The following is a 72089-nucleotide window of genomic DNA, read 5'->3' on the forward strand; positions in this document are numbered from 1 at the left end:
ACCTGACTTGTGGAGAAACTAGTGTAGTGCACCCTAACTAGGCCTGTGTAAATGATCTTACATGTAAAAATCACATAATGACATGGGAGAATATGACAGGAGATGAATTACAGCATACAGGCATAATATATGACAAAAAAACATAATAAAAACAAGTTTGCGGTGCCCACGGCCATGTATTGGGACACTGCACATAGGGTGTGGCTTTCTGTGACATATACAGTACGCCATCCAAAAACGGTTTTTGTAGGGCAAATTCCCATAATCTAGGCCTGATATAGTGTCCATATTCTGTGTGTTTCTGTGACATATACTGTCCTGCATCTGAATACTGTGTTTTTAGCCGACAGTAAAACAATCTGTGCCACATCCAGTGACAAAACCATTAATATCAAGAAGGCGAGCACTAGGGGACGCGGAAGTGGGCGTGATGCTGATGGTGCACGCAGAGGCCGTGGCCCTGGGTGCAATGAAACTGTGCCTGCTGCCAGTGCACCAGAAAAAAAAAAAAAACATCCACCGTACCCAGCTTCATGTCCAGCTTCCAGCACAGGACAACACTGTCCAAGTCGGACCAGTGTGACCAGTTGGGCGGTTGGATTGCTGAAGATAATTCTTCCAGTTGGTTAAGCACCACCCTCTATTTCACCAAGTCCAGTCTCTGTAGCCAAGAGTCTGGTCAACCGAATCCTTACTCTAATCATCCTTCCTCCCACCATGGAGAGGCTTGACAAACAAGTGATATTCCGAGGACCTCTTTCCAGCGCCACTATTACATTTTCCCCTCGTGCCGAGCACGCTTGAAGAGGGACCTGAGATGTTGTGCCCTGATTCCCAACCTCTTGAGCCTTCACAGTCTCAAGAAACTGACGGTGGTGAACGACAATCATTCGTTCACAAGGTGGATGATGATGAGACACAGTTGTCAATCACTGAGATTGTGGTTAGGTCAAGTCAGGAGGATGAGCAGAATGAGGAAGTGGAAGAGGATGTGGTTGACGATGAGGTCACTGACCCAACATAGAAAGGTGAAAAGCCGAGCGAGGACAGCAGTACAGAGGGTGAGGGATCTGCAGCAACGCAACAGGCTGGAAGAGGCAGTGGGGTTGCAAAAGGGAGAAGTCGGCCCATACCAAACAGGCCCGCAGCCGTTACACCGAGCACCCCCATGCATAAATCTACCTTGCCAAGGGGTAGGTGTTCTGCAGTAAGGCATTTTTTTGAGGAAAGTGGAGACGACAAAAGAGTTGCCTTTTTTCTTTTGTGAATTGTGACCCGCACCCGCTATGTTTTAACCTTAATAAAGCTACGACTTATTGAAGATTCGGTGAGTGCCGCCTTCTCTTTTTTCTTCTACCTTTGATGACAAAAGAGTGGTAGAATGGATTGTCGCCGTCACGGGGACGTGCAATCGCCCATAGGTTATCTAGAGTCACCAATGCGGCAGCAGGCCCTCGCCCCTAATGTTTTAGATGGTCAGATCAGCAGGCCCTTGCTTCAAATGTTTTTGAGGGTGACCAGCAGGCCATCAATCATAATTTTTCAAGGGTATGTATGATGTCCTCCTTTATGTGTAACAAAGGGTGTTTTGGAGTGCCGATTCCTTGTCATTTTTGGCAGCCTTTTCACTTAGTGCATAGGCTTTATGAGTGTAGGACTCCCACTACCTGAACAATTGTACCACAATGTGAATGAGGCCCTCCTTTATGTGATATATAGGCTTTTTCGGAATGCCTAGGGCTTGTAATTTCTTGCAGCACTTGCACTTTATATACAATTGAATATACAGGAAAGAATGTTTCCTAACAATTTTTCCTGTAAAATTGATTTTTTTTTGGGGGGTTATGTGCGTATTTTTGTCAGTCTGTAAAAGTGGCATACAACTCAGACAACATGGTTCCCAGCAGCGACCTGGGAGTCCAGGATGCATCCAGACATCGTCCAAATGCTGTTCCCGATCCATTTCGGTGGTGTTTCTGTCACTTTCTCACCTTTTTCAATGGACCAGGCACCCTCCCCTCTTTAGAGCAGGGGGTGCCTGGTTGTATTCCATTGACTTCCATTATACTCGGGTGCTCAGCCGAGCACACAAATATAGCAATGTGTTTGGGCCGAACACCCGAATACTTTGGTGCTCGATCATCACTAGTGCCTAGTGGTTGTTAGGTAGGTGATGGAGTCTGAGCTGTTATCCATCACCTTGCAGCAGTGTATAATAAGCTGTATTTCACTGAATACTCTGCTGTCTGGAATATCAAGGTTTCACTTGTGGCTGTCTTTAGCAGTTATTGTTGCAGGACAAGGGTATCTGGTTTCTGAACTTCCCTCACAGGGGGAAAGATACCGTTCCTGAGAGTTGGTGTTCTACAAGCTGTTTCCTAACTCTCCCACTATCAGAACAGGACCTCTCCTGTCTCCTCTCCTCTTAGAACTCTCTCACTAAACTGACACTTTTATGGCAAATAGTGGGCCGAAATCTGTGACAGGGCATCTCCAGAAAGTTCAAGAGTTAGTGTGTGTGTGTGTGTGTGTGTGTGTGGGGGGGGGGGGGGGGGGGGGACGAGTTAATTTCAATACAAGGGTGTTTTACAATTAAGAGAGTATGGTTTTTAAGTCAAAACACCTGAAATACCAGGCCGCAATTTGTGACAGGTCATCTCAAAACAATTCAAGTGTTGGTTTGAGGAGGGGGGGGGGAATAAATCGCCAGCGGTGTGCCTAAGCTGTTTGGTAACTTGGAAGGGTCCTTTCTCTGGCACCTCCTTGAATACTTTAAAACATTGTTATGTCTTCATTTTTCCTCCTCACAGTAGTTATGCCCACATTCTCCCCCTCACAGTAGTTATGCGCCCATTGTGCCCCCTCACAGTAGTAATCCCCTCATTGCACCCTTCATAGTACTTATGCCCTCTTTGCACCCCTTCACAGTAGTTATGCCCACATTGTACCCCCCTCATAGTAGGCCCCTTCACAGTAGTAATGCCCTCTCTGTGCCCTTTTTACAGTAGATATGCCCTCTCTGTGCCTCCATAACAGTTGTTACACCCCTTCACAGTAGTAATGCCATCACTGTTCCCCTATAACAGTAGGTATCTTTGTATTCCTTTCCAGGTCCTCTACATTGTGTAGTGATATAATCTTTCTATGCAACTGTATTACATGTAATATATGCCTGGTTCACTAGCCGGTGGCAATGTAAATGGCAGGGCTATACCTAGATAGAATGGAACTCACCATTCCATTCTCCCCTGTCTGGGCTAGGGTGGCCACTGGATTCACCCCAGAAAGTCGGACCTCACCGGCCACACCCCCAAATGGATAAACCATGCCCCCGACTCAGTAAAGCCACCCCCTATCACAGACCCGAAAAAAAATAGGGGGGGGGGGGCGAACTTTCTGATGGGAAGGTGAGCTGGGGACAGCCTTGGGTGCTTCTCTCCCCCTCAGTCAGCCACAGGGAGCCATGTCTGTGGGCTCTAGTGACTGACTGGAGGTTAGAGAAGCCTCAGTCATTTAATATATAGCTTCAGCTCATGCTCAGACAGCACAGTGCTGCTGTCTGAATGTGAGCTACTGAAAAAGTGGACATCCCTGCGTCCGTCCAGGCCCTGCACCAGATGGAGGACAGGAAGTCTAAAAGCCGGACTGTCCAGCCTCAAACCAGACATCTGGCCACCTTACTCTGGGCAGAAGTAGGCCAGTCCTGCTTCCTTCCAGTAGGGAGGAGCAGCAGTTTCCTGTGAGTTCTAAGTCTAGTCTGGACAGGAGAAAGGTGTGGCACACTCACAGCCTGAGGTGCCTATGTCAGCCAGAGCAGCCTAAGCTCTGCTGACCATGGAAGCAGATGTCTGGAAGCCATGGGGACCAGAGGAAATCGTTCTTCAGTCACTAAAAGAGAAATCAGCAAGAGGAATAGTTCTTCGGCTGAAGATAACTTATTTACTGAGTGTCAGGAGGGGAATAACAGTCGACGGCACCCCATCCAAGGATACCAGAACAGACCAAAAGTACAGAAACCAGACTTAAGCAGAGTTTAGTGCAGCACAGAGAAAGAAAGTCAAGTATTTAAGCAAGCCTGTCCGTATAGCAGAGAAAGAGAGAAAGCAGAGTTATTGAGTTTGCCTGACAGTTTATGCTAAAGCCTGCTGTTACCAAGACAAAGCCTGCAAATTGTTTGGATGAAACTTTATTCAATTAGGGGCTCTTTCACACGAGCGGATGCCGTTTTGGTAATCTGCTGCGTGAAAGAGTGCCAAGCCCCGCTCCGGATAGCAGAGACACGGAGCATTAACATGATTGATAATGCTCCGTGCCTCCCTGTGACCATTTTACTACAAAATCACAGTGAGATAAAGTTGTCACCGTGATTTTGTAGTAAAAAGATCACAGAGAGGCACAGAGCATTATCAATCATGTTAATGCTACGTGTCTCTGCTGTCCGGAGCGGGGCTTGGCACTCTTTCACGTAGCGGATTACCTGCACGGCATCTGCTCATGTGAAAGAGCCCTAAAGCTGCTGGTGAACTGCACATTAAAGGTCTGGAATCAAGCATTTTCCTTTATCCCTCAATTATTCCCCTTTTAAATGCTACGGAGAAAAAGCCTTGGGTCCCACTGTATCCAGGTAGGAGCACCGTGACACATAAAGAGACATTTAGGCTGCACTACACCACACAGCATTTCCACTATAGGGCCCTAGGGGGGGGGGGGGAACGTTGCACTGACGCCCCTCGAAGAGGCCACAAAGTTTGTCAGTAGAAAACTGCAACATGAAAAATCTCATCCCTCTCATATTTATTCTAGAACAGACACTGATGCTCATACACCAAGGAACAACAGTGGCAGAAGAACAAAGAACACATCTTGCTGTCCACCCAGTAGCTATTGGCGACCTGCAAGGAGAAACTCCCATGGAAGAGGAGGATGAGGATAAGGAGCTGCCACTGGAGGAGGATGAGGAGTCAGAAGTGAAGGATGATGATAATGACGGTGACACCAGTCATGACATCTAATTGTCTCAGTGAGACACGGAGCTAGAAAGAACTATGTCCTCGGGCATGCTGGCCATGATGGCGAGCTGTATGTTTGCTTGCTTACACACTAACAGGCGCATAAGTCACATGAAGCAGTCTGATAATTACCTGAAAACCATTCTTTAGACCTTCACTATCAAAGAAAAATGGGACAATGTTTTCCTCCCTGTGAAAGGGAGGCCAAATTTAATTTATTCCCAGAAAACACTGTGTATGCAGCTTTTCGCAGCTTTTGATGAGCAGATGTTTGCTGCCAGTGTTTCTGAAAGGAGGCCCCCCTCATTCCCTGCAGAAACACCCACCTCCCACCGCCCTCTCTGCTGCCACAAGCAACAGAAGCCGCAGAAGCAGTAGCAGCATCAGCCAGTTCAGTCTCCTCAACATGATGAAGCAGTTTTTTCATGTGCGTGACAGGCTGAGACAAACCAACAAGCAGAGACCTCCCGCCTGAATGCCCATGTTCAGTCCGACCTATACTCTTGCCTGTCTCTAGTGTCCCTGACCCCATGGAACTCTGGGCAGGCTGACTAGAACAGTGGCCCGAACTGGCCTAGTAGGCTCTCTGTCTTCTTTCTTGCCCAGCCTCCACTGACATCTCAGAGAGAGTTTTTTTTAGAGCTACAGGAGGTGTGGTGACCCCCAAACGGACAAGTTGTCCTCCCCAGTGTCCAAAACATCACTTTTATCAAACTGAATTAAGCGTGGATTAGGGAGGATTTTCACAGTCCTCCGACTGAGGCCGATGAATAGATCTGGCCTTGCTAACAGTACCCCATCTTGCCACTGTTGCTGTCTGCCTGCCTGCTTACCATCATGTTACCTGCTTACTATCATGTTCTATAAGGCTGCTGCTGCCATCATGCCACTGCCGCCATCACTCCGCTGCTAGTGTCTGCCAGCCTGCCTATATGTACCATATGGCTGCTGCTGCAGCTACCTCTGCAGCTGCTACTCCTCATTGGTATTTCCCTACTGCAACCACTATTAACGCTATGCATCTGTCATTACTGCTACTACTACTACTACAACCTGTAAACAGCTCTATCTACTGCCTTGTATGTTCCATGCTATGCTGCTACTGCTGCTACTACTGTTACGGCCACATGCCACTATTACCTTACCCGTATCCACATTGTACTCCTGCTGCTCTCAACTTAAAGGGAGAATTTTTCTAGGCTGGTTCTGAATGAGCCACTTTTTCTTCCGATAATTATCATTTGTGCATGCATTCTGTCCCCGTTGAGCCATAATTTTTGGAGGTTTGGTCCTATCAAGCCACATTCTTCTGACAGGTAGTTTTAACACCAGGTACCCCGATAAGGGACAATTTTTGGACGTTCTTAATATGAAAAAGCATAACAAATGCAACAGCACAATCTGCTTTTAAGAATGCTGTTTAAAGCCACTCTGTAACTCTGACATTATTTGCTATTGCTGTTCAAGAGATTAAGGGGGTGGATAGAAAATGAAAAAATTACTAGTCCTGGGAAGTAGACTTGAGAATGTTATATATCAATTTCCAAGGCAATTGGAGCCACATTGGTTCTGGTAGAATTGATCCAGTTCCAAACCAAACTTTTGGAAAAATTAGGCGAACCTGAACCGAAACCGAATCTCAAAAGGTTTGCTCATCTCTAGTTTGCCTAAAGCCTCTTTCGCTTAGACTGTGTAGAGAAGACACTTTGAACAGTACAGTGATCCCTCAAGATACAATGGCCTCAGGATACAATATTTTCAACATACAATGGTCTTGTAGTTGGAACTAGATTCAACATACAATGTCTCAGACTCAGATCCAACCAATTAAAGCCACTTCTCTGGTAAAATAGCAGTATTACTTAGCATCTATTCCTGACTTTTATATGTAGGGAATTGCCTTATCTATCTTAGTTATCTGCTTATTTTTCTTAAATCTTAATTTTCTCTTATCTTGGATGACATTTTGGGGCTTTGGAACCAATTATACAACTTACTGTACAATGGTTCCAACATACAATGGTCATCCTGGAACCAATTAATATTGTAACTTGAGGGACCACTGTACTTCCCTTTTTGTCACTCTGCCGAATCCACAATCCCATCTGGGATCACATGACCGCCCGTCTGGCTGAGAGCTCTTCCTCTGATTTTGCTCTCTTCTTTATTCCTGTTCAACTGCATAATGAAGATATACTGTACCTGAATAGAAGGAAAGAGAAGCACAGCATACCAACAACAGCTTTCAGCGGCATTCAAATGATCCCAGCTTGGATCATAAAATGCTCGGAGATACAGAAGGGTAACTACTGCTTAAAGCATCATCTGTCCACAGGTTGGCTTAAAGAGATTTTAAGTACAGGCATAGAGAGAACTTTTAAAGAAAAAAACACCACTTACCTATTTACCAGGGTTCAACTCTAGCACCAAGGGTATCAATCCTGCAACTTATTGTCCCCATGGCTGTAGCAGTACATGTGACCATGAACGGGAAGTTACACTTCCACAGTACACAGTAAGCAGTGGGAAAGGATCCTTAGTGCTGCAACGGAGCAATGAACAAGTGCAGTCTGAGATTTTTTTTTTATTAATTATAATTATTATTTTAAATGCAATACGGGCCTTAATTCATTTTAGCTTGAATGTCAGACAATCCTTTAAATTAGATTGATCTCAACAGAAACAGCTGTGAGCCATAGTGAAGTCTATAAAGACAGCAAGCAATATTAGCAGTGCTGTATTTGACAAGTCTTTGACCATGTAGCTGTTACTGACAAAGGGACACCTCCCTGTAGCTGGGAACAACAGTGACACTTACACAGAAAATTTTCTTTAAGTGGCGGTAAGCGTTATTGCAGAAGCAATTACAGAGATGGTTTAGAAAGCAGAGAGTGTTGTATAAAGGTTACAGCAGCACAGTCTACATGCGAAGAACTACTTTCAGATGTGTCAAAACTAAGTAAGACAGGGTCAAGTTGTATGAGGTGTGAGGACTGCTAGCTTTGAAGTCAGATATAAAGAAAATGATGCAACAATTGTCTGGCAGGGCAAGAAAAGATATGGGCAGTGCCATTCAGAAAGCAAATACATTCAGAATTCCAGAAACGTACATTATGTGATTTATTTTTATTTTTTTATTCGCATTCAGGTGAAGTTAAAAAATAAATAAATTTTATATATATATATATATATATATATATATATATATATATATAGTATATACAGTACAGACCAAAAGTTTGGACACACCTTCTCATTCAAAGAGTTTTCTTTATTTTTTTATGACTATGAAAATTGTAGATTCACACTGAAGGCATCAAAACTATGAATTAATACATGTGGAATTATATACATAACAAACAAGTGTGAAACAACTGAAATTATGTCATATTCTAGGTTCTTCAAAGTAGCCACCTTTTGCTTTGATTACTGCTTTGCACACTCTTGGCATTCTCTTGATGTGCTTCAAGAGGTAGTCCCCTGAAATGGTTTTCACTTCACAGGTGTGCCCTGTCAGGTTTAATAAGTGGGATTTCTTGCCTTATAAATGGGGTTGGGACCATCAGTTGTGTTGAGGAGAAGTCAGGTGGATACACAGCTGATAATCCTACTGAATAGACTGTTAGAATTTGTAATATGGCAAGAAAAAAGCAGCTAAGTAAAGAAAAACGAGTGGCCATCATTACTTTAAGAAATTAAGGTCAGTCAGTCAGCCGAAAAATTGGGAAAACTTTGAAAGTAAGGGCTATTTGACCATGAAGGAGAGTGATAGGGTGCTGCGCCAGATGACCTGGCCTCCACAGTCACCGGACCTGAACCCAATCGAGATGGTTTGGGGGTGAGCTGTACCGCAGAGTGAAGGCAAAAGGGCCAACAAGTGCTAAGCATCTCTGGGAACTCCTTCAAGACTGTTGGAAGACCATTTCAGGGGACTACCTCTTGAAGCTCATCAAGAGAATGCCAAGAGTGTGCAAAGCAGTAATCAAAGCAAAAGGTGGCTACTTTGAAGAACCTAGAATATTACATATTTTCAGTTGTTTCACACTTGTTTGTTATGTATATAATTCCACATGTGTTAATTCATAGTTTTGATGCCTTCATAGTCATGAAAATAAAGAAAACTCTTTGAATGAGAAGGTGTGTCCAAACTTTTGGTCTGTACTGTATATATATATATATATATATATATATATATATATATATACATATATGTATTTATTTATTTATTTATTTATTTATTCTAGGTGTAAACCACCACAGTATAAATAAAAACTGCTTTTTCAGAGCCAGACAAGAACTAGCAATAGATTACCAAAAGGCACCTAAGGCCTTATTCACACCAGCCACTATGAATTTCATTTTTAGCAGACATTGTGTCAACATGTCGTGGGACACGTTCATCAAAGTCTTTTTATTTCTGCAGGTCCTTCTATCTTCATTCAGCAGGACCTGCGATGATGTCACCGCGCTCACCAGAAAGAAGAAAGAAGAAAGAAGAAAGAAGAGGATACCGGCTGCACGATCAACTGAATGAGGTGAGTTTTTTTTTTATTATTTTTAACCCCTCAATGGCAATTTTATTTAGCATTCTGTTTTAAGAATGCTATTATTTTACGTTATAACCATGTTATAACGGAAAATAGTAAAGTGAAGTTCGGATCCCCATTGACTTTAACCACCTCAGCCCCCTTAGCTTAAACACCCTTAATGACCAGGCCACTTTTTACACTTCTGACCTACACTATTTTAACCATTTATTGCTCGGTCATGCAACTTACCACCCAAATGAATTTTACCTCCTTTTCTTCTCACTAATAGAGCTTTCATTTGGTGGTATTTCATTGCTGCTGACATTTTTACTTTTTTTGTTATTAATCGTAATTTAACGATTTTTTTGAAAAAAATGACATTTTTCACTTTCAGTTGTAAAATTTTGCAAAAAAAACGACATCCATATATAAATTTTTCTCTAAATTTATTGTTCTACATGTCTTTGATAAAAAAAAAATGTTTGGGTAAAAAAAAAAAATGGTTTGGGTAAAAGTTATAGCGTTTACAAACTATGGTACAAAAATGTGAATTTCCGCTTTTTGAAGCAGCTCTGACTTTCTGAGCACCTGTCATGTTTCCTGAGGTTCTACAATGCCCAGACAGTAGAAAAACCCCACAAATGACCCCATTTCGGAAATTAGACACCCTAAGGTATTCGCTGATAGGCATAGTGAGTTCATAGAACTTTTTATTTTTTGTCACAAGTTAGCGGAAAATTATGATTTTTTTTTTTTTCTTACAAAGTCTCATATTCCACTAACTTGTGACAAAAAATAAAAACTTCCATGAACTCACTATGCCCATCAGCGAATACCTTGGGGTGTCTTCTTTCCAAAATGGGGTCACTTGTGGGGTAGTTGTACTGCCCTAGGCTGCAAAAAAGTGTCACACATGTGGTATCTCGGTATTCAGGAGAAGTTGGGGAATGTGTTTTGGGGTGTCATTTTGCATATACCCATGCTGGGTGAGAGAAATATCTTGGTAAAAGACAACTTTTCCCATTTTTTTATACAAAGTTGGCATTTGACCAAGATATTTATCTCACCCAGCATGGGTATATGTAAAATGACACCCCAAAACACATTCCCCAACTTCTCCTGAATACGGAGATACCAGATGTGTGACACTTTTTTGCAGCCTAGGTGGGCAAAGGGGCCCATATTCCAAAGAGCACCTTTCGGATTTCACTGGTCATTTTTTACAGAATTTGATTTCAAACTCCTTACCACACATTTGGGCCCCTAGAATGCCAGGGCAGTTTAACTACCCCACAAGTGACCCCATTTTGGAAAGAAGACACCCCAAGGTATTTCGTGATGGGCATAGTGAGTTCATGGAAGTTTTTATTTTTTGTCACAAGTTAGTGGAATATGAGACTTTGTAAGAAAAAAAAAAAAAATAAACATCATTTTCCGCTAACTTGTGACAAAAAATATAAAATTCTAGGAACTCGCCATGCCCCTCACGGAATACCTTGGGGTGTCTTCTTTCCAAAATGGGGTTACTTGTGGGGTAGTTATACTGCCCTGGCATTCTAGGGGCCCTAATGTGTGGTATGTAGGTAAATGACCTGTGAAATCCGAAAGGTGCTCTTTGGAATGTGGGCCCCTTTGCCCACCTAGGCTGCAAAAAAGTGTCACACATGTGGTATCGCCGTATTCAGGAGAAGTTGGGCAATGTGTTTTGGGGTGTCTTTTACTTATACTCATGCTGGGTGAGAGAAATATCTCGGCAAAAGACACCTTTTCCCATTTTTTATACAAAGTTGGCATTTGACCAAGATATTTATCTCACCCAGCATGAGTATATGTAAAATGACACCCCAAAACACATTGCCCAACTTCTCCTGAGTACGGCGATACCAGATTTGTGACACTTTTTTGCAGCCTAGATGCGCAAAGGGGCCCACATTCCTTTTATGAGGGCATTTTTAGACATTTGGATCCCAGACTTCTTCTCACGCTTTAGGGCCCCTAGAATGCCAGGGCAGTATAAATACCCCACATGTGACCCCATTTTGGAAAGAAGTCACACCAAGGTATTCAATGAGGGGCATGGCGAGTTCATAGAAATTTTTTTTTTTTGGCACAAGTTAGCGGAAATTGATATATATTTTTTTTTCTCACAAAGTCTCCCTTTCTGCTAACTTGGGACAAAAATTTCAATCTTTCATGGACTCAATATGCCCCTCACGGAATACCTTAGGGTGTCTTCTTTCCGAAATGGGGTCACATGTGGGGTATTTATACTGCCCTGGCATTCTAGGGGCCCTAAAGCGTGAGAAGAAGTCTGGAATATAAATGTCTAAAAAATTTTACGCATTTGGATTCCGTGAGGGGTATGGAGAGTTCATGTGAGATTTTATTTTTTGACACAAGTTAGTGGAATATGAGACTTTGTAAGAAAAAAATAAATAATTTCCGCTAACTTGGGCCAAAAAAATGTCTGAATGGAGCCTTACAGGGGGGTGATCAATGACAGGGGGGTGATCAATGACAGGGGGGTGATCAGGGAGTCTATATGGGGTGATCACCCCCCTGTCATTGATCACCCCCCTATAAGGCTCCATTCAGATGTCCGTATGTGTTTTGCAGATCCGATCCATGTATCAGTGGATCCGTAAAAATCATACGGACATCTGAATGCAGCCTTACAGGGGGGTGATCAATGACAGGGGGGTGATCAATGACAGGGGGGTGATCAGGGAGTCTATATGGGGTGATCAACCCCCTGTAAGGCTCCATTCAGATGTCCGTATGTGTTTTGCAGATCCGATCCATGTATCAGTGGATCCGTAAAAATCATACGGACATCTGAATGCAGCCTTACAGGGGGGTGATCAATGACAGGGGGGGTGATCAATGACAGGGGGGTGATCAGGGAGTCTATATGGGGTGATCACCCCCTGTAAGGCTCCATTCAGATGTCCGTACATGTTTTGCGGATCCGATCCATGTATCAGTGGATCCGTAAAAATCAGACGGATATCTGAACGCAGCCTTACAGGGGGGTGATCAATGACAGGGGGGTGATCAATGACAGGGGGGTGATCAGGGAGTCTATATGGGGTGATCACCCCCCTGTAAGGCTCCATTCAGATGTCCGTATGTGTTTTGCGGATCCGATCCATGTATCAGTGGATCCGTAAAAATCATACGGACATCTGAATGCAGCCTTAGAGGGGGGTTTTCAATGACAGGGGGCTGATCAATGACAGGGGGGTGATCAGGGAGTCTATATGGGGTGATCACCCCCCTGTCATTGATCACCCCCCTATAAGGCTCCATTCAGATGTCCGTATGTGTTTTGCGGATCCGATCCATGTATCAGTGGATCCGTAAAAATCATACGAACATCTGAAGGCAGCCTTACAGGGGGTGATCAATAACAGGGGGGTGATCAATGACAGGGGGGGGATCAGGGAGTCTATATGGGGTGATCAGGGGTGATCAAGGGTGATCAATGGTGAATAAGGGGTTAATAAGTGACGGGGGGGGTGTAGTGTAGTGGTGCTTGGTGCAACATATTACTGAGCTACCTGTGTCCTCTGGTGGTCGATCCAAACAAAGGGGACCACCAGAGGACCAGGTAGCAGGTATATTAGATGCTGTTATCAAAACAGCGTCTAATATACCTGTTAGGGGTTAAAAAAATCACATCTCCAGCCTTCCAGCGAACGATCGCCGCTGGCAGGCTGGAGATCCACTCTCTTACCTTCCGTTCCTGTGAGCGCGCGTGCCTTTGTACGCGCGTTCACAGGAAATCTCGGCTCACGCGAGATGACGCATATATGTGTCGCCGAGCGCAGGGCTGCCACCTCCGGAACGCGAATCTGCGTTAGGCGGTCCGGAGGTGGTTAATGGGGTCCGGGTTCGGGGTCAAGTTCGGGTCCGAACCCGAACTTTGACTTAAAGTTCGGCCGAACTTGGCGAACCCGAACTTCCACGGGTTCGCTCATCCCTACTCCCAATGTTTCATGGATTAAAGTATTGCTTAAAAAGTATTGGAATTTTTATATTTTAATGATGGTACAGATGTGTCCACCCTTACTATTTCACACATTTTGCTGAGGATAGCAATTTATCATGATACTAATTAAATACATTATCACAACATACCAATGAAACCCTTGGCAGGCATTCACATCACAACCATTAGGTGTCCACCTATGTAAACATTCAGTTGCAACAAAAAGTAAGTGAATAATTTGAAATTAGGCTTCTTTCACATATGCGGTACAGCCTCCCAGCAGGCTATTCTGGCGTTGAATGCCGGGAATCGGGTAGACAAAAAGTGCTCTCTGCCGGAACAGCCTGCAGGAATGCTGTGTCCCAAATGTGAAACTAGTCTTAAGGTGCATTTAGGTTCCTTCCCAACAGTCAGCTGCTTGCTAAGTGGAGGAGAAGCCCTACATTTACATGCAGTGATCACCTCCACAGTATGAGGATGGGCAGTCACTATTGTGATGTCACGGCCTCTGTGTTGTTCGCTGTGACACCTTTGCCGTACATGCCGGTTGCCAGGGGCATTGCATGGTTGTCTACATGTGTGTTCTTTGCTCCCCTTCTCCTGGTTCCTCCCCTGTCTGATGCTGGAAGGGTTAACTCCCTGGCTGGGTGTGGTCACTTGGGTATTATTACCTGTGGCTCCCTGGCTGGAGTCAGTTGTACTCCAGCTGTCGTTGGTGCTGGAGCTCTGCTCCAGTCCAGGGTGTTCTGTCTGCCTAGTGGGACATCGATTTCTTCTGCGATGTCTCTCAGTTGTCATCCCTCTGTCCTCGCTTCACTACCTAGTGGGACATCGATTTCTACCTAGTGGGACTACCTAGTGGGACATCGATTTCTTCTGCGATGTCTCTCAGTTGTCATCCCTCTGTCCTCGCTTCACTACCCTTGCATATGTTTGGTGATTGTTTTTGTATGGATGGTTGTTGTCTTGTCTAGTGGTTGTTACATGAATGGTCCCTTGGTGTTTGTAGTCCAGCATGTTTGCTAGACTTGTTCCTGTGTTGTGTACCTCCGGAAGGGGGCTGGTTTCCCGGAGGGGTGAACCATAAGCCTGTATGCAGTGCTGCCTGGGGCTGCCGTGCACCCTGCGGCATGGGGTTCAGGCAGTAGCTGATGTCCTCGATACTTGTGTGTGGGTGTTGTTGGTACGGTGTCCTGTTTGGTGTGTGGGCTCCTGTACTTATGCACGGGTTCCAGTTATGGTGGCTGCAGCAGGTAAGTGTGTTTCTGTGTACTTACCTGCAGATTTAGTTACTGCATACAGTCTCCTACTTTTCCTTGCAACTAAGCCATTTGAGACTCCTGTGTTTTTCCCCACTCCCCACCGTGACATGTAATTGCTTGTCCTGATACAGCTGCATTGGTCCTGGGCAGAAAATCGGTGTTTAGACAGCACGATCTGCTGCCCAGAAATAATAATTTAGGTGCCTGCACGAACAACAGTTTCAGCTGATGAACGACTGTTTCGCTCGCTATTGGGTGATTGGCTGCACCTTTACACTGGCAGATTGTCGAGAACGAGCATTAGCAGGAACGTATGTTCCTGATAATCTGCCTGATTATTGCACCATATAAATCCACCTTTACCTGGATTTCTAACAAAATGTGTTCTGATTGTTATTCAAGTCGCAATTATAGACAAAAAAAAAATCAAAGCTAATAAACAAACAAATAGTTGTACCTTTTAATGTCTTTTTTAGAGAACAGTATTATCACTGAGCAAGATATTTAAATATTGTGTTTACAGATAGGTATAGCCTATGTCAAATTCAATAAGATATCAGAGGGAACATAGTATCTAAAAAATAACGTTTAATAATATAATTGGGCTAGAAATACCACAGTGCAGAGAGGGAAGAATTAAGTGAACACATTGGAATTACATGGATTCCTGCATTGATTACTAATAAAATGTGGTCTGGTTTCTATCCAAGTCACAATTATAGACAAATACAATGGTATTGTCTTTCATTGAATGCATTGAGTAAAAATCCACAGTGCAGGAAGAAAAAGTAAGTGAACCTTTGAATTTAATAATATAATGTACAGGGTGGGCCATTTATATGGATACACCTTAATAAAATGGGAATGGTTGGTGATATTACCTTCCTGTTTGTGGCACATTAGTATATGTGAGGGGGGAAACTTTTCAAGATGGGTGGTGACCATGGCGGCCATTTTGAAGTCGGCCATTTTAAATCCAACTTTTGTTTTTTTCAATAGGAAGAGGGTCATGTGACACATCAAACTTATTGAGAATTTCACACAAAAAACAATTGTGTACTTGGTTTTAACGTAACTTTATTCTTTCATAAGTTATTTACAAGTTTCTCTTTGTTTGCAGCCATTGACATGAGGAGCAGATAGAAATTGTGTTGATTTCTGGTGAACACAGTAACCAGGTCATTGCAGCAGATTTCAATGCAAGACACCCTACGAGACCACCCATCTCCCATGCTACAGTTAGCAAACTGCTTGCTAAGTTTCGTGAAACTGGTTCAGTGTTGGATTTGCCAAAATGTGGACGCATGAAATCTGTCTCTAATGAAGAAACATCAGTGGCTGTCCTAGCTTCATTCAGCAAGAGCCCACAGCAAAGCACTCGCCGCATGTCACTGGAGAGTGGCATTAGTCGAACATCCCTTCGGCGGATATTAGCTACTCACAAATGGCACCCTTACAAACTCCAGCTACTGCAGCATCTCAACGAGGATGACCCAGATCGGCGCACTGAATTTGCAGAATGGGCAAAACAAAAATTGGAACAGGACCCTCAGTTTACGCAGAAGATTTTGTTCAGTGATGAGGCAAACTTTTATGTGAATGGTGAAGTTAACAAACAAAACCAACTCTATTGGTCTGACACTAACCCACATTGGATAGATCCCTCCAAGACTGTTGGAACAAAAAAATTTATGGTATGGTGTGGTATATGGGGTACAAAGATAGTGGGGCCATTCTTCATCATTGGAAGCCTCAAGGCCACTGGATATGCAAAATTGCTACATGATGATGTGTTTCCCTCTTTATGCACTGAAGCTGGCACGTTCCCTGAGTTTTTCCAGCAAGATGGTGCACCACCACATTATGGGTGTCAGGTCCGAGCATTCCTAGATGAACAGTTTCCTGGAAAGTGGATTGGTCGTCGTGGGCCAGTTGAATGGCCCCCAAGGTCTCCCGATCTGACCCCCTTAGACTTTTATCTTTGGGGTCATCTGAAGGCAATTGTCTATGCTGTGAAGATACAAGATGTGCAGCACCTGAAACTACGGATACTGGAAGCCTGTGCTAGCATTTCTCCTGCGGTGTTGTTATCAGTGTGTGAAGAGTGGGAGAAGAGGGTTGCATTGACAATCCAACACAATGGGCAGCACATTGAACACATTTTATAAGTGGTCAGAAACTTGTAAATAACTCATGAAAGAATAAAGTTACGTTAAAACCAAGCACACCATTGTTTTTCTTGTTAAATTCCCAATAAGTTTGATGTGTCAGATGACCCTTTTCCTATTGAAAAAACAAAAGTTGGATTCAAAATGGCCGACTTCAAAATGGCCACCATGGTCACCACCCATCTTAAAAATTTCCCCCCTCACATATACTAATGTGCCACAAACAGGAAGTTAATATCACCAACCATTCCCCTTTTATTAAGGTGTATCCATATAAATGGCCCACCCTTTAGATCCCTTATAGAAGAAATCACCTCTACTATTCTATACTATCTACTATTTCCTGCAGCTGCAAAAAGGATTTGCACAATGAAGAATAATAATTTTGGATCATCCTTCCCTGTAAATGTATTTACGTTCTTCTATATTTCTTGGATGCGTTGAGTGGATAGCCTTTTTCATGTCTGGCTGTAGCATTTCAATAGGTTTAATGTTAGGACTGTTTGTTAGCCATTTTCTAGAGGATTTACTCGTGTGGGTTAGGTTGATGCGTTGTTGCATCATCAAACATCTCTTCAGCTTGATGTCATGGACTGCTGCCCTTCTTTCTGTTTAATTCTAGCATTAAAGGGGTTGTCTGAGTTATTTTTTTTTGTTCTTTGTATGTTTCTAACTAGGCAAATCTAACAGCTTTACCATGCACTTACTGCATCTGTAGTTGCTCCTTTCTCAAATTTTACTGAGGGTCACATGACCTGTGATGTCAGCTTCTCTCCCTGCTCTGATAATGTTTTGTGCACAAGTCTGAGAGATCAGATATAAGTCTGTACACATGACTTCACTGTGCTGGCCATGCCCCGTTCACTGCCGTCTACTGCTGTCTGCTCTCTCCCTGGATTCTTAACCCCTTCAGCTGCACAGACTCAGGGCTGAAGGCTTTACTGAGTAGCTGCAGGCAGTTAGAAGACAAATGCTGGGCACAGGACCTGACAGAGGGGTTCCTGCAGAGCATTGCACAAGAGCAGGTAAGGGAAGATCCTGTGTGTATCAACAGTGTCATTATACAGCTGGGACTTGTAGTTCTACACATAAAACATGCTGCTGAATCTCCCAGCAGGCAGACATGTCACTCAGGGCAGCACTTGTATTCACTCCCTTTGCAGAGCAGGGGAGGGACAGAGATTGTTGTTATTGCTGGTAAACAAAGGGCCAGAAGAGTACCAGGGAAATGAGAAAATAGATATTTTTTTTGCCGAACACTTGGCTTAGTTATATATTTCTGACCATCAGATTTACAGTGCTATACAGTTGCAAGAAAAAGTATGTGAACCCTTTGGAATTATATGGATTTCTGCACAAATTGGTCATAAAATGTGATCTGATCGTCATCTAAGTCACAACAATAGACAATCACAGTCTGCTTAAACTAATAACACACAAAGAATTAAATGTTACCATATTTTTATTGAACACACCATGTAAACATTCAAAGTGCAGGTGGAAAAAGAATGTGAACCCTTGGATTTAATAACTGGTTGAACCTCCTTTGGCAGCAATAACTTCAACCAAACGTTTCCTGTAGTTGCAGATCAGACGTGCACAACGGCCAGGAGTAATTCTTGACCATTCCTCTTTACAGAATTGTTTCAGTTCAGCAATATTCTTGGGATGTCTTGTGTGAATCGCTTTCTTGAGGTCATGCCACAGCATCTCAATCGGGTTGCGGCCAGGACTCTGACTGGGCCACTCCAGAAGGCGTATTTTCTTCTGTTTAAGCCATTCTGTTGTTGATTTACTTCTATGCTTTGGGTCGTTGTCCTGTTGCAACACCTATCTTCTGTTGAGCTTTAGCTGGTGGACAGATGGCCTTAAGTTCTCCTGCAAAATGTCTTGATAAACTTGGGAATTAATTTTTGCTTCCAAGATAGCAATCTATCCAGGCCCTGACGCAGCAAAGCAGCCCCAAACCATGATGCCCCCACCACCATACTTCACAGTTGGGATGAGGTTTGGATGTTGCTGTGCTGTGCCTCTTTTTCTCCACACATAGTGTTGTTTGTTTCTTCCAAACAACTCAACTTTGGTTTCATCTGACCACAGAATATTTTACCAGTACTGCTGTGGAACATCCAGGTGCTCTTGTGCAAACTGTAAACGTGCAGCAATGTTTTTTTGGACAGCAGTGGCTTCCTCTGTGGTATCCTCCCATGAAATCCATTCTTGTTTAGTGTTTTACGTATTGTAGATTCGCTAACAGGGATGTTAGCATATGCCAGAGACTTTTGTAAGTCTTTAGCTGACACTCTAGGATTATTCTTCACCTCATTGAGCAGTCTGCGCTGTGCTTTTGCAGTCATCTTTACAGGACGGCCAGTCCTAGGGAGAGTAGCAGCAGTGCTGAACTTTCTCCATTTATAGACAATTTGTCTTACCGTGGACTGATGAACAACAAGGCTTTTGGAGATACTTTTATAACCCTTTCCAGCTTTATGCAAGTCAACAATTCTTAATCGTAGGCCTTCTGAGAGCTCTTTTGTGCGAGGCATCATTCACATTAGGCAATGCTTCTTGTGAAAAGCAAACCCAGAACTGGTGTGTGTTTTTTATAGGGCAGGGCAGCTGTAACCAACACCTCCAATCTCATCTCATTGATTGGACTACAGTTGGCTGACACCTCACTCCAATTAGCTCTTGGAGATGTTATTAGTCTAGGGGTTCACATACTTTTTCCACCTGCACTGTGAATTTTTACATGATGTGTTCAATAAAAACATGGTAACATTTAATTCTTTGAGTGTTATTAGTTTAAGCAGACTGTGATTGTCTATTGTTGTGACTTAGATGACGATCAGATTACATTTTATGACCAATTTGTGCAGAAATCCATATAATTCCAAATGGTTCACATACTTTTTCTTGCAACTGTATATTTATATTTTTATAACTAGGACAACCCCTTTAAAGAGTACCTTTCATGGGTTTGTAATAAGTGATAAAAAATATCTGTACCTGCAGGGTACCCCCCGCTGTGCTGCCACCCTGCCTTTTTTTTAAAAATAGCGCTCCTGCGCCCCGTTATTGCCCCCCACAAATTTTGCGCTCAGTATGCTAATACTGAGCATCGGAGCAATAGGGAGGAGATGCAGTCCTTCTCTGTGGGCGTCTCCTTCTCCCTGGCTGTAGCGAGTTTTTTTCTCCCTGGCTTTGATGCTCTGCGATTGGACATCACTACAGCCAGGGGAGAAGGAGAAGCCAACAGAGAAGGACTGCGTCCTCTCCCCATTGCTACGATGCTCAGTATTAGCATACTGAGCGCAAAATTTGCAGGGGGCCAAAATGGGGCGAAGGAGCGCTATTTAAAAAAACAGGGAGGGTTGCAGCACAGCGGGGGGTACCCTGCAGGTACAGATTTTTATCTCACTTACTACAAACCCATGAAAGGTCCTCTTTAAGTATAAGCACAACATACAGCATACATATTGACCATAGATTGAAATCCCTTCGTTCTAACAATGCAGAGGTAAAAGAAAAGATTAAGAAGACAAAGCACATTATTTAAAGGGGTTCTGCACTTTGTTTAAACTGATGATCTATCCTCTGGATAGATCATCAGTTTCTGATCGGCAGGGGTCCGACACCCGGGACCCCCGCCTATCAGTTGTTTCAGAAGGCAGCGGCGCTCCAGTAGCGCCGCGGCCTTCTCACTGTTTACCGCAGGCCCAGTGACGTCACGACTAGTATCAACTTTCCTGGGCGGGGCTAAGCTTTATTTAAGTGAACAGAGCTTAGCCCCGCCCAGGCAAGTTGATACTAGTCGTGATGTCACTGGGCCGGCGGTAAACAGTGAGAAGTCCGCGGCACTCCTGGAGCGCCACTGCCTTATCAAACAGCTGATCGGCGAGGGTACCGGGTGTCGGATCCCCGCCGATCAGATGCTGATGATCTATCCAGAGGATAGATCATCAGTTTAAACAAAGTTCAGAACCCCTTTAATGAAACTGCTAGCTTGGAGGATGCATCTAATAATAAAAAATGGTATTTTCCGCTGAATGCTTCTTGATTTGAAGACACCCATGCTTAAATTGTGTTCATGTTATATGCAATTAACTGATGAGCACTAGCTAATCAATGTAGAAGTGCATTGAGTGGTTTTTATTTAATATGGAAGCCTTAACAACACAATGGTTAACTATCAGCCTTTATGCCCAAGTGATTACTAACAAAAGTAAATACATTGTAATGTTATTGCCAAAAAAGGTTTGGTGTAGGAGTATATCAGAAAAAGATGGTTCAGTGATTTATAGTATGATGGACAGTAACAAACATTGTCAAGTAGGTGCAATTGCCACAAGACAATCTTAACAATGCCAAATCATGAACCAGACTTGTATTCAGAAATGGCAGCTAAATCATAAAGAATGCAAACAGTGGCATTGCTAGGGCTGGTGTCACCCGGTGCGGGCATCCGTTAGCTCAGCAGACCCCCACTAGCAGTCAGAGCCTGGTCTCGGGAGGGGCACTTCTAGATTATTTTCTGTCCGCCGCCACAAAACAATGGTGCTTATAGAACAGACTACACAGTGTAGAGGTATACTGTATATTGTGTGGCACAGTGTAGGCTATATGTGTATAACATAAACATATTCCACATGAAAACTTGCCGTTACTTGGCTTGGCCCTTGGGGATCTCGGACACCACTTCAACACTTGACTGGGGGTCTCAGCAGGGCTGATGTTGTGTTTTATCCTAATGAGAAAGATTTCATAATAGAGATTTGGAGAAGTGGCAGAGGGATAGCAGAGCAGGGAGAGGCTGGTGCTGCTACTAGGGGTCTGATACCATGGGGGAGTAATAAAGCCCACCATAATGCCCCCCCCAGTAGAAATAATTCTCCTTATAATGTGACAGTGCAAAAAATACCCCCTTCTAATGCCCCCAGTTAAGCCTATGTCCCCATAGTGCCCCCATAATGTGCCAGTATCAAATACCCCTATATAGTGCCCCCAGTAAATGCCTCCATAGTGCTCCTCTCCCCCCTTCCTCCTAGTGCCCCCCATAATGTACCAGTATAAAATGCCCCAGTAGATGCCCTTAGTGTCCCCCATAATTTGCCAGTATAAAATACCCCTTCTTAGTGCCCCCCGTAGATGACCCCATAGTACTCCTCTCCCCCTTCCCCATAGTACCCACCATAATGTGTCCCAGTATAAAATTCTACTGTACAGAGCCCCCCATATAAGATACCCCTTCTTTGTGGCCTCAGTAGATGCCCCTATAGTGCCCCCAATAATGTGCCAGTAATAAGTGCCCCCAATAATGTGCCAGTAATAAGTGCCCCCAATAATGTGCCAGTAATAACAGCCCCCCCAATGTGCCAGTAATAGCAGCCCCCCCATTGTGCCAGTAATAGCAGCCCCCCCATTATGTGCCAGTAATGACAGCCCCCCCATTATGTGCCAGTAATGACAGCCCCCCATTATGTGCCAGTAATGACAGCCCCCCATTATGTGCCAGTAATGACAGCCCCCCATTATGTGCCAGTAATGACAGCCCCCCATTATGTGCTAGTAAAAGTATTTTATATATAAAACAAATAAAAATAAACACTTATACTTACCTCCTTGGCAGCGATGCGATGCAGGCCTCTTCCGGCATGTGTCCCGCGCTGTACGGCTCAGGCGCGATGACTAGTGCCTGCAGCCTATCAGAGGAAGGGAAAGGGACACGCCTCTCCCTCCCCTGCCTCAGCACAGGCTTCTGTACCGCTGTGCTGAGGACGGCGATACAGATGACTATGGAGATGAGCGCTTCCACAATGGAAGCGCTCATCTCCCTGTGCCTCGCCGCCGCCGCCCCCCCCCCCCACTTCTGAGCAGCTCTGGGGGGGGAGCAATTGCCCCGTTGCCCCCTCCCCCTGGATCTGCCAGTGCCTGTGATAATGTATGTAATGTAGTAGTGTCTATAAGGAATATGGATATCTTGTAGGAGAAGCTCTTCCATTTGGAGCTTTCTACTCTTTGCCATAGTGGAGAACCTCTAGAAAAGATGGATTCTACTTCTAGAGGTCTCATTGTGATCATCGGGTCGACGTTACAAAATTGAAATGTGGCAGAAAGCATAAAATTATCGGATCCCATCTCTTGCCAGGTAGCAGTGCAAAAAAATTGTGCACACACACGTTTTGGGACATGCAGATAATGATTTTATAATATTAATGCTAGTCCTTGTAGGTCTCCTGTCCAGGCACCTATCCAGTTGTTTCTGACTAATACCAAAGTCTGGAGCTGTTATTTTTATTTCCTTATATTTATCCATCTAAAACACATGCCAAGGAATGTATACATGGAGAGAAATATTGGCAAGATAGCTACAACATGTATCCTATTTAGATTCTAAGCCCTTGTGGACAGGGTGCACTCCCCCTCTGTAACAGTCTGCTACTTATTTAAGTTTATGATTATTGTACAGGGTGAGTCAAAAGTCACAGGACAACCTTTTATTTCAGAAATGAAAGGGAAAATTACATATCTGAATACCCCAGCAAGTAAGGGTGAGGGAGCCTATCTTAGGCTATGTCCAGAACATGGCCTCCATCTTGAAAGCCGCCATATTGGATCAAGGAAAAATTTTCTAATAGTAATGGGGACATGTAGCAGATCAAATAAGACCAGAATTCTCTCAGAAATCGACTGCCGCAATAAGATTTGCAATATGTCTTGTGGTTACAATATATCTTGTGGTATCAACACGGAAAATTCAAAATTTTCAAGTTCAAAGTTCTGTGTTCAACACCAGGGACAACACATTGAACATGTCAAATAGCTGTGCATCACAGGGAGCATTTCTGGTTGTTGTCTAAGCTTTCTGTGTTGATTTTTGAACCACAAGATATATTGCAAATCTGTTTTTGGCAATCTATTTCTGAAAAAAATCCGTTCTTCTTTGATATGCTACATGACCCTCTTCCCATTGGAAAAAATTTTCCTTGATTCAATATGGTGGCTTTCAAGATATTCCGAACATAGCCTAAACGATAGGCCCTCTCACCCATTGCTTGCTGAGGTATTCTTTTAATTGTTTTTTCCTTTTGTTTCTGAAATAAAAAGGTGTCCTGCGACTTTTGACTCACTCTGTACTTGTATTATGTTATGTATATAAACTCTTTTCATAAGTACAGTGCTTTGGAATTATTGGCACTTTAAAGTAAATAGTAGTAATTTAGCCATGGACCATAAACAACTGCAGCATCCCACTACGTGTGTGTGGGCACTGCTTAAAAGCACTTTTTAACTTGACAATTGCTTTATGCTGTATTGTGGTACTTTGTACTAATGTATCTGCAAAATCCCTGTTACCAGGCAGATTAGGTGTAATTTATACATTCCACCACTAGATGGGGATAAAACTTAGGTTCTATATATACCTAGGTCAGGCCTAGTGAGGCGGATAAAAGTTCAGTTGAGACCAAAGATCAGATGAGTGATTAAAAATGTAGTCAGAGTCTAGAGCAGATCTGAGGAGATCAGATTAGATTAGTGGTAGAGAATGTAGAGTGAAGACTCCATGACACAGATTAGTGAGTGGAACCAACTTCGCTATGAGGTGATACTAAGATGTGAGGCACAGAAGAGCGTTTTCCTTCTGTGGCCAGACTATAGACTTGCATCCCTGACCAGTAGGAGAGAGTTTGCCTCCCTGGAATAGAAACAAGCTTCCTAAGGAATCATCAGTGATAAGAGACATTATTGAGGGCCACAGACACCTTTGCGCATGGTGGAGGACTTATAGCTTCTGGCAGCCACACCATACTTCTGAGAGACAGATGAGTTTTCCTGTCCAAATGATCAGCTTGTAGGGAAAGGACAAGGAATAGGACTGAGCACATCAATAGGAACAAGGTACACCTAACCCACAGCTCCAAGTCAAACCTGAAAAGCCTAGAAACAGTGGATTTGCAGAATCAACTCTGTTAACATCAAGAGACTGCATTTTTGTACTGCTGCAACCAAAGTCATCAACATTAAAAGTTGTGAGTTGCATCTTACCACTGTCTACCTCATTATTACTACTAATGGTTGTACCACCATTAACGGTGCTGGCGTCACGACAAAAACCATCAAGGGACCCGCAACAAGCACCCTAAGCACCCCTAATATCAAGGGCACCTCAACCACCATCTTGGCTGATGCTTCCCTACCACAGAGCGTGCCCCAGAGGATTGTGTGCTGTCCACCTCAACACTGTGCTGCCAGCCCTGGGAGGCTTTCTGCTAACCGTGAGTAAACTGATGAACTGTGTGTTATAATTTGGCCCCTCATCGGTCCACCATGCACCTCACGTGTTGCCCCTGCGCTACTGTCTGGTTGCATATCTTTTATTGGCGTCACGAACAGGATATTAACCCTTGCGCCATATTTGAGAGACTGTCGCATGTGAATAAGCCCCTTTATTTGATTGAGAGACTTTTGCGTATTGTGCGCTGTTTTAGGCTACAGAACTGTTTAAACTGCTTGAAAAGTATATGGAGGTGCTATACTAGTCCCCAGCATAAAAATCGCAGTGTTGAAAGTGAGAAAATTTAACATTTGTGTGTCACTACAACTGCTTGCTGTCAGTGAATAGGCGGTTTATATGCACTTAAGATGACCGCCGGAGCTCTTGTTTAAAAAGAAATACTGCGCCATCACTGTGGACAAGTTAGCGACACCCCCTGAAGAGCGGGAAAATATTGTGCCGCCCACCTATGCAAAATTGTCTGGTCAAGCCCATCCTACCTTTACTGTGTTGTTTCCGAGAGGCCAGCCCTGTATGCAAAACACAGCACCGCCTCCTGTGCCCTATGAAGAGTTCTACCATAGAAACAAAATGGGTGGAACTATGTGTGGAATATCGATGTGTCCATCTATTGGATGGGATGACGAAGATACAGTCCCTTATGAATATCTTGATACTCAAAAGACTGCTCCATTATAGTGTGTCACCAAACAACCAAGTCCAATTGGAGTACTGACCAGTGTTGTGCCAAAAGCCAGACTCGCTGAGACCGCCCCCTCGTGTGGTGGATAGTGGTTGTGCCTCTCCTGTCATTCAAACAGACCTGGGAGGCGGACCTAGTACTCAGGAAGAGCGTGACGTGCATGTACATGTTAGAAGCAGAGACGCTGATTGCTGTAGAGAAAGAGAAGCAAAGTGCCGGAGCAGCATGGCCGAAAGACAAGAGAGCTCTGCACCTGAAATCGAATCCGGTCGCCGCTCCGACTTGGACCCCCACGAATATTACTCCGAAGCTACAGGTTCGTGTGCAGGAGTTGTGGGACCGTCACTGGAGGGAGCGTAGTGGGGACCGCAGCCCTGAGTCTGCAGAGAGTAGTGCAGGTCAGCATTCACCCGCGATGCTGCGATACCAGCCTCCAAAAGTTGCCGAGAGGTCCGGTCTGGTTGAAGATGCTTCCACCATAGCGTGGCCCACTATGGAACATACCGCACTTTGGGCTAGATTGTCTGCAGAGATAAAGTCTGCTCGACTTCCGCGCACCCATGCCTGCAAACACTATAATGAGGGACTAACTCACAAGTTACTGGAGGCACCGGTGAAAGATTTCCCGGTACCAGTGCGAAAACTGGGCCGAGTGTTGGACTTTTGTAAGCAGCGGGGATTCTGATTAATCCGCGACATGGCGACGGATCGTAAATACTATGTTAACTGCCGGTCCGTGAAAAGAAAAGAACTTCCCCCTTGGCTACATAGTCTATATATTGGAGAAGTGGTCGGGTTCACCCCTGCAGAGGGTACACGTGGACCCTATGCCACTGCAGTCCGTAGGCCAGGACAACCTACAGAGCCCCAGGAGCTTACTCAGGACTCTGAGTCTGAGGAAGAGCCAGAAAAGGAACTTTCTACCGCCCCGTGCGGCCTGAGGCAAAATACACTGCTCAAAAAAATAAAGGGAACACAAAAATAACACATCCTAGATCTGAATTAATTAAATATTCTTCTGAAATACTTTGTTCTTTACATAGTTGAATGTGCTGACAAAAAAATCACACAAAAATAAAAAAATGGAAATCAAATTTTTCAACCCATGGAGGTCTGGATTTGAAATTAAAGTGGAAAAACACACTACAGGCTGATCCAACTTTGATGTAATGTCCTCAAAACAAGTCAAAATGAGGCTCAGTAGTGTGTGTGGCCTCCACGTGCCTGTATGACCTCCCTACAACGCCTGTGCATGCTCCTGATGAGATGGCGGATGGTCTCCTGAGGGATCTCCTCCCAGACCTGGACTAAAGCATCTGCCAACTCCTGGACAGTCTGTGGTGCAACTTGATGTTGGTGGATAGAGCGAGACATGATGTCCCAGATGTGCTCAATTGGATTCAGGTCTGGGGAACGGGCGGGCCAGTCCATAGCATCAATGCCTTCGTCTTGCAGGAACTGCTGACACACTCCAGCCACATGAGGTCTAGCATTGTCTTGCATTAGGAGGAACCCAGGGCCAACCACACCAGCATATGGTCTCACAAGGGGTCTGAGGATCTCATCTCGGTACCTAATGGCAGTCAGGCTACCTCTGGCGAGCACATGGAGGGCTGTGCGGCCCTTCAAAGAAATGCCACCCCACACCATTACTGACCCAATGCCAAACCGGTCATGCTGGAGGATGTTGCAGGCAGCAGAACGTTCTCCACGGCGTCTCCAGACTCTGTCACGTCTGTCAAATGTGCTCAGTGTGAACCTGCTTTCATCTGTGAAGAGCACAGGGCGCCAGTGGCGAATTTGCCAATCTTGGTGTTCTCTGGCAAATGCCAAACGTCCTGCACGGTGTTGGGCTGTAAGCACAACCCCCACCTGTGGACGTCGGGCCCTCATATCACCCTCATGGAGTCTGTTTCTGACCGTTTGAGCAGACACATGCACATTTGTGGCCTGCTGGAGGTAATTTTGCAGGGCTCTGGCAGTGCTCCTCCTGTTCCTCCTTGCACAAAGGCAGAGGTAGCGGTCCTGCTGCTGGGTTGTTGCCCTCCTACGGCCTCCTCCACCTCTCCTGATGTACTGGCCTGTCTCCTGGTAGTGCCTCCATGCTCTGGACACTACGCTGACAGACACAGCAAACCTTCTTGCCACAGCTCGCATTGATGTGCCATCCTGGATAAGCTGCACTACCAGAGCCACTTGTGTGGGTTGTAGACTCCGTCTCATGCTACCACTAGAGTGAAAGCACCGCCAGCATTCAAAAGTGACCAAAACATCAGCCAGGAAGCATAGGAACTGAGAAATGGTCTGTGGTCACCACCTGCAGAACCACTCCTTTATTGGGGGTGTCTTACTAATTGCCTATAATTTCCACCTGTTGTCTGTCCCATTTGCACAACAGCATGTGAAATTGATTGTTACTCAGTGTTGCTTCCTACACTGCAGAAGCAAAATGGTAGAACATTTTGAATTAAGAATACTAAAACAGTTGTTTAATTTTGTATTTAGGAAGCAAATGAATACAAAACTTAGTGCAAAGTTATTCATAGATTTGAATGCCCATCAGTGATGCTAACAGTATAGAGAATTTCAACTGTGCATGCATGTCTGCTGAAGGTTGTGTGCATACACAAGTCTGAAGCCTGAGTCCATACATGATGGGGGTGTAATTATATCAAGTGACTACATGGAAGTGACAGACCACCTTAGCTATTTTATCATTTAACAAGTTTTCAATAGCAGGGACTGGAGACATTTTTATTTTATTTTTTATTTTGCATTAAGTTCACCATAAGCCCATAATACTTACAAAACCTCTTTAAATCAATATTTTATTAATAATCAATGGCATACTGCATGTGATATAAAAGTCAGTTCAAAATTAATGATGGCCATTTCTAACATGCAATACAGTTATGTTTTCATATGCTTTTTGCAGCATTGTCAAAATCTGACCCTTGCGATGGAGCACTAATAATTTAATGAGCCATATTAATGTCATGAGTTAAGCATCATCAACTCCAATATGGCTGATCCAGAAAAAAAAACATATGGATGGCAGGATTCAGGTTAACTCATTCAGGGTTAGCTTCTTGCTTTCATTTACTGATTCAATCCATTAAGGTTAATAAATTTGCAGTTAAATAATTATATTTTCTAATAAAAGAATTCTGCCATATTATGCTCTGACAACAACGTATCATGGATTGTAATAGGGCATGAAAGAATGTAATCAACAAAAGTCAATAGCAAAACATAATGACAAATATAGTATGAGAATCACTTACATATATCAACTAGGTCAGCATTTTATGATGAATAGTCATAGAAAAGATTCTCCACTGAGCTGTAATTCTCCACAAATATTTGATCACTGAAAACTTACATTCAAATCTACAGCTTATTTTTTGGCTGTACTATTTTGTTATATTATATTGTTAAAGGGGTTCTGCAGTTTGTTTAAACTGATGATCTATCCTCTGGCCTGGGCGGGGCTAAGCTCCATTCAAGTGAACAGAGCTTAGCCCCGCCCAGGCCAGTTGATACTAGGCGTGATGTCACTGGGCCAGCGGTAAACAGTGAGAAGGCTGCGGCGCTGCTGCAGAACCCCTTTAAGTATTAAAATCACAATTAGAGATGAGCGAAGTTTTGAAATTTCCACCGAAATTCGAAGAAATTAAAATTTGTTACAAATTAATTCGGCACAAATCGCTATAAATCAGGCCTCTCAGTGTGAAGACTTGAAGGTTAACCCTTTCCCGACCACCCACAGTATATGTGCAACGGGTGCTATGGTACTAATGTCCGCAACCAGTAGTAATGGCTGTAGCGGACATTTAATCATTCAGATGCCGTTACCCCATGCCAGCAACAGTCCCTGTTTGGTCACCATCTTATATGTCAGCTAGTTTTCAGGCGCCTGTCCCTTATGGTAATAATCTAGTGGCCATGTTTGATCCATTCACCATGTTTGGCCATCTAGTTTTAACCCTAATACATTTACTTAGTGAAATACCAGTTGGTCCATAGTATGGAGGGGCGAAACATTTAACTAACTGCATCATTAAAATAATGGACTAACTGTGAATGTCGGTGCAGTAGAACGTGATGCACATGGTGATATATTACACCTTCAGCTGCAGTAATTAAAGCTCCAGCGTCTATTAAAGATTCATGAAGTTAAGAAGCTCATAGTTGGATCTTTAACCGTGGCCTAATACTGACGTTATGTAACAGCTAACAAAAGCCATTCGCTGACAGTTGGGGGTAACCTGCTCAATGCCTTTCACCTTAGGGATCAGAGATTGCAGTAAGGACGCAGAATAATTTTTTCGCTAACAGATCATATTAGCGATGATGAATTTGGGTCCACTGCACACTTGTACAGGGCGAAATATTTAACTAACTATATCATTAAAGAAAAAAACAAACTAGTTTTGAATGTCGGTAAAGTAGAACATGATGCCCATGGCTTTATATTACACTTTCAGCTACAGTAATTAAAGCTCCAGCGTGTATTAAAGCTGATCATGAGAATACTTTGTTACTCTCTCCATACTCTGTTTAGCCCCCCCCTAAATGAAAGCAGCGGCCGGTAGGGCATGCACAATTCTTCTCCTTTTATTTCTATGAGAGTTCCGGAGATAGCCAAGTACAGCACTACATATCTTCAGAACTCCCATTTAAATGAATGGAGCAGGTGTGCACATGCCTGATCAGCGGCTCCATTCATTTAGGAGGGATTACACTGGTTAGGGGGGCCCTACAGCTCTTTTAATGTTGCTGTAGGTCTCTTGGTAGCCTCCCAGACCAGTTTTCTACTTGTCTTTTCAGCAATTTAGGAGGGATGTCCAGTTCTTGGTAATGTCACTGTTGTGCCATATTTTCTCTACTTGATGATGACTGTCTTCACTGTGTTCCATGGTATATCTAATGCTTTGGAAATTCTTTTGTGCCCCTCAACTGACTGATACCTTTTAACAATGAGATCCCTCTGATGCTTTGGAAGCTCTCTGTGGACCATGGCTTTTGCTGTGGGATGCAACTAAGAAAATTTCAGGAAAGACCAACTTGAGCAGCTGAACTTTATTTGGGGTTAATCAGAGGCACTTTAAATGATGGCAGGTGTATGCTGACTCCTATTTAACATGATTTTGAATGTGATTGCTTAATTCTAAACACAGCTACATCCCCAGGTATAAGAGGGTGTGCACACTTATCCAACCACATTATTTTATTTTATTTGTTTTCTTCGGTCCACCTAAAAGATTTCAGTTTGTTTTTCAATTGAGTTGTACAGTTTTTTGGCCACATTAAAGGTGGAAAAAGTTCTGAAATGATTTATCTTTGTCTCATTTTTTTTCATCACATAAACCTGACATTTTAACAGGGGTGTGTAGACTTTTTATATCCACTGTATATGCACTTTGCTTAGCAACAGTGCTTCACAATCTTATAGCTACATCTCCTGCTATTAGATCTAAACTTCTGGAGAAAGAACAAAAACAACATTAAAGGAGAACCTTTTAGTGATTAACCACCTCCCGACCGCCTAACGCACGGATGCGTCCGGAAGGTGGTTGATTCATTCCTCCTGGACGCATCCGTGCGTCATCTCGCGAGATTTCGGTCAGAGCCGGCCCGCGCATGCGCATCGCGGGCCAGCAAAAGTTAAAGAACAAGTTCGTCACCAGCCTGCCAGCAACGATCATTGGCTGGCAGGCTGGCGATTTTCAAAAAATCCAATCACAAGCCATATAACAGATCATATTAGTAAATATGATCTGTTATATGGCTTGTCTGCTCCTCTGCTGGTCCTTTTCGTCGGTTGGATCCAGCAGAGGAGCAGACTTAACTGTGAGTAGCACCAACACTACACTGTAGCCCCAGATCACCCCCCTGCACCCCAATTAACCCTTTTATCACCCCTTTGATCGCCCCTGTCAATCACTAGTGAAAGGAAAAAAAGTGATCAGTGTAAACTGTCACTTTTTTTTTTCCACTGGTATAGACTGTTAGGTTTTAGGGATAGTTTAGGCCCCTTGGTTAGGTAGTTTAGCGTGAGTTAGCGCCCAGCCCACCGCACCGCAGTCACTTATTCGATGTTTAGAATATCGCTAATCAGCATTTGTACTTTTATAGTATCTGTAAGTGATCAAAACTGATCACGGTCAGATCTATAATTGTATTAGTGTCACCTTAGCTCGCCCTCCACCCAAAACGCAGTGTTTGCCCGATCAGGCCTGATCGGTCGCCCACACGTGCGTTCACCCACGCCCGCCCCGCCGCAGTGACAAAAAATATATATTTTTTGATCACTGCACATTCACTTTACACGCGCTGCGGTGATAAAAAAAATCAGTTTTGATATTTTTTATCAACCGCAGCGGCCTCCGACTTCGCTAGCCTCCCCTTTGTAAGACAGGTTTGCTTTTTTTCTTGGGTAGTCTCAGGGAATACCCCTAAATTTAGTAGCCCAAAATGTCAAACAGGGGGTATTCTTCTGAAGAGGCCTACAGGATTCTGACCCAGTCGGATGAGGAGTGGGAACCCTCATCTGACGAATCTAGCGGGTCAGAATATGAACTTGTAGAAAGCAGTGGCTCTCTGACCCAAAGTTCGGACGAGGAGGCTGAGGTCCCTGATAGCACCAGGCGTACCCGGCCCCATGTCGCTAGACCACAGGTTACGCAGGATCCGCTTCAAGAGCAGCAGAGTGGGGCTGTCGCTGCCGGATCACGTGGTGAGACATACACCAGCAGCGCAGCCCTTCCTGGACCTAGTACCAGCACTGCCGTACAACATGGTGAAGTAGCGAGCACCAGAAGGGCAGTTGAAGCTGGTACGGTGGCACATGCAGTAGTTACCCCGTCGCAGCCACCGCACAGACAGGCCCGTAGAGCCCCTAGAATCCCTGAGGTGCTGGCAAACCCTGATTGGCAGTCACCAACTTCAGCCGCACCATTAGTTCCCCCTTTCACCACCCAATCTGGAGTTCGGGTTGAGACGGCTCATATCGGTTCGGCCCTGGGATTTTTTGAGCTGTTCTTGACTGCGGAGCTCTTAGACTTAGTTGTGGCAGAAACAAACCGGTATGCCACACAATTTATAACCGCAAACCCGGGAAGCTTTTATGCCCAGCCTTTCCGGTGGAAACCAGTCCAAGTTTCCGAAATTAAAATTTTTCTGGGCCTTCTCCTCAACATGGGTCTAACTAAAAAGCATGAATTGCGGTCATATTGGTCCACAAACCCAATTCATCACATGCCCATGTTCTCTGCTGCTATGTCCAGGACACGATTTGAGACCATCCTGCGTTTTCTGCATTTTAGCGACAACACCACCTCCCGTCCCAGAGGCCACCCAGCTTTTGACCGGCTCCACAAAATTCGGCCCCTCATAGACCATTTCAACCAGAAATTTGCAGATTTGTATACCCCCGAGCAAAAAATTTGCATAGACGAGTCCCTAATACATTTTACCGGGCGCCTTGGCTTCAAACAATACATCCCGTGCCCGGTATGGGGTCAAATTGTATAAGCTCTGTGAAAGGGCCACAGGCTATACCCACAAATTTCGTGTCTATGAGGGAAAAGATCAGACCCTGGAGCCGGTCGGTTGCCCTGACTGCCTGGGGAGCAGTGGGAAGACAGTCTGGGACTTGGTGTCACCCTTATTCGGCAAGGGGTACCATCTTTATGTGGACAATATCTACACAAGTGTGGCCCTCTTTAGGCATTTGTTTCTAGAACGGATTTGCGCCTGTGGCACCGTGCTTCCCCCAACGGCTCGTTACCACCCGTCTTGCAAGGGGGGAGAGGGCTGCCTTGTGTTACGAAGAACTGCTCGCGGTGAAATGGAGAGACAAGCGTGACGTTTACATGCTCTCCTCCATTCACGCAGACACGACAATCCAAATTGAGTGAGCAACCCGTGTCATTGAAAAGCCCCTCTCAGTCCACGACTATAATTTGGTCATGGGAGGGGTGGACATCAATGACCAGATGTTGTCTCCGTATTTAGTTTCCTGCAGAACCAGACGCTGGTATAAGAAGGTGTCTGTATATTTGATTCAATTGGCTCTGTATAATAGTTTTGTTCTCTACAGTAAGGCTGGGAGAACACGATCCTTCCTCAAATTCCAGGAAGAGATCATCGAGAACCTCCTGTATCCAGAAGGTTCTGTGGCCCCATCCACCAGTGTAGTTAGCCGTCTACACGAGCGACATTTCCCCAATGTCGTTGCTGGTACCTCAACCCAACCGTCACCCCGAAAAAGATGTTGTGTCTGTAGCAGGAGTGGAATAAGGCGTGACACCCGCTATTAGGGCCCATTCACTCACAGCTGCTGCAAACGTCTCCTTTCACATGGGACAAAGTGCATAACGTACTTCGCCACATCTTTGGGCGATTTGCGCTTTGCACATTGACCCATGGGGAAGGAGAGGTTTGTTCTATAAAGGTAAAAAAAAATTAAAAAAAATAAACACCAGTAAGCAAAAAGGTTAATGTTCAGTTCAAAAAGTTAAAGTTTATATGTTCTCTTCCAAAGTTAATAAAATTATTGTGTTGCGGCCTGTTTTTTTTTTTTTTACCTTCCAGGTGGACCAACCGATCGACTAGCTGCAGCACTGATGTGCATTCTGACAGAAGCATTGCGCTGCTGTCAGATTACACGCAAGTCGGTGTATGCGGCGCTGGAAGACGAGATTTCTCCTCTGCAGTAAAAGATACGTTTGCCGAGGCATATGAGCTGAGGAGGTGGCGGTGTTCCTATTCTTTGGCAAACACTTTGTATATAAAATAAATAAATAAATACCGGCAATGATTTATTCATCCACATCGATTGATGTGAATGGAGAAATCTGGTTTGCCAGGGCATACGAGCTAAGTGGGTATGGATGTTGGGCGGAGCTCCTATGTCCTGGCAGACGCCTTTCCCCTCCTTTTTTTTTTTGGCAGAGATTTTTTCATCCACATTGATCGATGCGAATTAAGAAATCTGTGCCGTTCATTTTTTTCTTTCAGCCCAGAGGCTGAACGGAAAAAAAAAATCTCATTACCCGTATGCTCAATATAAGGAGAATAGCAGAAACTCCTAATGCTGGCCATACATGTAATGATTGCGGAGACCCTCAAATGCCAGGGCAATACAAACACCCCACAAATAACACCATTTTGGAAAGAAGACACCCCAAGGTATTCGCTGAGGGGCATATTGAGTCCATGAAAGATTGAAATTTTTGTCCCAAGTTAGCGGAAAGGGAGACTTTGTGAGAAAAAAAATCAAAAAAATCAATTTCCGCTAACTTGTGCCAAATTTTTTTTTTCTATGAACTCGCCATGCCCCTCATTGAATACCTTGGAGTGTCTTCTTTCCAAAATGGGGTCACATGTGGGGTATTTATACTGCCCTGGCATTTTAGGGGCCCCAAAGCGTGAGAAGAAGTCTTGTATCCAAATGTCTAAAAATGCCCTCCTAAAAGGAATTTGGGCCCCTTTGTCCACCTAGGCTGAAAAAAAGTGTCACACATGTGGTATCTCCGTATTCAGGAGAAGTTGGGGAATGTGTTTTGGGGTGTCATTTTACATATACCCATGCTGGGTGAGATAAATATCTTGGTCAAATGCCAACTTTGTATAAGAAAATGGGAAAAGTTGTCTTTTGCCAAGATATTTCTCTCACCCAGCATGGGTATATGTAATATGACACCCCAAAACACATTCCCCAACTTCTCCTGAATACGGAGATACCACATGTGTGACACTTTTTTGCAGCCTAGGTGGGCAAAGGGGCCCACATTCCAAAGAGCACCTTTCGGATTTCACAGGTCATTTACCTACTTACCACACATTTGGGCCCCTAGAATGCCAGGGCAGTATAACTACCCCACAAGTGACCCCATTTTGGAAATAAGACACCCCAAGGTATTCCGTGAGGGGCATGGCGAGTTCCTAGAATTTTTTATTTTTTGTCACAAGTTAGTGGAAAATGATGATTTTTTTTTTTTTTTTTCATACAAAGTCTCATATTCCACTAACTTGTGACAAAAAATAAAAACTTCCATCAACTCACTATGCCCATCAGCGAATACCTTGGGGTGTCTTCTTTCCAAAATGGGGTCACTTGTGGGGTAGTTATACTGCCCTGGCATTCTAGGGGCCCAAATGTGTGGTAAGGAGTTTGAAATCAAATTCTGTAAAAAATGACCAGTGAAATCCAAAAGGTGCTCTTTGGAATATGGGCCCCTTTGCCCACCTAGGCTGCAAAAAAGTGTCACACATCTGGTATCTCCATATTCAGGAGAAGTTGGGCAATGTGTTTTGGGGTGTCATTTTACATATACCCATGCTGGGTGAGAGAAATATCTTGGCAAAAGACAACTTTTCCCATTTTTTTATACAAAAATGGCATTTGACCAAGATATTTATCTCACCCAGCATGGGTATATGTAAAATGACACCCCAAAACACATTCCCCAACTTCTCCTGAATACGGAGATACCACATGTGTGACACTTTTTTGCAGCCTAGGTGGGCAAAGGGGCCCACATTCCAACGAGCACCTTTCGGATTTCACTGGCCATTTTTTACAGAATTTGATTTCAAACTCCTTACCACACATTTGGGCCCCTAGAATGCCAGGGCAGTATAACTACCCCACAAGTGACCCCATTTTGGAAAGAAGACACCCCAAGGTATTCGCTGATGGGCATAGTGAGTTCATGGAAGTTTTTATTTTTTGTCACAAGTTAGTGGAATATGAGACTTTGTAAGAAAAAAAATAAAAAATCATAATTTTCCGCTAACTTGTGACAAAAAATAAAAAGTTCTATGAACTCACTATGCCCATCAGCGAATACCTTAGGGTGTCTACTTTCCGAAATGGGGTCATTTGTGGGGTGTTTGTACTGTCTGGGCATTGTAGAACCTCAGGAAACATGACAGGTGCTCAGAAAGTCAGAGCTGCTTCAAAAAGCGGAAATTCACATTTTTGTACCATAGTTTGTAAACGCTATAACTTTTACCCAAACCATTTTTTTTTTTACCCAAACATTTTTTTTTTATCAAAGACATGTAGAACAATAAATTTAGAGCAAAATTTATATATGGATCTCGTTTTTTTTTGCAAAATTTTACAACTGAAAGTGAAAAATGTCATTTTTTTGCAAAAAATCGTTAAATTTTGATTAATAACAAAAAAAGTAAAAATGTCAGCAGCAATGAAATACCACCAAATGAAAGCTCTATTAGTGAGAAGAAAAGGAGGTAAAATTCATTTGGGTGGTAAGTTGCATGACTGAGCAATAAATGGTGAAAGTAGTGTAGGTCAGAAGTGTAAAAAGTGGCCTGGTCTTTCAGGGTGTTTAAGCTATGGGGGCTGAGGTGGTTAAAAGCATTCTATGATACTAGCCTACTACTTGCCTTGATGTGTTGACTGTTTTACTTAACATCTTAGAGCAGGCTGAAATAGTTTTGTAATTTCCACCATAAAGGTGACAGATGCATCTGCTGTCTTTTGAGGGAACCCTGACCAAGTTCTGAAGGAACCCAGAATGCCAAGAAACCCTAGTAGGGACACACTGGCTTATTGTTTTACTATTGAGGATGAAAACTCCAGTCTCCTAGACTTTAGTTTTCAATAAACAAGATGTATGCCAAAAGAGCTTACATTTTGCATTTATCTGGCTGTTATACTTCAGCAAACTTTTTAACTGCGTTAGAAAGTAAGCCGACTAAACTTTGCATTTAGGCCTCATGCACACGACCGTTGTGTGCATCCGTGGCCGTTGTGCCGTTTTCCGTTTTTTTTCGCGGACCCATTGACTTTTAATGGGTCCGTGGAAAAATCGGAAAATGCACAGTTTTGCAGCTGCATCCGTGATCCGTGTTTCCTGTCCGTCAAAAAAATAGGACCTGTCCTATTTTTTTGACGGACAACGGTTCACAGACCCATTTAAGTCAATGGGTCCGTGAAAGAACACGGATGCACACAAGATTGGCATCCGCGTCCGTGATCCGTGGCCGTAGGTTACTTTCATACAGACGGATGCGAAGATCCGTCTGCATAAAAGCTTTTTCAGAGATGAGTTTTCACTTTGTGAAAACTCATATCCGACAGTATATTCTAACACAGAGGCGTTCCCATTGTGATGGGGACGCTTCTAGTTAGAATATACTACAAACTGTGTACATGACTGCCCCCTGCTGCCTGGCAGCACCCGATCTCTTACGGGGGGCTGTGATCCTCACAATTAACCCCTCAGGTGCTGCACCTGAGGGGTTAATTGTGCATATCATAGCCCCCTATAAGAGATCAGGAGCTGCCAGGCAGCAGGGGGCAGACCCCCCTCCCTCCCCAGTTTTAATTTCATTGGTGGCCAGTGCGCCCCCCCCCGGCCCCCCTCCCTCTATTGTAATATCATTGGTGGCCAGTGTGCGGCCCCCCCGGCCCCCCCTCTATTGTATTAATATCATTGGTGGCCAGTGTGTGGCCTCCCCCCTCCCTCCCTTTATTGTATTATCATTGGTGGCCAGTGTGCGGCCCCCCCGGCCCCCCCTTCCTCTATTGTATTATCATTGGTGGCCAGTGTGCGGCCCACCCGCCCCCCCCTCTATTGTATTAATATCATTGGTGGCCAGTGTGTGGCCTCCCCTCTCCCCCTCCCCCCCACCGATCATTGGTGGCAGCGGAGAGTTCCGATCGGAGTCCCAGTTTAATCGCTCTGGGGCTCCGATCGGTAACCATGGCAACCAGAATGCTACTGCAGGCCTGGTTGCCATGTTTACTTAGCAATATTACAATATTAGAAGCATCATACTTACCTGCTGCGCTGTCTGTGACCTGCCGGGAGCTCCTCCTACTGGTAAGTGACAGATCATTAAGCAATGCGCCGCACAGACCTGTCACTTACCAGTAGGAGGAGCTCCCGGCCGGTCACAGACAGCGCAGCAGGTAAGTATGATGCTTCTAATATTGTAATATTGCTAAGTAACCATGGCAACCAGGCCTGCAGTAGTGTCCTGGTTGCCATGGTTACCGATCGAAGCCCCAGCGATTAAACTGGGACTCCGATCGGAACTCTCCACTGCCACCAATGATCGGGGGGGGGGGAGGCCGCAACTGGCCACCAATTATATTACAATAGAGGGAGGGAGGTGGGGTCGGGGGGGCCGCACACTGGCCACCAATGATATTACAATAGAGGGAGGGAGGGGGGGGCCGGGGAGGCCGCACACTGGCCACCAATGATATTACAATAGAGGGAGGGGGGGGGGCGGGGGGGGGGGCGCACACTGGCCACCAATGATAATACAATAAAGGGAGGGAGGGAGGGGGGCCGGGGGAGGCCGAATACTGGCCACCAATGATATTACAATAGAGGGAGGGAGGGGGGGGCCGGGGGGGGGGCGCACACTGGCCACCAATGATAATACAATAAAGGGAGGGAGGGGGGCCGGGGGAGGCCGAATACTGGCCACCAATGATATTACAATAGAGGGAGGGAGGGGGGGCCGGGGGTGGGGGCCGCACTCTGGCCACCAATGATATTCAAACTGTGGAGGGAGGGGGGTCTGCCCCCTGCTGCCTGGCAGCCCCTGATCTCTTACAGGGGGCTATGATATGCACAATTAACCCCTCAGGTGCAGCACCTGATTCGTAGTACACAGTTCATAGTATATTCTAACTAGAAGCGTCCCCATCACTATGGGAACGCCTCTGTGTTAGAATATATTGTCGGATATGAGTTTCACGATCTAACTCATATCCGACAGTATATTCTAACATAGAGGCGTTCCCATGGTGATGGGGACGCTTCAAGTTAAAATATACCATCGGATTGGAGAAAACTCCGATCCGATGGTATAATAGGGACTCCTGACTTTACATTGAAAGTCAATGGGGGACGGATCCGTTTGAAATTGCACCATATTGTGTCAACGTCAAACGGATCCGTCTCCATTGACTTGCATTGTAATTCAGGACGGATCCGTTTGGCTCCGCACGGCCAGGCAGACACCAAAACGACTTTTTTTTCATGTCCGTGGATCCTCCAAAAATCAAGGAAGACCCACGGACGAAAAAACAGTCCCGGATCACGGACCAACGAAACCCCGTTTTGCGGACTGTGAAAAAATACGGTCGTGTGTATGAGGCCTTAAGGTACATTTTTGTATTTGTATTTTTACAATTGGGGTTGTCTGCGGAAAAGGTATGAAACTGTATGGGATACAGTGGTACACCACTTGGATATACTGTATGCCCAGATTATATCTACACTGAGTAGCTAGGCATGCCTTGGAGCACAAATGACATTTTACTTCCTTTTCTCCCTTCACAAACACACACAAACACAATAATTTTTCCCCTGCTTGATGGGCTTACACCATACCATTGACTAGAAAGAAGCAGTTTTGCAGTTCAGATTGTGGCCACAACTATGCAGGCAAAAACGGTAAAAAAAAAAACTAAATCTAAAGCAGCCCTGTAGCACCTTCACACCCAGAATCTGTAGGTTGATCACATCAAACAGAAAGTGGTTGCATACTCCAATGAAGTTCCATGACTTTTTGTGTCAGGAATACTTTGAAAAAGGAAATAAAATGATTCAACCCCCCCTAGCTACACCACTGATACTAGAAGACATTCCTAGCATGTACTCTGGACAAACATAGTGTAAGCAGATCCTCAGAGTTTTGAATATTTACAACTGATCTTTCTGCTACACTAACATTTTTTATTATATTTCATTCTTTTCAAACCAAAAATATAATGTCAGAAAAACTATGGTCACCATCTGGAAGCCAAACCAGGAAACTCAGAAACTGCTACCAATCTTTCTTAACCGTGCTGGTTTTTACTAAGCTAAGACTAAACCTAAGTTCCTCACTAGAGCCTGCCACAAGGCTGGATGGACTTGGTTGTTAGGAACCAATATTATGTCTGTGGAATATGGCAGCATAAAAATGGTGACAGCTTGCTATATGCAGACCTACGAGTATGACCGCTGAAGAAAAGTTCAGCTCACCTCTGTTGCTTCACCCAGTGTGGCCTGGGTGCAAAGATTAGTAGTCAAGCAGGATCAGAACCAAGAGAGACAGCAGACTAGGGGTTCATCCGGAAAATAGGCACAGTCAAAATACCAGAAGAGTCATTAGAAGTCAGTTTAGCAGAAAAGAAGTTAATTTAGAAAATAAGCCACCGTCAGAATACCAAGAAAATCAGTGGAAGCCAAATTAGCAGACAAGAGGTTTATCCAGAAAACAAGCCACTGTCACGCTGGACAGGATACAAGATACAACAGAAATCCACAAACAAGTGTCTAGGCCAGAAGCTGGAGATAAAGGTCACCTCCTAACAAATCCCTACCAGCTCTCCCTAGACTTCTGTGCCCACGTTCAGACCCTGGAGGTGGGAATAAACGTGCCCCCGTGCCTAAGGCTGAAGATTCCCTAAAATCCCTAAGATGGTGACAGGGGGAAAGAGACAGCTTGCTTCCTCAGACCGGGAGGAGGCAAGCGTCTCTCTAACAGCCTAGACAGAACACACACACGAAAACAAAACCAACTTATCTTGTCACAGAGCAGATACAGCAAATCCTTCCTTCCTTCCTTCCACTGAGCAAGATAGAAGCTAAAACCCGCACAGGACACTGGGGAGGGGTGTAAATTAAACTCATACAAACGACCCCACCCAGTGCACCTGAAGGGAGGCGCATACAGCTCATCTCCAAAACAAAAACAAAAAACTACACACGTGCTGCTAACCTGGCAGACCTCCGCACATAACCTGAGCAGGGCATGACAGTACCCCCCCTTCTACGGGTGACCTCCGGACACCCCGGCCGAACTTTATCCGGGTGGGATCTGTGAAAAGCCCTCACCAGTCGGCTGGCACTAACATCCGCAGCCGGAAACCCACATCCTCTCCTCAGGGCTGTATCCCCTCCAGTGTACCAGGTACTGAAGGGAACCCCAAAGAACCCGTGAGTCGAGAACCCTAGAGATCTCGAACTCTAAATTTCCATCACCCAGAACAGGGGGAGGAGGCAATGGCGATGGTTCCACCGGTTTCACATATTTCTTAAGTAAAGACCTGTGGAACACATCGTGGATCCTCCAGATCTGCGGAAGATTCAGACGAAACACTACTGGATTGATCACTGCAGATATTTTGTAAGGTCCAATAAATCTTGGATCCAGTTTCCAAGATGGTACTTTCAGTTTAACATTTTTAGTAGATAACCACACCAGATCACCCACACACAGGTCCGGACCAGTCATACGTATCTTGTCAGCCATTCGCTTGTACCTCTCACCCATCCTCTCCAAATTTACTTGAATCTTCCGCCAGATAGAGGACAAGGCAGAAGAAAATCTCTCCTCCTCTGGCATCCCAGAGGAACTAGTCTCAGAAAAGGTACCAAACCGAGGATGAAAACCGTGTGCGCCACAAAATGGCGACTTACCCGTGGACTCCTGCCTACGGTTATTCAAAGCAAACTCTGCTAGTGACAAGAATGAGGACCAGTCCTCCTGGTTTTCAGCCACAAAGCACCTCAAGTAGATCTCCAGGTTTCGATTAGTACGCTCTGTCTGTCCATTCGACTGTGGATGAAAAGCCGAAGAGAACGAAAGTTGGATACCAAGACGAGAGCAGAACGCCCTTCAAAATCTGGAGACAAACTGCATGCCCCTATCGGAAACCACATCCGACGAAATGCCATGCAATTTCACGATGTTATCCACAAAAATCTGAGCAAGAGTCTTAGCATTGGGCAGACTAGCTAACGATACAAATTGAGCCATTTTACTAAAACGGTCAACAACCACCAAAATCACAGTTTTCCCAGAGGAACTCGGCAGATCAGTAATAAAGTCCATAGACAAGTGCGTCCAAGGACGAGATGGAATAGACAAAGGAAGAAGTGAACCAGAAGGTCGAGTGTGAGCAACCTTTGCCCGTGCAGAGGTCTCACAAACTGCTACGTAATCCTCAACACTCTTACGTAACCCGGGCCACCAGAACCTCCGGGAAATCAGATCAAAGGTGGACTTGCCACCAGGATGTCCTGCAAGGACAGTATCGTGATGTTCCTTGAATACCTTGTATCGCAATCCAGCAGGAACAAACAACCTACCTGGGGGACAAGAACCCGGAGCTTCTCCTGGGCTCCCAATACCTCCATCTCCAACTCGGGGTACAGCGCGGAAACAACCACCCCATCAGCCAAAATCGGAGCAGGATCCTCTAAATCACCTTCCCCAGGAAAACTACGAGACAATGCATCCGCCTTGACGTTTTTAACCCCCGGGTGAAAAGTAACCACAAAGTTGAACCTAGTAAAGAACAGTGACCATCTAGCCTGTCTAGGATTCAGACGCTTGGCAGTTTGCAGGTAAGCCAAGTTCTTATGATCAGTATATACCGTAACGAGATGAGATGCCCCCTCCAACCAGTGATGCCATTCCTCAAAGACCAATTTGTTGGCCAGCAATTCCCTATCTCCTACATCATAATTCCTCTCGGCGACCGAGAGCTTCTTGGAAAAAAAAAGCACACGGACGCCACTTGCCAGGAGATGAACCCTGCAACAACACTGCTCCAACCCCCACCTCTGATGCATCCCCCTCCACCACGAATGGCTGAGACACATCGGGCTGCATCAGAATGGGAGCAGACGCAAAACATTCCTTAATAGCTGAAAAGGCCTGCAATGCCTCATCCGACCAGACAGAGAAGTCGAAGCCTTTCTTAGTCATATCGGTCAGGGGTCTTACAATGGTAGAGTAGTTCAAGATAAATTTTCTATAATAATTGGTAAACCCCAAAAACCGCATCAAAGCTTTTTGATTCTCTGGTTGGTCCCATTCCAGAACCGCCCCGGACCTTTTCGGGGTCCATACGAAAAACAGAGTCAGAAAGCAGGTAACCGAGAAACGGAAGCTCCTGAACAGTAAACACACATTTCTCCAATTTAGCATACAATTTATTCTCCCGAAGGATCGACAAAACCTGTTTCACGTGATCCTGATGAGTCTTCAGATCAGGAGAGTAAATTAGAATGTCATCCAAGTAAATTACCACAAACCTTCCCACAAAATGGTGGAAAATGTCATTGACAAATCGCTGAAACACTGCTGGCGCATTAGTTAACCCAAAAGGCATAACCAAATTCTCAAAATGGCCCTCATGTGTGTTGAAGGCCGTTTTCCACTCATCCCCCTCCTTGATTCTGATCAGATTGTAGGCCCCTCTTAAATCTAACTGGAGAACACCTTGGCTCCAACAATTTGATCAAAAAGGTCAGAGATCAAGGGAAGGGGATACGGATCACGGACCGTAATGCGGTTCAATTCCCGGAAATCCAAACAGGGTCTAAGCGATCCATCCTTTTTCTTAACAAAGAATAGCCCAACTGCGACCGGAGATTTAGATGGCCTAATATCACCCTTTGCCAAACTCTAAGCAATATACTTCCGCATGACCTCTCTTTCGGGTTGAGAAAGATTGTATAGCCGAGACTTTGGCAACTTAGCCCCTGGGATGAGATTAACCGGGCAATCATATTCACGATGAGGAGGCAATTCCTGAGCCCCAAGTTCCGAAAATACATCCGCAAAATCTGAGAGATACTGTGGTAAAACCGTAGTAGACACCCCAGAGATAGAGGCACTAAGAGAATTGTCCGAACAAAATTCACTCCAACCAATGATCTGCCTTGCCTGCCAATCTATAGTAGGGTTATGTTTTATCAACCACGGTAACCCTAAGACCATAGGAGCGGGCAAGTCCTACATGACAAAACAAGAGATGATCTCAACATGTGAATCACCCACCCTTAACTGAATACCATGAGCAATATGTGTGAGACTCCTTTAAGAAAGAGGGGAAGAATCGATTGTGAACACCTGAATCTCTCTTTCTAAGGGCTCTTTCACACCTGCGTTCTTTTCTTCCGGCATAGAGTTCCGTCGTCGGGGCTCTATGCCGGAAGAATCCTGATCAGGATTATCCTAATGCATTCTGAATGGAGAGTAATCCGTTCAGGATGCATCAGGATGTCTTCAGTTCCGGTACGGAACGTTTGTTGGCCGGAGAAAATACCGCAGCATGCTGCGCTTTTTGCTCCGGCCAAAAATCCGGAACACTTGCCGCAAGGCCGGATCCGGAATTAATGCCCATTGGAAGGCATTGATCCGGATCCGGCCTTAAGATAAACGTCGTTTCGGCGCATTGCCGGAGCCGACATTTAGCTTTTTCTGAGTGGTTACCATGGCTGCCGGGACGCTAAAGTCCTGGCAGCCATGGTAAAGTGTAGTGGGGAGCGGGGGAGCAGTGTACTTACCTTCCGTGCGGCTCCCCGGGCGCTCCAGAGTGACGTCAGGGCGCCCCAAGCGCATGGATCACGTGATCCATGTGATCACGTCATCCATGCGCATGGGGCGCTCTGACGTCATTCTGGAGCGCCCCGGGAGCCGCACGGACTGTAAGTATACCGCTCCCCCGCTCCCCACTACTACTATGGCAACCAGGACTTTAATAGCGTCCTGGGTGCCATAGTAACACTGAAAGCATTTGGAAGACGGTTCCGTCTTCAAATGCTTTCAGTACACTTGCGTTTTTCCGGATCCGGCAGGCACCTCCGGCAACGGAAGTGCATGCCGGATCCCAACAACGCAAGTGTGAAAGAGGCCTAAGGTGCAAGTATTTAGACCCAGATTTTGAAGAAAGAGATAATCAATAAGGTTTACCCCAGCACCACAATCAAGGAACACTTCAAAATAAAATTTTCTTGAGTCTAGCGCCACCATAGCTGGAAGGACAAAACCAGTACACTGCGTGCAGTATTATTAGGCAAATGAGTATTTTGACCACATCATCCTCTTTATGCATGTTGTCTTACTCCAAGCTGTATAGGCTCGAAAGCCTACTACCAATTAAGCATATTAGGTGATGTGCATCTCTGTAATGAGAAGGGGTGTGGTCTAATGACATCAACACCCTATATATAGGTGTGCATAATTATTAGGCAACTTCCTTTCCTTTGGCAAAATGGGTCAAAAGGAGGACTTGACAGGCTCAGAAAAGTCAAAAATAGTGAGATATCTTGCAGAGGGATGCAGCACTCTTAAAATTGCAAAGCTTCTGAAGCGTGATCATCGAACAATCAAGCGTTTCATTCAAAATAGTCAACAGGGTCGCAAGAAGCGTGTGGAAAAACCAAGGCGCAAAATAACTGCCCATGAACTGAGAAAAGTCAAGCGTGCAGCTGCCAAGATGCCACTTGCCACCAGTTTGGCCATATTTCAGAGCTGCAACCTCACTGGAGTGCCCAAAAGCACAAGGTGTGCAATACTCAGAGACATGGCCAAGGTAAGAAAGGCTGAAAGACGACCACCACTGAACAAGACACACAAGCTGAAACGTCAAGACTGGGCCAAGAAATATCTCAAGACTGATTTTTCTAAGGTTTTATGGACTGATGAAATGAGAGTGAGTCTTGATGGGCCAGATGGATGGGCCCGTGGCTGGATTGGTAAAGGGCAGAGAACTCCAGTCCGACTCAGACGCCAGCAAGGTGGAGGTGGAGTACTGGTTTGGGCTGGTATCATCAAAGATGAGCTTGTGGGGCCTTTTCGGGTTGAGGATGGAGTCAAGCTCAACTCCCAGTCCTACTGCCAGTTTCTGGAAGACACCTTCTTCAAGCAGTGGTACAGGAAGAAGTCTGCATCCTTCAAGAAAAACATTATTTTCATGCAGGACAATGCTCCATCACACGCGTCCAAGTACTCCACAGCGTGGCTGGCAAGAAAGGGTATAAAAGAAGAAAATCTAATGACATGGCCTCCTTGTTCACCTGATCTGAAAACCATTGAGAACCTGTGGTCCATCATCAAATGTGAGATTTACAAGGAGGGAAAACAGTACACCTCTCTGAACAGTGTCTGGGAGGCTGTGGTTGCTGCTGCACGCAATGTTGATGGTGAACAGATCAAAACATTGACAGAATCCATGGATGGCAGGCTTTTGAGTGTCCTTGCAAAGAAAGGTGGCTATATTGGTCACTGATTTGTTTTTGTTTTGTTTTTGAATGTCAGAAATGTATATTTGTGAATGTTGAGATGTTATATTGGTTTCACTGGTAAAAATAAATAATTGAAATGGGTATATATTTGTTTTTTGTTAAGTTGCCTAATAATTATGCACAGTAATAGTCACCTGCACACACAGATATCCCCCTAAAATAGCTAAAACTAAAAACAAACTAAAAACTACTTCCAAAAATATTCAGCTTTGATATTAATGAGTTTTTTGGGTTCATTGAGAACATGGTTGTTGTTCAATAATAAAATTAATCCTCGAAAATACAACTTGCCTAATAATTCTGCACTCCCTGTATTTAGGCCCAGGCACCCAGGCAGAGGAGAGAGGTCGCGTAACAGAGAATCTTGCCTTATGTCAGCACAGAATCTGTCTTCATGTCATAGCAGAGAATCAGGCTTCACGTCACCCACCACTGGAACAGGCCACTGTCACACATTTAGGCCCAGGCACCCAGGCAGAGGAGAGAGGTCGCGTAACAGAGAATCTGGCCTTATTTCAGCACAGAATCTGTCTTCATGTCATAGCAGAGAATCAGGCTTCACGTCACCCACCACTGGAACAGGCCACTGTCACACATTTAGGCCCCTGCACCCAGACAGAGGAGAGCGGTCCCGTAACAGAGATCTGGCCTTATGTCAGCGCAGAATCAGTCTTCATGTCATAGCAGAGAATCAGGCTTCACGTCACCCACCACTGGAACAGGCCACTGTCACACATTTAGGCCCCGGCACCCAGACAGAGGAGATCGGTCCCGTAACAGAGAATCTGGCCTTATGTCAGCGCAGAATCTGTCTTCATGTCATAGCAGAGAATCAGGCTTCACGTCACCCACCACTGGAACAGGCCACTGTCACACATTTAGGCCCCGGCACCCAGACAGAGGAGAGCGGTCCCGTAACAGAGAATCTGGCCTTATGTCAGCACAGAATCTGTCTTCATGTCATAGCAGAGAATCAGGCTTCACGTCACCCACCACTGGAACAGGCCACTGTCACATATTTAGGCCCAGGCACCCAGGCAGAGGAGAGAGGTCGCGTAACAAAGAATCTTGCCTTATGTCAGCACAGAATCTGTCTTCATGTCATAGCAGAGAATCAGGCTTCACGTCACCCACCACTGGAACAGGCCACTGTCACACATTTAGGCCCAGGCACCCAGGCAGAGGAAAGAGGTCGCGTAACAGAGAATCTGGCCTTATGTCAGCACAGAATCTGTCTTCATGTCATAGCAGAGAATCAGGCTTCACGTCACCAACCACTGGAACAGGCCACTGTCACACATTTAGGCCCAGGCACCCAGGCAGAGGAGAGCGGTCCAGTAACAGAGAATCTGGCCTGATGTCAGCGCAGAATCTGTCTTCATGTCATAGCAGAGAATCAGGCTTCACGTCACCCACCACTGGAACAGGCCACTGTCACACATTTAGGCCCAGGCACCCAGGCAGAGGAGAGAGGTTGCGTAACAGAGAATCTTGCCTTATGTCAGCACAGAATCTGTCTTCATGTCATAGCAGAGAATCAGGCTTCACGTCACCCACCACTGGAACAGGCCACTGTCACACATTTAGGCCCAGGCACCCAAGCAGAGGAGAGAGGTCGCGTAACAGAGAATCTGGCCTTATGTCAGCACAGAATCTGTCTTCATGTCATAGCAGAGAATCAGGCTTCACGTCACCCACCACTGGGACAGGCCACTGTCACACATTTAGGCCTCGGCACCCAGACAGAGGAGAGCGGTCCCGTAACAGAGAATCTGGCCTTATGTCAGCGCAGAATCTGTCTTCATGTCATAGCAGAGAATCAGGCTTCACGTCACCCACCACTGGAACAGGCCACTGTCACACATTTAGGCCCAGGCACCCAGGCAGAGGAGAGAGGTCGCGTAACAGAGAATCTGGCCTTATGTCAGCACAGAATCTGTCTTCATGTCATAGCAGAGAATCAGGCTTTACGTCACCCACCACTGGAACAGGCCACTGTCACACATTTAGGCCCCGGCACCCAGACAGAGGAGAGAGGTTCCGTAACAGAGAATCTGGCCTTATGTCAGCGCAGAATCAGTCTTCATGTCATAGCAGAGAATCAGGCTTCACGTCACCCACCACTGGAACAGGCCACTGTCACACATTTCGGCCCCGGCACCCAGACAGAGGAGAGCGGTCCCGTAACAGAGAATCTGGCCTTATGTCAGCGCAGAATCTGTCTTCATGTCATAGCAGAGAATCAGGCTTCACGTCACCCACCACTGGAACAGGCCACTGTCACATATTTAGGCCCAGGCACCCAGGCAGAGGAGAGAGGTCGCGTAACAGAGAATCTTGCCTTATGTCAGCACAGAATCAGTCTTCATGTCATAGCAGAGAATCAGGCTTCACGTCACCCACCACTGGAACAGGCCACTGTCACACATTTAGGCCCAGGCACCCAGGCAGAGGAGAGAGGTCGCGTAACAGAGAATCTGGCCTTATGTCAGCACAGAATCTGTCTTCATGTCATAGCAGAGAATCAGGCTTCACGTCACCCACCACTGGAACAGGCCACTGTCACACATTTAGGCCCCGGCACCCAGACAGAGGAGAGCGGTCCCGTAACAGAGAATCTGGCCTTATGTCAGCGCAGAATCTGTCTTCATGTCATAGCAGAGAATCAGGCTTCACGTCACCCACCACTGGAACAGGCCACTGTCACACATTTAGGCCCAGGCACCCAGGCAGAGGAGAGAGGTTGCGTAACAGAGAATCTTGCCTTATGTCAGCACAGAATCAGTCTTCATGTCATAGCAGAGAATCAGGCTTCACGTCACCCACCACTGGAACAGGCCACTGTCACACATTTAGGCCCAGGCACCCAGGCAGAGGAGAGAGGTCGCGTAACAGAGAATCTGGCCTTATGTCAGCACAGAATCTGTCTTCATGTCATAGCAGAGAATCAGGCTTCACGTCACCCACCACTGGGACAGGCCACTGTCACACATTTAGGCCTCGGCACCCAGACAGAGGAGAGCGGTCCCGTAACAGAGAATCTGGCCTTATGTCAGCGCAGAATCTGTCTTCATGTCATAGCAGAGAATCAGGCTTCACGTCAGCCACCACTGTAACAGGCCACTGTCACACATTTAGGCCCAGGCACCCAGGCATAGGAGAGAGGTCCCGTAACAGAGAATCTGGCCTTATGTCAGCGCAGAATCTGTCTTCATGTCATAGCAGAGAATCAGGCTTCACGTCACCAACCACTTGAACAGGCCACTGTCACATATTTAGGCCCAGGCACCCAGGCAGAGGAGAGAGGTCGCGTAACAGAGAATCTTGCCTGATGTCAGCACAGAATCTGTCTTCATGTCATAGCAGAGAATCAGGCTTCACGTCACCCACCACTGGAACAGGCCACTGTCACACATTTAGGCCCAGGCACCCAGGCAGAGGAGAGAGGTCGCGTAACAGAGAATCTGGCCTTATGTCAGCACAGAATCTGTCTTCATGTCATAGCAGAGAATCAGGCTTTACGTCACCCACCACTGGAACAGGCCACTGTCACACATTTAGGCCCCGGCACCCAGACAGAGGAGAGCGGTCCCGTAACAGAGAATCTGGCCTTATGTCAGCGCAGAATCAGTCTTCATGTCATAGCAGAGAATCAGGCTTCACGTCACCCACCACTGGAACAGGCCACTGTCACACATTTCGGCCCCGGCACCCAGACAGAGGAGAGCGGTCCCGTAACAGAGAATCTGGCCTTATGTCAGCGCAGAATCTGTCTTCATGTCATAGCAGAGAATCAGGCTTCACGTCACCCACCACTGGAACAGGCCACTGTCACATATTTAGGCCCAGGCACCCAGGCAGAGGAGAGAGGTCGCGTAACAGAGAATCTTGCCTTATGTCAGCACAGAATCAGTCTTCATGTCATAGCAGAGAATCAGGCTTCACGTCACCCACCACTGGAACAGGCCACTGTCACACATTTAGGCCCAGGCACCCAGGCAGAGGAGAGAGGTCGCGTAACAGAGAATCTGGCCTTATGTCAGCACAGAATCTGTCTTCATGTCATAGCAGAGAATCAGGCTTCACGTCACCCACCACTGGAACAGGCCACTGTCACACATTTAGGCCCCGGCACCCAGACAGAGGAGAGCGGTCCCGTAACAGAGAATCTGGCCTTATGTCAGCGCAGAATCTGTCTTCATGTCATAGCAGAGAATCAGGCTTCACGTCACCCACCACTGGAACAGGCTACTGTCACACATTTAGGCCCAGGCACCCAGGCAGAGGAGAGAGGTCGCGTAACAGAGAATCTGGACTTATGTCAGCACAGAATCTGTCTTCATGTCATAGCAGAGAATCAGGCTTCACGTCACCCACCACTGGAACAGGCCACTGTCACACATTTAGGCCCCTGCACCCAGACAGAGGAGAGCGGTCCCGTAACAGAGATCTGGCCTTATGTCAGCACAGAATCAGTCTTCATGTCATAGCAGAGAATCAGGCTTCACGTCACCCACCACTGGAACAGGCCACTGTCACACATTTAGGCCCAGGCACCCAGACAGAGGAGAGCGGTCCCGTAACAGAGAATCTGGCCTTATGTCAGCGCAGAATCTGTCTTCATGTCATAGCAGAGAATCAGGCTTCACGTCACCCACCACTGGAACAGGCCACTGTCACACATTTAGGCCCAGGCACCCAGGCAGAGGAGAGAGGTCCCGTAACAGAGAATCTGGCCTTATGTCAGTGCAGAATCAGTCTTCATGTCATAGCAGAGAATCAGGCTTCAAATCACCCACCACTTGAACAGGCCACTGTCACATATTTAGGCCCAGGCACCCAGGCAGAGGAGAGAGGTCGCGTAACAGAGAATCTTGCCTTATGTCAGCACAGAATCTGTCTTCATGTCATAGCAGAGAATCAGGCTTCACGTCACCCACCACTGGAACAGGCCACTGTCACACATTTAGGCCCAGGCACCCAGGCAGAGGAGAGAGGTCGCGTAACAGAGAATCTGGCCTTATGTCAGCACAGAATCTGTCTTCATGTCATAGCAGAGAATCAGGCTTCACGTCACCCACCACTGGAACAGGCCACTGTCACACATTTAGGCCCCGGCACCCAGACAGAGGAGAGCGGTCCCGTAACAGAGAATCTGGCCTTATGTCAGCGCAGAATCTGTCTTCATGTCATAGCAGAGAATCAGGCTTCACGTCACCCACCACTGGAACAGGCCACTGTCACACATTTAGGCCCAGGCACCCAGGCAGAGGAGAGAGGTCCCGTAACAGAGAATCTGGCCTTATGTCAGTGCAGAATCTGTCTTCATGTCATAGCAGAGAATCAGGCTTCACATCACCCACCACTTGAACAGTCCACTGTCACATATTTAGGCCCAGGCACCCAGGCAGAGGAGAGAGGTCGCGTAACAGAGAATCTTGCCTTATGTCAGCACAGAATCTGTCTTCATGTCATAGCAGAGAATCAGGCTTCACGTCACCCACCACTGGAACAGGCCACTGTCACACATTTAGGCCCAGGCACGCAGGCAGAGGAGAGAGGTCGCGTAACAGAGAATCTGGCCTTATGTCAGCACAGAATCTGTCTTCATGTCATAGCAGAGAATCAGGCTTCACGTCACCCACCACTGGAACAGGCCACTGTCACACATTTAGGCCCCGGCACCCAGACATAGGAGAGCGGTCCCGTAACAGAGAATCTGGCCTTATGTCAGCGCAGAATCTGTCTTCATGTCATAGCAGAGAATCAGGCTTCACGTCACCCACCACTGGAACAGGCCACTGTCACACATTTAGGCCCAGGCACCCAGGCAGAGGAGAGAGGTCGCGTAACAGAGAATCTTGCCTTATGTCAGCACAGAATCTGTCTTCATGTCATAGCAGAGAATCAGGCTTCACGTCACCCACCACTGGAACAGGCCACTGTCACACATTTAGGCCCCGGCACCCAGGCAGAGGAGAGAGGTCGCGTAACAGAGAATCTGGCCTTATGTCAGCACAGAATCTGTCTTCATGTCATAGCAGAGAATCAGGCTTCACGTTACCCACCACTGGAACAGGCCACTGTCACACATTTAGGCCCCGGCACCCAGACAGAGGAGAGCGGTCCCGTAACAGAGAATCTGGCCTTATGTCAGTGCAGAATCTGTCTTCATGTCATAGCAGAGAATCAGGCTTCACATCACCCACCACTTGAACAGTCCACTGTCACATATTTAGGCCCAGGCACCCAGGCAGAGGAGAGAGGTCGCGTAACAGAGAATCTTGCCTTATGTCAGCACAGAATCTGTCTTCATGTCATAGCAGAGAATCAGGCTTCACGTCACCCACCACTGGAACAGGCCACTGTCACACATTTAGGCCCAGGCACGCAGGCAGAGGAGAGAGGTCGCGTAACAGAGAATCTGGCCTTATGTCAGCACAGAATCTGTCTTCATGTCATAGCAGAGAATCAGGCTTCACGTCACCCACCACTGGAACAGGCCACTGTCACACATTTAGGCCCCGGCACCCAGACAGAGGAGAGCGGTCCCGTAACAGAGAATCTGGCCTTATGTCAGCGCAGAATCTGTCTTCATGTCATAGCAGAGAATCAGGCTTCACGTCACCCACCACTGGAACAGGCCACTGTCACACATTTAGGCCCAGGCACCCAGGCAGAGGAGAGAGGTCGCGTAACAGAGAATCTTGCCTTATGTCAGCACAGAATCTGTCTTCATGTCATAGCAGAGAATCAGGCTTCACGTCACCCACCACTGGAACAGGCCACTGTCACACATTTAGGCCCAGGCACGCAGGCAGAGGAGAGAGGTCGCGTAACAGAGAATCTGGCCTTATGTCAGCACAGAATCTGTCTTCATGTCATAGCAGAGAATCAGGCTTCACGTCACCCACCACTGGAACAGGCCACTGTCACACATTTAGGCCCCGGCACCCAGACAGAGGAGAGCGGTCCCGTAACAGAGAATCTGGCCTTATGTCAGCGCAGAATCTGTCTTCATGTCATAGCAGAGAATCAGGCTTCACGTCACCCACCACTGGAACAGGCCACTGTCACACATTTAGGCCCAGGCACCCAGGCAGAGGAGAGAGGTCACGTAACAGAGAATCTTGCCTTATGTCAGCACAGAATCTGTCTTCATGTCATAGCAGAGAATCAGGCTTCACGTCACCCACCACTGGAACAGGCCACTGTCACACATTTAGGCCCCGGCACCCAGACAGAGGAGAGCGGTCCCGTAACAGAGAATCTGGCCTTATGTCAGCACAGAATCTGTCTTCATGTCATAGCAGAGAATCAGGCTTCACGTCACCCACCACTGGAACAGGCCACTGTCACACATTTAGGCCCAGGCACCCAGGCAGAGGAGAGAGGTCGCGTAACAGAGAATCTTGCCTTATGTCAGCACAGAATCTGTCTTCATGTCATAGCAGAGAATCAGGCTTCACGTCACCCACCACTGGAACAGGCCACTGTCACACATTTAGGCCCCGGCACCCAGACAGAGGAGAGCGGTCCCGTAACAGAGAATCTGGCCTTATGTCAGCACAGAATCTGTCTTCATGTCATAGCAGAGAATCAGGCTTCACGTCACCCACCACTGGAACAGGCCACTGTCACACATTTAGGCCCCGGCACCCAGACAGAGGAGAGTGGTCCCGTAACAGAGAATCTGGCCTTATGTCAGCACAGAATTTGTCTTCATGTCATAGCAGAGAATCAGGCTTCACGTCACCCACCACTGGAACAGGCCACTGTCACACATTTAGGCCCCGGCACCCAGACAGAGGAGAGCGGTCCCGTAACAGAGAATCTGGCCTTATGTCAGCGCAGAATCAGTCTTCATGTCATAGCAGAGAATCAGGCTTCACGTCACCCACCACTGGAACAGGCCACTGTCACACATTTCGGCCCCGGCACCCAGACAGAGGAGAGCGGTCCCGTAACAGAGAATCTGGCCTTATGTCAGCGCAGAATCTGTCTTCATGTCATAGCAGAGAATCAGGCTTCACGTCACCCACCACTGGAACAGGCCACTGTCACATATTTAGGCCCAGGCACCCAGGCAGAGGAGAGAGGTCGCGTAACAGAGAATCTTGCCTTATGTCAGCACAGAATCAGTCTTCATGTCATAGCAGAGAATCAGGCTTCACGTCACCCACCACTGGAACAGGCCACTGTCACACATTTAGGCCCAGGCACCCAGGCAGAGGAGAGAGGTCGCGTAACAGAGAATCTGGCCTTATGTCAGCACAGAATCTGTCTTCATGTCATAGCAGAGAATCAGGCTTCACGTCACCCACCACTGGAACAGGCCACTGTCACACATTTAGGCCCCGGCACCCAGACAGAGGAGAGCGGTCCCGTAACAGAGAATCTGGCCTTATGTCAGCGCAGAATCTGTCTTCATGTCATAGCAGAGAATCAGGCTTCACTTCACCCACCACTGGAACAGGCCACTGTCACACATTTAGGCCCAGGCACCCAGGCAGAGGAGAGAGGTTGCGTAACAGAGAATCTTGCCTTATGTCAGCACAGAATCAGTCTTCATGTCATAGCAGAGAATCAGGCTTCACGTCACCCACCACTGGAACAGGCCACTGTCACACATTTAGGCCCAGGCACCCAGGCAGAGGAGAGAGGTCGCGTAACAGAGAATCTGGCCTTATGTCAGCACAGAATCTGTCTTCATGTCATAGCAGAGAATCAGGCTTCACGTCACCCACCACTGGGACAGGCCACTGTCACACATTTAGGCCTCGGCACCCAGACAGAGGAGAGCGGTCCCGTAACAGAGAATCTGGCCTTATGTCAGCGCAGAATCTGTCTTCATGTCATAGCAGAGAATCAGGCTTCACGTCACCCACCACTGTAACAGGCCACTGTCACACATTTAGGCCCAGGCACCCAGGCATAGGAGAGAGGTCCCGTAACAGAGAATCTGGCCTTATGTCAGCGCAGAATCTGTCTTCATGTCATAGCAGAGAATCAGGCTTCACGTCACCAACCACTTGAACAGGCCACTGTCACATATTTAGGCCCAGGCACCCAGGCAGAGGAGAGAGGTCGCGTAACAGAGAATCTTGCCTGATGTCAGCACAGAATCTGTCTTCATGTCATAGCAGAGAATCAGGCTTCACGTCACCCACCACTGGAACAGGCCACTGTCACACATTTAGGCCCAGGCACCCAGGCAGAGGAGAGAGGTCGCGTAACAGAGAATCTGGCCTTATGTCAGCACAGAATCTGTCTTCATGTCATAGCAGAGAATCAGGCTTTACGTCACCCACCACTGGAACAGGCCACTGTCACACATTTAGGCCCCGGCACCCAGACAGAGGAGAGCGGTCCCGTAACAGAGAATCTGGCCTTATGTCAGCGCAGAATCAGTCTTCATGTCATAGCAGAGAATCAGGCTTCACGTCACCCACCACTGGAACAGGCCACTGTCACACATTTAGGCCCAGGCACCCAGGCAGAGGAGAGAGGTCGCGTAACAGAGAATCTGGCCTTATGTCAGCACAGAATCTGTCTTCATGTCATAGCAGAGAATCAGGCTTCACGTCACCCACCACTGGAACAGGCCACTGTCACACATTTAGGCCCCTGCACCCAGACAGAGGAGAGCGGTCCCGTAACAGAGATCTGGCCTTATGTCAGCACAGAATCAGTCTTCATGTCATAGCAGAGAATCAGGCTTCACGTCACCCACCACTGGAACAGGCCACTGTCACACATTTAGGCCCAGGCACCCAGACAGAGGAGAGCGGTCCCGTAACAGAGAATCTGGCCTTATGTCAGCGCAGAATCTGTCTTCATGTCATAGCAGAGAATCAGGCTTCACGTCACCCACCACTGGAACAGGCCACTGTCACACATTTAGGCCCAGGCACCCAGGCAGAGGAGAGAGGTCCCGTAACAGAGAATCTGGCCTTATGTCAGTGCAGAATCAGTCTTCATGTCATAGCAGAGAATCAGGCTTCAAATCACCCACCACTTGAACAGACCACTGTCACATATTTAGGCCCAGGCACCCAGGCAGAGGAGAGAGGTCGCGTAACAGAGAATCTTGCCTTATGTCAGCACAGAATCTGTCTTCATGTCATAGCAGAGAATCAGGCTTCACGTCACCCACCACTGGAACAGGCCACTGTCACACATTTAGGCCCAGGCACCCAGGCAGAGGAGAGAGGTCGCGTAACAGAGAATCTGGCCTTATGTCAGCACAGAATCTGTCTTCATGTCATAGCAGAGAATCAGGCTTCACGTCACCCACCACTGGAACAGGCCACTGTCACACATTTAGGCCCCGGCACCCAGACAGAGGAGAGCGGTCCCGTAACAGAGAATCTGGCCTTATGTCAGCGCAGAATCTGTCTTCATGTCATAGCAGAGAATCAGGCTTCACGTCACCCACCACTGGAACAGGCCACTGTCACACATTTAGGCCCAGGCACCCAGGCAGAGGAGAGAGGTCCCGTAACAGAGAATCTGGCCTTATGTCAGTGCAGAATCTGTCTTCATGTCATAGCAGAGAATCAGGCTTCACATCACCCACCACTTGAACAGTCCACTGTCACATATTTAGGCCCAGGCACCCAGGCAGAGGAGAGAGGTCGCGTAACAGAGAATCTTGCCTTATGTCAGCACAGAATCTGTCTTCATGTCATAGCAGAGAATCAGGCTTCACGTCACCCACCACTGGAACAGGCCACTGTCACACATTTAGGCCCAGGCACGCAGGCAGAGGAGAGAGGTCGCGTAACAGAGAATCTGGCCTTATGTCAGCACAGAATCTGTCTTCATGTCATAGCAGAGAATCAGGCTTCACGTCACCCACCACTGGAACAGGCCACTGTCACACATTTAGGCCCCGGCACCCAGACATAGGAGAGCGGTCCCGTAACAGAGAATCTGGCCTTATGTCAGCGCAGAATCTGTCTTCATGTCATAGCAGAGAATCAGGCTTCACGTCACCCACCACTGGAACAGGCCACTGTCACACATTTAGGCCCAGGCACCCAGGCAGAGGAGAGAGGTCGCGTAACAGAGAATCTTGCCTTATGTCAGCACAGAATCTGTCTTCATGTCATAGCAGAGAATCAGGCTTCACGTCACCCACCACTGGAACAGGCCACTGTCACACATTTAGGCCCCGGCACCCAGGCAGAGGAGAGAGGTCGCGTAACAGAGAATCTGGCCTTATGTCAGCACAGAATCTGTCTTCATGTCATAGCAGAGAATCAGGCTTCACGTCACCCACCACTGGAACAGGCCACTGTCACACATTTAGGCCCCGGCACCCAGACAGAGGAGAGCGGTCCCGTAACAGAGAATCTGGCCTTATGTCAGCGCAGAATCTGTCTTCATGTCATAGCAGAGAATCAGGCTTCACGTCACCCACCACTGGAACAGGCCACTGTCACACATTTAGGCCCAGGCACCCAGGCAGAGGAGAGAGGTCGCGTAACAGAGAATCTTGCCTTATGTCAGCACAGAATCTGTCTTCATGTCATAGCAGAGAATCAGGCTTCACGTCACCCACCACTGGAACAGGCCACTGTCACACATTTAGGCCCCGGCACCCAGACAGAGGAGAGCGGTCCCGTAACAGAGAATCTGGCCTTATGTCAGCACAGAATCTGTCTTCATGTCATAGCAGAGAATCAGGCTTCACGTCACCCACCACTGGAACAGGCCACTGTCACACATTTAGGCCCAGGCACCCAGGCAGAGGAGAGAGGTCGCGTAACAGAGAATCTTGCCTTATGTCAGCACAGAATCTGTCTTCATGTCATAGCAGAGAATCAGGCTTCACGTCACCCACCACTGGAACAGGCCACTGTCACACATTTAGGCCCCGGCACCCAGACAGAGGAGAGCGGTCCCGTAACAGAGAATCTGGCCTTATGTCAGCACAGAATCTGTCTTCATGTCATAGCAGAGAATCAGGCTTCACGTCACCCACCACTGGAACAGGCCACTGTCACACATTTAGGCCCCGGCACCCAGACAGAGGAGAGTGGTCCCGTAACAGAGAATCTGGCCTTATGTCAGCACAGAATTTGTCTTCATGTCATAGCAGAGAATCAGGCTTCACGTCACCCACCACTGGAACAGGCCACTGTCACACATTTAGGCCCAGGCACCCAGGCAGAGGAGAGAGGTCGCGTAACAGAGAATCTGGCCTTATGTCAGCACAGAATCTGTCTTCATGTCATAGCAGAGAATCAGGCTTCACGTCACCAACCACTGGAACAGGCCACTGTCACACATTTAGGCCCAGGCACCCAGGCAGAGGAGAGAGGTCCCGTAATAGAGAATCTGGCCTGATGTCATCACAGAATCTGTCTTCATGTCATAGCAGAGAATCAGGCTTCACGTCACCCACCACTGGAACAGGCCACTGTCACACATTTAGGCCCAGGCACCCAGGCAGAGGAGAGAGGTTGCGTAACAGAGAATCTTGCCTTATGTCAGCACAGAATCTGTCTTTATGTCATAGCAGAGAATCAGGCTTCACGTCACCCACCACTGGAACAGGCCACTGTCACACATTTAGGCCCAGGCACCCAGGCAGAGGAGAGAGGTCGTGTAACAGAGAATCTGGCCTTATGTCAGCACAGAATCTGTCTTCATGTCATAGCAGAGAATCAGGCTTCACGTCACCGACCACTGGGACAGGCCACTGTCACACATTTAGGCCTAGGCACCCAGACAGAGGAGAGCGGTCCCGTAACAGAGAATCTGGCCTTATGTCAGTGCAGAATCTGTCTTCATGTCATTGCAGAGAATCAGGCTTCACGTCACCCACCACTGGAACAGGCCACTGTCACACATTTAGGCCCAGGCACCCAGGCAGAGGAGAGAGGTCGCGTAACAGAGAATCTGGCCTTATGTCAGCACAGAATCTGTCTTCATGTCATAGCAGAGAATCAGGCTTTACGTCACCCACCACTGGAACAGGCCACTGTCACACATTTAGGCCCCGGCACCCAGACAGAGGAGAGCGGTCCCGTGACAGAGAATCTGGCCTTATGTCAGCGCAGAATCAGTCTTCATGTCATAGCAGAGAATCAGGCTTCACGTCACCCACCACTGGAACAGGCCACTGTCACACATTTCGGCCCCGGCACCCAGACAGAGGAGAGCGGTCCCGTAACAGAGAATCTGGCCTTATGTCAGCGCAGAATCTGTCTTCATGTCATAGCAGAGAATCAGGCTTCACGTCACCCACCACTGGAACAGGCCACTGTCACATATTTAGGCCCAGGCACCCAGGCAGAGGAGAGAGGTCGCGTAACAGAGAATCTTGCCTTATGTCAGCACAGAATCTGTCTTCATGTCATAGCAGAGAATCAGGCTTCACGTCACCCACCACTGGAACAGGCCACTGTCACACATTTAGGCCCAGGCACCCAGGCAGAGGAGAGAGGTCGCGTAACAGAGAATCTGGCCTTATGTCAGCACAGAATTTGTCTTCATGTCATAGCAGAGAATCAGGCTTCACGTCACCCACCACTGGAACAGGCCACTGTCACACATTTAGGCCCCGGCACCCAGACAGAGGAGAGCGGTCCCGTAACAGAGAATCTGGCCTTATGTCAGCTCAGAATCTGTCTTCATGTCATAGCAGAGAATCAGGCTTCACGTCACCCACCACTGGAACAGGCTACTGTCACACATTTAGGCCCAGGCACCCAGACAGAGGAGAGGTTCATTCAACTTTCGGTTGCCCCGCAATATAATGGTAAAATGAAATTAAAAATAGTATTGAATGAGGAAGTGCCCTGGAGTAGAATAATATATTGTTAAGGGGAGGTAGTTAATATCTAATCTGCACAAGGGATGGACAGGTCCTGTGGGATCCATGCCTGGTTCATTTTTATGAACGTCAGCTTGTCCACATTGGCTGTAGACAGGCCGCTGCGTTTGTCTGTAATGACGCCCCCTGCCGTGCTGAATACACGTTCAGACAAAACGCAGGCCGCCGGGCAGGCCAGTACCTCCAAGGCATAAAAGGCTAGCTCTGGCCACGTGGACAATTGGAGACCCAGAAGTTGAATGGGGCCGAACCATCAGTCAGTACGTGGAGGGGTGTGCACAGGTATCATCGCCACTGGCCATGTTGGTGGAGTACTCGAAACAGCGCAACAGGGCACATAGGTCTCGTATGGAGGTCGAGTCATTGGTGGTGAAGTGTGTCTGATCCACAGTGCGACTGACCCGTGCGTGCTGCAGCTGAAACTCCACTATGGCCTGCTGCTGCTCGCACAGTCTGTCCAGCATATGCAAGGTGGAGTTCCACCTGGTGGGTACGTCGCATATGAGGCGGTGAGCGGGAAGGCCGAAGTTACGCTGTAGCGCAGACAGGCGAGCAGCGGCATGGTGTGAACGCCGGAAGCGCGAACAGACGGCCCGCACTTTATGCAGCAGCTCTGACATGTCGGGGTAGTTGCGAATGAACTTCTGAACCACCAAATTCAGCACATGCACATGCGCCAGGCAAGGCGTCAAACCGGCTAGTCCCAGAGCTGCAACGAGATTTCGCCCATTATCGCACACCACCAGGCCGGGCTTGAGGCTCACCGGCAGCAACCACTCGTTGGTCTGTTGTTCTATACCCCGCCACAACTCCTGTGCGGTGTGGGGCCTGTCCCCCAAACATATGAGTTTCAGAATGGCCTGCTGACGTTTACCCCGGGCTGTGCTGAAGTTGGTGGTGAAGGTGTGTGGCTGACTGGATGAGCAGGTGGAAGAAGAGGAGGAGGAAGCTGAGTAGGAGGAGGAGGAGACAGGAGGCAAAGAATGTTGCCCTGCGATCCTTGGCGGCGGAAGGACGTGCGCCAAACAGCTCTCCGCCTGGGGCCCAGCCGCCACTACATTTACCCAGTGTGCAGTTAGGGAGATATAGCGTCCCTGGCCGTGCTTACTGGTCCACGTATCTGTGGTTAGGTGGACCTTGCCACAGATGGCGTTGCGCAGTGCACACTTGATTTTATCGGACACTTGTTTGTGCAAGGAAGGCACGGCTCTCTTGGAGAAGTAGTGGCGGCTGGGAACAACATACTGTGGGACAGCAAGCGACATGAGCTGTTTGAAGCTGTGTGTGTCCACCAGCCTAAATGACAGAATTTCATAGGCCAGTAGTTTAGAAATGCTGGCATTCAGGGCCAGGGATCGAGGGTGGCTAGGTGGGAATTTACGCTTTCTCTCAAATGTTTGTGAGATGGAGAGCTGAACGCTGCCGTGTGACATGGTTGAGATGCTTGGTGACGCAGGTGGTGGTGTTGGTGGTACATTCCATGTTTGCTGGGCGGCAGGTGCCAACGTTCCTCCAGAGGCAGAGGAAGAGGCCGAGGCGGCGGCAGCAGCAGCAGAAGAGGCCGAGGCGGCGGCAGCAGCAGAAGAGGCCGAGGCGGCAGCAGCAGAAGAGGCAGCAGGGGGAGCCTGAGTGACTTCCTTGTTTTTAAGGTGTTTACTCCACTGCAGTTCATGCTTTGCATGCAGGTGCCTGGTCATGCAGGTTGTGCAAAGGTTCAGAACGTTAATGCCTCGCTTCAGGCTCTGATGGCACAGCGTGCAAACCACTCGGGTCTTGTCGTCAGCACATTGTTTGAAGAAGTGCCATGCCAGGGAACTCCTTGAAGCTGCCTTTGGGGTGCTCGGTCCCAGATGGCGGCGGTCAGTAGCAGGCGGAGTCTCTTGGCGGCGGGTGTTCTGATTTTGCCCACTGCTCCCTCTTTTGCTACGCTGTTGGCTCGGTCTCACCACTGCCTCTTTCTCCGAACTGTGAAAGTCAGTGGCACGACCTTCATTCCATGTGGGGTCTAGGACCTCATCGTCCCCTGCATCGTCTTCCACCCAGTCTTGATCCCTGACCTCCTGTTCAGTCTGCACACTGCAGAAAGACGCAGCAGTTGGCACCTGTGTTTCGTCATCATCAGAGACGTGCAGAGGTGGTATTCCCATGTCGTCATCATCAGGAAACATAAGTGGTTGTGCCTTAGTGCATTCTATCTCTTCCACCCCTGGTGAAGAGCTAGGTGGATGCCCTTGGGAAACCCTGGCAGCAGAGTCTTCAAACAGCATAAGAGACTGCTGCATAACTTGAGGCTCAGACAGTTTCCCTGATATGCATGGGGGTGATGTGACAGACTGATGGGCTTGGTTTTCATGCGCCATCTGTGCGCTTTCTGCAGAAGACTGGGTGGGAGATAATGTGAACGTGCTGGATGCACTGTCGGCCACCCAATTGACTAATGCCTGTACCTGCTCAGGCCTTACCATCCTTAGAACGGCATTGGGCCCCACCAAATATCCCTGTAAATTCTGGCGGCTACTGGGACCTGAGGTAGTTGGTACACTAGGACGTGTGGCTGTGGCAGAACGGCCACGTCCTCGCCCAGCACCAGAGGGTCCACTAACACCACCACGACCATTTCCACGTCCACGTCCCTTATTAGATGTTTTCCTAATTGTTCCCGTTCACCACAATTTTGAGAATGGCAAATTTGGGAATAGTTTTTCAACCCAGAAAAAAAAATGTGCTTTTACGGTCACTACAAATAACTTGACCAGCTAAAACAGTACAGATTTGCTTGAATAGAAATGTGAGACCTGTTTTTTTTTTGCACTGTGTGACAGGTTAAGGTTTAATCACAGAATCAGACTTCTATCTGCACGGTAGCGTGTGTCTTAGGTTTTTCTGAATGACACTATCAGTACCTTCAATGTAAGATATCCTTTTTGGGATAGATTTCAAGTAGGCCTCAAATACCAGAAACTAGTTATTTTGAGAATGGCAAATTTGGGAATAGTTTTTCAACCCAGAAAAAAAAATGTGCTTTTACGGTCGCTACAAATAACTTGACCAGCTAAAACAGTACAGATTTGCTTGAATAGAAATGTGAGACCTGTTTTTTTTTGCACTGTGTGACAGGTTAAGGTTTAATCACAGAATCAGACTTCTATCTGCACGGTAGCGTGTGTCTTAGGTTTTTCTGAATGACACTATCAGTACCTTCAATGTAAGATATCCTTTTTGGGATAGATTTCAAGTAGGCCTCAAATACCAGAAACTAGTTATTTTGAGAATGGCAAATTTGGGAATAGTTTTTCAAACCAGAAAAAAAAATGTGCTTTTACGGTCGCTACAAATAACTTGACCAGCTAAAACAGTACAGATTTGCTTGAATAGAAATGTGAGACCTGTTTTTTTTTGCACTGTGTGACAGGTTAAGGTTTAATCTCAGAATCAGACTTCTATCTGCACGGTAGCGTGTGTCTTAGGTTTTTCTGAATGACACTATCAGTACCTTCAATGTAAGATATCCTTTTTGGGATAGATTTCAAGTAGGCCTCAAATATCAGAAACTAGTTATTTTGAGAATGGCAAATTTGGGAATAGTTTTTCAACCCAGAAAAAAAAATTTGCTTTTACGGTCACTACAAATAACTTGACCAGCTAAAACAGTACAGATTTGCTTGAATAGAAATGTGAGACCTGTTTTTTTTTGCACTGTGTGACAGGTTAAGGTTTAATCTCAGAATCAGACTTCTATCTGCACGGTAGGCTCAATTTGCCCCTGATGTAGTATATGGCCAAAAAATAAACACACTGTTGATGTTTAAATGCACTTGGGTGACACAGGCTCAGCCTGCACCAGATGTAGTATATGGCCAAAAAACAATCAGACTGTTGATGGTTAAATGCACTTCGGTGACACAGGCTCAGCCTGTAGCTGATGTAGTATATGGCCAAAAAATAACCAGACTGTTGTTGGTTAAATGCACTTCGGTGACACAGGCTCAGCCTGCAGCTGATGTAGGATATAGCACAAAATAACCACACTATTGATGGTTAAATACACTTGGTGATAGCTTGTGCTGGCGCACCACAAGTCTCAAAATGGCCGCCGATCACTCCAGAAAAAAAGTGATCTAAAAACGCTCTGGGCAGCCTCAAAAAAGTGAGCAAGTCAATATTAGCACTTCAATGATCCACAGCTGCAGATCGATCACAGAATGAAGTCTTTTGGAGGAGTTAATCACTGCCTAATCTCGCCCTAACGTCGCAGATGCAACCTCTCCCTATGCTTCAATCAGCAGAGTGACGTGCAGCGCAACGTGACCCAAGCTTATATAGAGGCTGGGTCACATGCTGCACTGGCCAATCACAGCCATGCCAATAGTAGGCAAGGCTGTGATGGCCTCTTGGGGCAAGTAGTATGACGCTTGTCGATTGGCTGCTCTGCAGCCTTTCAAAAAGCGCCAAGAAAGCGCCGAACACCGAACCCGAACACGGACTTTTACGAAAATGTTCGGGTTCGGGTCCGTGTCACGGACACCCCAAAATTCGGTACGAGCCCGAACTATACAGTTCGGGTTCGCTCATCCCTAGACATAACCTCTCAGGTGAACACAAGACGATCGGCACAAAAAATGGCGTTCAGAAAATGGAGACGCAAAGCATTTTTGAAATAAAAAAAAGGTTTTTATTATGTAAAACTGAAACAAAGAAAGTAGACATATTTGATATCATTGCATCCATAAGAACCTGCTCTATAAAAATAGCACATGATCTACCCTGTCAGATGAATGCTGTGAAAAATAAAAATGGAGCCAAAACAGCCATTTATTGCCTCTCAAAAAACATAAGATAGAGCAATTAAAAATCATATGTACCCCAAAATAGTACCAATAAAACTGGCACCTTATCCCCTAGTTCCTAAAATGGGGGTCACTTTATTGGGAGTTTTTATTGTAAGGTGCATCTGGGGGGCTTCATATGGGACATGGCATCTAAAAACCAGTCCAGCAAATTCTGCATTCCAAAAACCATACGGCGTTCCTTTTCTTCTGTGCCCTGCCGTGCGCCCTTACATCAGTTTACGACCACATGTGGGGTGTTTATATAAACCTCAGAATCGGGGTAATAAATATAGAGTTTTGTTTGGCTGTTAACCCTCAATGTGTTAAAGAAATAAATGGATTAATATGGAAAATATGCCAAAAAGTTACATTTACAAATTTCATCTTCATTTTCCTTAAATTTTTGTGGAACACCTAAAGGGTTAACAAAGTTTGTAAAATCAGTTTTGAATAACTTAAGGTGTGTAGCTTCTCCAATGGGATCATTTATGGGGGGGTTTTCCTATGTAAGCCGCACAAAGTGACTTCAGAACTGAACTGGTCCTTAAAAAGTGGGTTTTGGAAATTTTCAAAAAAATTTGAAGAATTGCTTCTAAAATTCTAAGCCTTCTAACGTCCTAAAAAAAATAAAATGACATTTACAAAATGATGCCAACATAAAGTAGACATATGGGGAATGTTAAGTATTAAATATTTTATGAGGTATCACTTTCTGTTTTAAAAGCAGAGATCTAAAAATTGTTAATTTTTTTTAAATTTTTTTGTCAATTTAGGATTTTTTCATAACTAAAGGTGAATTATATTGACTCAAATTTATGACTATTACGAAGTACAATGTGTCATGAGAAAACAATCTCAGAATGGCCTGGATAAGTAAAAGTTTTCCAAAGTTATTATCACATAAAGTGACACGTCAGATTTCCAAAATTTGGCCTGGTCATTAAGGTGAAAAATGGCTCTGTCCTGAAGGGGTTAAGCAATGTTTTGTCCCCTTCATTAGACTCTACATTAGCTTCTTTGGTTTGATTTTGGTTATTATGATCCTTCTAAGGTTTAACTCCCACACTTTGTACATTTAGGTGCACATTTATTAAGACCGGAGCCGATAGTGGAGGATCTGCCAAATTTATGAAGAGGCGCAGGCCTTTCCATAACTTCGGTGCATCCAGCACCAGTTCTTCCAATCTGTCTTACATTTAAACTATTTTCTAAGCCTAAAACAAGCGTAGAAAATGATGAATGAGATGGTCATGCCAGCCCGTCCTCTGCCCCGCCCACGCTATGTCCACAATTTTAGACCAACTAACTGTTGCGCCGCCATCGGCGCCTGAAATATGCCTATTGTAGGCATATTTCAATATAATTAATGACCCCCTTACTTCTTATTTTGATCCACGTTCAAATTTGCATGTTCTGAATGCGCCATTTTTAAAGCATTATCACATAGACTTTTCTATAAGAAAAAAAGATTTAAGTAAAAAGTTGTTTGACTAAAAAACACCACCCCAAAATTGTTTGCGGAAAAAAAACGCATGAATTTCCTGATGTTTTTTTTTATACAAGCCATTAGTGTGGAAGCACATTTACAGAATTTTGGTATTCTATACTTTTCCTTAAAACGACACAATATGATTTGCTACATGTGATAGCTGAGGAATTAAACTTTCTCTGATTCACTAAAATAAGTATGTATTTTAAACTCTTACATTATGTATGCTTTCTCAGCAAGAGTTGTATATAGAACACCTTTCAATTCAGTTTGCCAGCCTATTAGTCTATTTCTCACCCTGTATCTTCTGTCCATTTGCTATGTACATCACTAACATGGGAGCTGAGGTGCGAAGAGAGCAAACGAGAGATCATTAGAAAAGTTTCTGAGCCCATGTATTTTACATGAGAGTACTGGGTCTCCAAGAAAACTGTGACATTGCATTTTTAGGTTGTACATTAGGCACATTCGTACATTTTGTAAAACTTTAAATCACTGTCTTAGACTTTTGTCGTATTTCCATATAGATTTAACCCATACTTCTTCAAATTATTTCCAAATGTACAAGCTATAAAAAGGAAATCAACAGTTTGGTCAATAAGTTCATAAATAGTAGAACAGAATATATTATTTCAGAATTCTGCAATCTTATGTAAGCTGCAGTCATTGTGAGTTTGTTGTGGTGCCGATATAAGAGATTTGCGCTGCTCCCAGGAGACTGCATAGACTGGACATAATGGTAGCAAAACTTCAGCTGGCAGAAGTATTAGGACTATATAGCTTTTCAGCCACTGGATGTATACAAGGATGCTTCTATTCACTGATAGTACACAGAGATCTAGAAAATATTGAATAATTGAAGTGAAGCATATAGACCGAAAATTGCAAATATGCAAACTAAAGTCGATGTCCAGAATGATACATTTTTATATTGGGGCAGAATGTATCAAAAATAGACATTACTCACCTAATCGACCCCTCGCTTCTATCATTCTCTGGTTTATTAGGTCCCCATTGGTTTTCACTTTCTGGTATCAGCTTGGCATAAAGGAAAGGCCTCAACATGCCGGCTCACCAAATCACTGGCTAAGGTGGATCACCACTGTGGCCAGTGATTGGCTGAGAAAACATCTGCATTTTCCTATGTGTTAAACCAGTACTATTAAACAAAACCAGTAGGCATTGAGTATGAAGTCTCCATCTTTTTGTGTGTTTGTTGGATTTGTTCCAAGGGTGCCCAGGAGGCCATTCCATGCCATAATTTTTTTTTCACTGTGAAATCGCTAGTAATTAGTGTTGGGCGAGCATGCTCGACCGAACACAAATTTTACTCGAGCATCGCGATGCTCGGCACATCACAATGTTCAGCCGAATACCGCGTGTGCCTGAGTGCGATGTTCGAGTCTCCTCCCCGCACGTTTGTTGGCTGCTACGCAGCCAATAGACGTGCAGGTAAGTACTGCCATTCACTGTAATGCCATAGCCCATGTTGGCTACTGACATTACAGTGATTGGCTGGCCGGAACGCATCATTGGGTGCTATATAGAGCTGGGGAGCAGAAAGTAGAGATAGTGTAGGGAGTGAAATAGGAATATTTTAGCTTTTATACTTGTTATAGAGCGTGGTGAAAACTGTGCCTGCTGCCAGAGAACAAGAAACACACTCATCCACAATACCTAGCTTCATGTCCTAGTTTGGAGGGTGGTGCAGAACATGACTCTTGAAGACACACCAGTGCGACCAGGTGGTCGGTTGGATTGCAGCAGATAATGCTTCTAGTCAGTTAAGCACCACCCTGTCTTCCACAAACTGCAGTCCTGGTCAACATAATCCTCACCCTGATACTCCTTCCACCGACCATGGAGAGTCTTGGCAAACAAGTGATCCCACATTTGGATATTCCGAGGAGCTGTTTTCATCGCCATTCCTTAATTTGGGCCTCTTGCCAAGCCCGCTTTAAGAGGGACATGAGGAGATCTTGTGCCCTGATTCCCAAACTCTGGAGCATCCACAGTCAGAAGAAGATGACGGTGGGGAACGACAATTAGTGTTTCACGAGGTGGATGATGAAGAGGCACAGTTGTCAATAAGTCAACCGCAATTAGTGTCTCAAGAGGTTCATGATGAGGATGAGACACAGTTGTGAATAACTGAGGTTGTTGTTAGGTCAACAAGTCAGGAGGATGACCAGAGTGTGGAAGGGGAAGAGGAGGTGCTGGATAATGATGAGAGAGCATGATCGGCCGAATACCTGTTAGTCTCGAGCATCGATATGCTCGGCACATGGCGGTACTCGGTCGAGTACCACATGTGTTCGAGCGGCATCCTCGAGTCTCCTCCCCAGGGCCGCCATCAGGGGGATACAGCCGATTCCTCAGTAAGGGGCCCGGACCCCGGGGGCCCGGCTGGTTCCGAGCCTTTTTTTTCTTATTTGGCAGTTGCTACAGGGCCCCCCCGCCCCCAGGGCCGGCGCCACCCATAAGCAATGTACGCCACCGCGTAGAGTGTACTCTCAGCGCCGCCTCCTAGCTAATTTATTCACTTCACTTGCCTCTGTGTAATCTCGCACAGGCGCATTGCCAGAGGCATCGTCAAGTGAAGTGCGCATGCGCCGTCTTCCAGCGCACCTCGTTCGACGATGCCTTTTCCAGTGCGCCTGTGCGAGATTAAGGCGCTTCTCTGCAATTACGCAGAGGCAAGTGAAGTGAATAAATTAGCTAGGAGGTGGCGCTAGGCGGGGAGTGGATATGTGGATGACATTTATGGGGATCTGTGGTGGATGACACTTAGGGGGATCTGTGGATGACATTTATGGCGACCTCTGGATGGCACTTATGGGGGATCTATGGATGACATTTATGGGAGATCTGTGGATGACACTTATGGGGATCTGTGGTTGACACTTATGGGGATCTATGGATGACACTTATGGGGGATCTGTGGATGACACTTATGGGGGATCTGTGGATGACATGGTATGTAGCTGGAGAGAGAAAACATGGCCTTACCGCAATGAAGGGTACAGTCTGTATAAATAGGTGGCCAACAAAAAAGGGGCTGGTCAAAGGGCATGGTCAATAGGTGGAGTCAAGGGGGGCGGCAAAATTAGCTTTTGTCTAGGGTGGCAAAAATCCTTGCACCAGTCCTGCCCGCCACTTGGTTATTCTTTAATCCTGAATCCCCTACCGCTGGGTCCGCTGGCACTGCCTTTCCCTTTAAAACCAAAACGTAAGTCTCTGACTCTGAGCCGCCGCGCCGATCCTAATCAGTGACTGAGTCTGTGAACTGTCGCTGTGCACGTGACGTCAGACGCTGCCGCACGCCGCCTTCAGATTCGCGCACCGCCGCCTGCCAGTCAATTCTGGTTTGCAGGCACGGCGGTAAGAACTTCGGGAAGTGGAAGGAAGCCTGTCCTTAGCCACCCCAGGAGTCAGTGCCGGCTCCATGCTCCAGCCTCAAGCCGGAGCCTCCATCACATGTTGGACTTGGACAACAGGCACAGCGGCCACTGACGGACCCCACTAATTACATTAAGGTCCATTAGGTTTCCAATCAATATGCTAAAGAAATTATTTGGAGCCTTTGAAATATCTCAGCATGCCATTTTATCACTAACCCTGACAGTTTTTTTCCCTCCCAACTTTTTTTACTGCCTTAATGGTATTCATCATCACATAACCAAAAATGAATGGAGAGTAGTGCTTTCTAGTTTCTAGAAATAATATAAATGGACAGCAATGTGATATATTCCAGGAGCAAGGCAAATATAAGAATGAGAAGTATTTACTTATATAATTAAGACTTTGCCTTGTGCTCTAATACAGAACCATATTATGCTGTACTGTTTATGTTGGTCCATAGTGTGTGTGGTCGTGACTCCTTGGTTTGCATGCAGTTGTCAGCGGTTGGTTTTTTGTTGTCAACCACAGGTGTGAGCTCTGTATCTTGCCTCACGTGTGGTTGCTGTTGGCAACATAAGGTTGTTGGCAGTGAAGCGGCCTGAGCGGTTGCTAGACGCTCGCTGTCACGGCATGCGGTTGCCTCTGGCAACGTGTGGTTTTAGTGTGCATTTTCTATGTTTGGTATGAGGGAGTTTGTGGTGTGTACACTTCCCCTTTAAGTGACACTTACCTTGTTTGGTGATGGAAGGATTAACCCCTTTCCTAGTGTGGGTGTGGGTGTGGCCACTTGGGCTATTTAGCTTCCTGCTGGAAGGCAGTTGCTGAGGGGTACTTCAGCCATGCGGTTTGCTGGAGTCATCCTCCTGGTTCATATACCATCTTTCCAGTAAGGGCCACCCTTGCGGTCATAAAAAAAAGAATGTCTGATGTTAAGTTGATGTTTTTATGCTCTTGATATTTATTGCAGCTATGGATGTCCTGGTTACCTGTGTGTTTTGATGTGTGTGCTGTCTCCTTTGTGTTTGTGTGAACAGCGTATTTGAGCACGGGTTCCAGTCAGCAAGGCTGTGACAGGTTAGTGTGGAACTGCTTGGTTCACCTGTCATATCCATATGTCTGTTTATGTTCCCCATCTCCTTGCAGCTTGGCCAGTGAGACTCCTGTTCGTCCGTGCCTAGGAGGAACAGGTCGTCTTACCCTGCTCCTAGTTCAGGGCCACCCTGAGGGCAAGTAGGGACCCCAAGGTTCTGGAGTATGAGCCCTCCTACCATCAGGGTCGGCTCATACAGCTAGGAGTCAGGGTCAGTATTAGGGACGCGAGAGGAGGTGACCTGCTCCCTGATCCTGTGGTCCTGACCGAGCAGCGACCAAACATCTTCTGGCATCGCACGGCTGAGGGTTTTTCCCATCCTCAGCCATGACAGTTACTGGCTCCAACCCCCACTTCTACTCCTCCACCGTCTTCTCCTCCACTTCCACCCCCAGCAGCAGTCAGCCATC

The 72089-nt window shown here is 46.4% G+C and overlaps 1 long non-coding RNA gene across 1 annotated transcript; it reads left to right on the plus strand.

The window, feature by feature from the left end:
• The first annotated feature begins 22793 nt into the window (after positions 1–22793).
• On the plus strand, positions 22794–44886 carry LOC120996502. The gene is made up of 3 exons (XR_005777795.1): positions 22794–22892; positions 28467–28472; positions 44866–44886. It is a non-coding gene; the product is annotated as an uncharacterized LOC120996502 (long non-coding RNA).
• The last annotated feature ends 27203 nt before the right edge of the window (positions 44887–72089 follow it).

This window comes from Bufo bufo, chromosome 3, assembly GCF_905171765.1.
Source record: "Bufo bufo chromosome 3, aBufBuf1.1, whole genome shotgun sequence".
NCBI lineage: Eukaryota > Metazoa > Chordata > Amphibia > Anura > Bufonidae > Bufo > Bufo bufo.